The sequence below is a fragment of the Lycium ferocissimum genome, chromosome 7, assembly GCF_029784015.1.
Source record: "Lycium ferocissimum isolate CSIRO_LF1 chromosome 7, AGI_CSIRO_Lferr_CH_V1, whole genome shotgun sequence".
Lineage (NCBI taxonomy): Eukaryota > Viridiplantae > Streptophyta > Magnoliopsida > Solanales > Solanaceae > Lycium > Lycium ferocissimum.
In genome coordinates this window covers 50,941,685-51,013,773 of record NC_081348.1, presented here as the reverse complement: position 1 = coordinate 51,013,773, position 72,089 = coordinate 50,941,685, and the positions used below count along the sequence as shown (strand labels likewise).

Sequence of the window (72,089 nt, the reverse complement as noted above, 5' to 3'; positions counted from 1 at the left end):
CCTTTCCGCATTCTTTTTTACCTTCCCAGAGCTAGTTCATTAATTGGAGATTTACTATTTACTTTTGCTTTAAATGGTTGAGAACCTTCCAAAACAAATAAAAAGTATCTAAATATAGGAACAACAGTCACAAAAGTAAACTCTTTTTTCCCACAAAGTCATTTGTTACTGTATTAATCTTGCGTAGTTAGCCAGTGGTCTCATTGAAGTCTTATATTTCTGTGGACAATTTGGTTGTTTTCCTCGATGTATGTGCAACTTAACACCTAGAAACAAAAGTCGTTTGGGTCGGTCATTCCCCTTATTGTGCCACCTGCTCCTTCCCCTTACTAATATCTCACTTCTGTAGCTATAAAAATAGGAGTCTTTCCTTCATTTTTTCCGTTAGCCAAGTGTAAGGGGTTACAAAGGATCATATATAGAAGTTCTCCACTTTGAGAAAGCTCTTCAGAAACTTTCACTTTTCTGGCAAACCTTTCACTGCAGATCCAACAAAATGAGCTCTGACCAAACATGCAGTAGCTCCTCCTGGACTAAGGAGGAAGACAAAGCATTTGAGAACGCCCTGGCTATCTACTCTGGAGATAGCGATCTACTGATGAAGATTGCAGCAGCAGTTCCTCAGAAATCTCTTCAAGAAATTACTCAGCATTATAATGACCTTGTTGAAGATGTCAACGACATTGAATCGGGAAAAGTCCCCCTACCCAAATATGGGAAAATGCAAAGTTATTCCAGCCATAGAAGTAGATCATCGAGAGCAGTGGTAGAACGGCGAAAAGGGATTCCTTGGACTGCAGAAGAACACAGGTGAGGCTTTATAACATCTGACTAAATTGATGATTATTTAATCTCTACAATAATGTGTTTCTATGTTTACAGTATTTAAAATTTGCTTCTTTAACAAGTTCTTTTCAACAAAATTCTTCTTTGACAAAAGCGGTGTTATTCTTTAATCTGTAACCAAAATCATTTCTGATTGTATAGTATGTGTAAATGTATAGTAGAATCTAAGTTGATCTGGTGTGAAACTTTTGAATAAGAACCTGCTGCTCAGAAAATTAAATAAAAAAATTGGAAGAAAGCCCCTCTGCTTTGGTTAGCAATTTCTTCTTAGCTTTTCTTTTCTCAAGAATAATTAAAGGCGGTGCTTTTTTGTTTTCTGTGTTAGTTTGCCTTTTTTCATAGAAGAGTAGTACAGCTTGGTAAAAGTAATGTAACGTAAGAGATTGCGTCATCAGTATAATTGTTTTTCTAGCCAACAGATGAGTGACGTATTATATATGGACAAGGTACTATATACATCAGACTTTTAAAGGCTTCAATCTAACTCGTGTAGGAAACACTTGTGAATTTGTTGCCGACAAACGGTGATGTGAAGAATATAGGTATATCGCCACCAAGCTTGGGTCATTTATAACTAAAAACCTCTAGTTTCTTCTTTTTAGCACCTTGTGAATTTTGAATCCCATGCGAAGACCGAAAAGGCAGTTAGATGATGGTAATAAATGATTAGGTCAAATAGACTAGAGCATATTCATGTATTGAAGTTTTTTTCCCAGTATACGATATTTATATCTCCTTTCCTTTTCTTGGTAGAGCATCGGCTTGAATCATCCAAAAACAAATAATAGAAATATGGATCTGTGGTTGAATGGAAATGGGACTATTGTACCATTTCAAAAGAAAAACAAAACAGAGAGGGACTATTACAACAAGGAATAATGATGTGCTGAGTGAGGTGATTCTATACATTTCTCAAATTAACATCCAATGAGTTGTACCTTACTTGTGGATATTCTATTGTTTTGGATAGGTTGCAGGTCGTGTTAGTGATAAATGTTTGCTAAAATAACACTAAAATTGGTAATTCAAACTTTTTAGATGTATTTGTTGGATGTAGATGGAAGTAAAAAATGTCTATATAATCATAACGACCGTGAGTAGCATTTCAAAGATGCATAAGAATTGTGCTGATTGAGAGAATGTATTAGTTTTCTGTAGATATTGTCCTGCAATTTACTTCTCAGATTAAATTCCAAGCCTAGTAACTTCTTTTAATCTTCTTTCCTTTATTAGGTTGTTTCTCCAAGGGTTGGAGAAATATGGTAAAGGTGATTGGCGGGGTATATCGAGGAACTGTGTGAGATCTAGAACAGCAACACAGGTGGCAAGCCATGTCCAAAAGTTCTTCAATCGATTAAATGACAATGACAAGTCGAAGAGGAGAAGCAGCATTCATGATATCACTAGCGTGAATGCTGCTGATACTACTGAATCTTCACAAGGTCCAATCATTGACTATGTAACTGAAGCTTTTGACACAGGAATGATATATTTACCAGGGCTAGCTACCAACTGCGCTATTGAAGCACCATCTGCTGTGAACCCCGAGAAATTCCCGCTTGGTGCTGCTGTTGGTAGTGAGTTGAATAATTCATTTCCAGACATGGATGAGTTCCTGCAAAGTATAGATGACCTAATCACTGAACCGGCAGAGAGCACCTCTGGAGCAGTTGCTGGTGGCACCGGAATGTACACTCATCCGGTTGTTAAAGTTGGGTCCTTAGAAGAGCTAATGACCAATCAGTTGGTTGGATCCACTCAAGTAGATCCTATGGCTAACACTACAAGTTTGCCATTAGCAATTGTTGATCAGATGGGAGTCCATGATTGTATAGCTTCTGGCAGTGGTGCTAAGAATAGTTTTGAGAGCACCATGGGAGCTCCCGAGGGAGGTTTTCGTGTCGATTCCTTGCAATTGCCATCAATTCCTGGCACTAATGGCAGTGGAATTCATCCCTTTTCAAATCCTACCATTCAATTGCCATCTATTCCCGGCACTAGTTGTGGTGGAACTAATTATCATGGTTCAAATCCGAGCAGCGAGGACGACGACAACTTTGATTTGGAAGACCTATTCTCAGATCCCATATTTGGTTTTGGCAAATAAGAATCTGTTGTTTATAGTGGTAAACCATAACCTCGCTCGGGTTTCACTAGAACTGCTTTGTCATGGATGAGCCAATGCAGCAGGCGCCTATTACTTCACGAACTCTCATGCCATTACGTGTTCCTTGCCTGGTTGGTTCGTTTGCAGCATCTTCTGGTGTATTGTTCTGTTGTCGCATCCTTCTAGATATTTGCATATCCATTGCATATCCAGTGCTGGCTTCTATTGTATATGATGTATGTAATAGCAAACTTTGCCGGTAGGTTAAATATATAGAATTATTTAGAACAGGTATACCTCTCTCTGTCTTTTGCTGTGCAAGAATATCTTTAAACTCTATGTTTACAAATAAAAGCATGCTTTAGTAGTTTCGAATCTTATTTTCTACTTGCGTTGAAATTTTTCTTTGTTCCTTATTTTTTTTTTCTTTTCCAAGTTAATCAGTGAAGTAGACTAGAGGGGATTGTGGTGAATAACTGCATACAATTCAAATATGTAGGATTAGACTTTCATGTGAATGATGTGATAGATTATTTTTTTCCAGAAAATTTTAAAGTTTATTTCAGAGGAGCAGCTTTTTTTTTTTTTTTTGGTTTCCATCCAGTGTCTGGTACCTGCATTAGATCCCGACTATTCCTGATTCGCGCCTTGTAGGGCTTATTCTAGTGAATCAAAGTGGCAACACTGTACAGATATGATGGATGATTTTTTGTCGTATTTGCATTTAGATTATTCCAATCATTCTATTTCAGTTTGTTTAGTTTGATACTATCTCTATATTTCAAAATCAAACACTTGATATTTGTAGAAATTTTCAATGTATAGAGGTTTTTAGATATTGTAATACAGGGGTAATCAATATAGTTTGTGTTGGAATTTCATTGTATTAGCGGCTTAAGTATTATACAGTCAAACCTCTTTATAATGACAGCGTTTGTTCGAAAATTTCATGGTTGATCTACTGAAGTGTTGTTATGTATGTATACTGACATTTCATATTTAGATCTCATTTAGTTGTTATAAATAAAAGTACACAAACAGTTATTGTTTTTTTTATGTTACATATAAATGAAACAGTATACTTGTTAATTTTAAAATCTCAATTAATTTTAATATCTCATTAATTTAAAATTGAAAAGACTAATAAATTACTAATAAATACATAACTAGTTGTACCATATTGATAAAGAATTAAAATATAAGGAAATATGCATTTAAAGTAGGGAAAATAACACTCTATGGCATTTTGGGTAAAGTATTTACCCGAAATGGCCATAGCTTTTTTTTTTACATTTTGTATCCTTCATCCCATTTTTTTTTTTTTTAAATAATTACCCGAGATAGCCACCCCCCTCCCCCCCCCCCCCCCCCATATCAAACTCCAAGATGCTATTTTTCCTTCCAAATCTCTTTCTAATTTTGGTGTTTTTTTAAGGGTAAAGTGTGTATAAAACACATACATTATGTTACACTTTTAACACTGTATAAATACTGTATAACACTGCATAAAACTGTTGAAGTGTATATAAACAACTCTTATTCGTTATTATACATTTTTATACAAGGTTTATACATTATCTACAGTAGGTGTATATTGTTGTATAATGCTGTATATACAAGCTACGACCATAATTTGTTGGGTCATAGGTTTGTAATTTAAAAATATGGCTATGCAAATGTAATTTTATGTGCTAAATTGTACATTACTGAAATTCCCCCTTTAAAGTATTTGAGAATTGAAATATTTCAAGTTTGACATAATAATTCTACAATTGTAGGTTGTTTAGTAAATTACAGTCTCTTAGTGATAATAAAACGCTTGAATTACGAAAATTTTGTTCAAACTTTCAGCAAAAGGGAATTTAATTGATTTTCCTTGAAGGTTGTCTAAAAGCTTAAAAGTTGACTCTTCTCTCTCACTTCAAGTAACAATTGACTCTTAACAATAGCTTTTTACTTTTATACATAATATATTTTTTACGAAATATTATTACACAATATTTGAATATGACTATTATAGAGAGATAACTTTACAAAGAGAGTACCACTATAATGAATGTCACTACTGTTATGCTATTATAGAGAAGTAAAGAATATAACATGAAAAATCGGTTGCGGAAAAAATCAGACAGTTATAGTGAAATGATGTTATAACGAATGATAATTATAGAGAGGTTTGATTGTAATTTTAAAATACAAGACGCGCATTTTTAATTTAACTTAATTATATAATAATGACATTTAGAGTAATCCACTCTAATATAGTTAATTTAATATTTTGAAGTTTGTATGTAATCAAATATCGCATAATAAATGAGAGATGAGGGAGTTATAGAAGTTGGCGGCAGTTTTAGGGGGAAAATCAAATAATTAGTAATATTCCCTCGAGATAAAAAAAAAAAGAGTCCACTTAGCCATTTGCATATTCCTTAAGAAAATGTTAATTTCTAGACAAAAATAAGTAATTTGACTAAACTGCCTCTAATTAAACAGACATTGGGATTTGATCATATAACACTTAATATGGGCAAATATGAAAAACGAGGTTAATTTTTTCTTGATTTGATAAGTGGACACTTTTTTTAACCCAAGAAAAAAAGGCTAAGTGGATACTTTTTTTGATGCGGAGGAAATAATATCTAACAAGATTAAAATAAAATAAAATAAAAATAGCAACAACTCTATCTCTAAGATCTTTATGGAGTGTAGGACTAACTTGACTTCAATAGTGTTAATTGCCTAATTATTGTTAATTACTTTATCTCTTTGGTCCTCAAATTTGCGTGTTCAAAGCAATGAAGTTCCTTTGTGGCTTTAAACATTAGTTGGGGTCTTGGGGAAAGATGCATTTTACCCCCTATGGTTTTCTAAATTTAAATACTCTCTTTGAATGATGTATAAATAGTAGGGATGCTTATCGGTCAGTTCGTTCCGGTTTTGTGTTACCTGTTCAGTTAATCGGTTTTTAGTCGATAGTCAAATCAATAAGATATTTTTTATCAGTTTTTGATTAACCGGTCCTTAACGATTCAATTTTCAGTTTAACAATAAGAAAATGTTCCTCTAATTTTAATATCAGATGACTTTTAGTTAGAACACTCCTTCCATTAGTCCAAAATTTCAGTTCTAATGTTCAAATTTTGCGTCGTCAAAACCACTTTCAGGACTATACAATAACATTGCTAAAACTCTTTTATTATTATATTTATTCAAACTTTCAATAAGTTAACACTTCCATGAAGATATAATATGTTGACGTTTAATTGTAAATATTTTCTAATTAAAGTGCAAACTAATTGTTGATTACTTCAATTTCTTTTTGCAGTATATTCCTGAAGATACAATATGTTGACGTTTAATTGTAAATATTTTCTAATTAAAGTGCAAACTAATTGTTGATTACTTCAATTTCTTTTTGCAGTATATTCCTACTATAGACTCTAGTTATGGTCCTATCTCATGATTCAAGCTCAATTTCATTAATGTAAAAAGAGGAGCAAATTAATTTTAAGTCGAAAACATCTTGAAGCTTGTTATAGATAATATGAGAGATGTTATAGATAAATATCATTTATTATGTTATCTCTAAGAGAGAAATTAGGCTTTGTAATTTTGGGATTAAGCAGCTTTTCCCTCATAAAGAGAGGGTAAAATACACTTAAGAGAAATAAAGAATTCCCTCTTCTTCTAATATAAAAGTTGCTTTATTATTTTATCTCGCCTTTTATTTTGAAAAGATCAAAGGTACGTGTTCTATAAATACACCTAATTAACAGTGGCATACTGGTATCATATTGATTTCTCAATCTTGTGGATAGTTGCAGTCGAATTGCAAAGCTTGATTTCAATATATGAAACTAATAAGCATGCAAATAGGTACTGCCACACGTATTTCTATAGATGGAACCTACTTATTTTGATTGTACTCATTTATAATCATGGTCTATCTAACGTACAAACAAGGATGACAATTATGTGATCCATTTATTAGTGTGTGTTCTTCTCTAGAATAAATTGCTTAATGCCTTGATAAGTTATCAACACGAGGTATAATAATTGAAAAGAAATATTTGAATATTTTATATCGAAATAGTACTATCTAAGTAATATTCGATAGTACAACATCAATTAAGGGCTACAGAAGAACTAATTATTTATCTAGAAAATTATGATACTAGTAGTGTCGAAAGAGTATGTGATTATGGAGAATAAATTAAAGGCTCGAAGAGCTTAATTATGTACTATCATGTTATTTTTTAACCGTAATATACAAAGTTATTATGATCGAAATACAAGCTGAAGTAAACCCGAAGTTTACTAAAGTAAATGGCTATCGTATTGAAGCTATAAATGATTGGAGGATTAAATATCTTCAAAATCAGTGGGTAAAGAATATGTATGTGAGTGGTTACCCTCTTTATTCTCCAAATTATACTATACAAATATAAGATAATGAAATCAAATAAAAGTTTAAAAAAAATAATTCATGTCATACAACGTAAGTTTCTAAAATAAATCATGCCATGATAAACTTGAGTTTACTAGTATAAATAATTTTATTAGTCGGCATGGACTATCTTGATTCAAATATGATGTGCAACTTGAGTATTTGACATATATTGAAGCTAGAAGATTCTTCAAGAATTTATTATTGTTATTCTCATGATAAATTGATTATCTAATGTTGATTGAATTCCTCAAAGGTGAATATGTTCACCTGTTGTGTGATATCTTAAATAGATGCATCAATGAATGATCAATGTGAAGTTCAGTTTGACATTTGCATCATTGCTTGCTCAAAATAATTGAGTTAAGAGCACAATTTTCAAATTATGTATTCAAGACAATCCATCTTGATAATGCTAGTTTATATCCAAGCTAGTTTGGCATTAAATGCCTCTAATACATAGCTAAACCGTTGCTTATGAGAGCAAAGCTTCATGTCTTGGTATTGATATGATATATTATATACAACATCACTCGTATTGACCAATAAATTAAAAATAAGTGGTTCGAGGTTAGGAACCATATATTTCCATCTAATAGTTTTTTATGTGTGGTATATGATTAATTAATCTGTCATGATGCACAAAATGGGTTATGGGATATATGTAAGTTTTCCTAACATAAGGGAGAAAATAAACTTGAAAATATGTTGTGAATTAATTAGTTTTACCCTATATATATCCACGAAGGACAAAGTATACATGCATGAAGCATGGTAGATCAATCGCTTCCAAATGAAATAATCTTTGAAAAGGGAGAGAATTAAGCAAATGATCAAAATGGTCATAATAAGGATGCAATGTGCTCTTGAAGAGCATATGGCATAACACTTCATGAAACCTCATGAGAGGTTTAGGTACCTAAAATAATGAAAGTGATGAGATCTCAATAAGTTATGTCATATTACGAACCGATACAAATGATATATCGTCGACGATATCTTTGGTACACTATAGTGCAATATTGTAAAAGATTGTGAGGGTGTAAATTTTCGGTCTTTTGCTAACGTAGAAATTATTATCAAGTGAAATGACGCATCTTAGTCAAATCAATAAGATATTTTTTTATCATCATTTAAATGGAAATAGATGTTGTTATTACTTGACAAAATTCATATGAAAGTTTTTTTTTAAATGCAGAAGCATATACAAATTCTAGTTCAATCGGTCTTTAATTAAATCAAGCAAGGTGAATGCGATTTAATTACCTTAATAATATTCATTAACCAAGGGTCTATTTAACTTTGTGAAAATTAAATTTGAAATTGTTTGCAAATTGGTGACTTGAAATTTTAAAACTCTTAGTTCTCAGATCACTTTTAGTTAGAACACAAAATTCTTTGGTCTTGAAGTGCCATCTTTATCAACTAAAATATTTTGCTATGACAGTTCTATGATGTTGTTCAAATTCATATAAAGCGTCGTCAAAATTCAACAATACTATATGTCGATGGACTTTATACAATAACATTGCTAAAGGACAAAGCATATTATTAGTTGTTCTTCACACACATCTTATATCAAACTTTCAGTGATAATATGGTTAACACTTCCATGAAGATGAAGATTCAAGTTTTGGATTGGTGTTCTCATTTAATACGTGTTGCAAGATTTTGTCCCAATTGGGTTTTTTTAATTTAAGTGCAAATGGCGTATTATTAGAAATGATTTCCTTCAATTTTTTCATTGGGTTTTTTCTTGCAGTATATTCATTATCGATCAAATAGACATCTGTTATAAATAAATATCTTTTGTCATGGATTCATCATGTTATAATAAATATCATTTATTATGTCTATCTCTAAGAGAGGAGCTTTGTAAAATTAATTTTAAGTTCTCTTTCATTATAAAATACATCCCTCAAGAGAAATAAAGAATTCCCCTCTCTTCTCTAATATATTCTTCTTGCTTGTTTTATTATTTTATGACAAAGCTAAAGATAATAATTTCCTTTGGATTTTCAGTTGATCAAAAATCTCAAATACAAAAGAGACTGGAGAGAAATGTCACTTGAACCTATTTGTCTAGTGATCCACTAAGTATTCTTCGAAAGATAGCTAATAAGCATAATTATATAATTAGGGATGAAAAAGATAATTTTAATATAATCTTATTGGGTTATCGGTTTAACCATTCACTAAAACCTAATAATCGGAGGCCGAACCGATAGTCCAATAAAAAAAAATTACAAAACCGTAAATCCAATAACCTAACCGATAAATCAATAGCATTTTATCGGTTCGGTTTACCGGTTAAATCGCTTTTCGCACACCCCTAATAAATAGAGTGATAGCTTTCAATTTTGAAAGTTGCATTGATTAATATTCCTCGAGTAGATACATGGCTAACTCTGCCGTGTGAGTTTGCTCCCATTGTCCACCCCTAGTTCTTCGATTTAAAGAGGTGAACTATGTCGGTTGACAATCAACATAAAACTAACCAATTTATGATGAATCTTCACAATATAAATATCAAGAAATTATATAAATTGTTATGATCATATAACCCAGTTTAACTTATTTGAAATTGAAGTTCCAATGTTATTAACTATATACGGGATCATGGGTGGTGAATCCACAAGGGATAGCTATAACCCAATAATATAAACTTAATGTACCCCAAAAAATGTGGTGGATAGTAATTAATCCTTTATTTTTAATTGAAAGTCTCGAGTTTGAGTCTTGAGAATAAAGTAGTCTTTCATAGGAAGCGGTTGAACCCTCAAAGGTAGGACTTTCCGTTGCGAATTCAAATTAATCGAGAAATCCCAAAACGACTACCAAAGATTGGATAAGAATAAAATATTAAAATTTTCGGATGAAAAATAATTAACTTTTTTGACGTAATCCTTTTGTTGTAATGTCGCTTATCAAAGCATTATTGAAAAGTGTTAGCATTGGAAATTGATTCATACTACCTATTCTTAAAAGACAAGGTGACTAGAGGTTTCGTATTCAAGCTATATGAATAAAGTCGGCTTTAATAACAACCGCGTTACTTTTAGCATGAATTTAAATTAATCGGACTTTAAAGTAAGTACCGAACTTCGAGTAAGAAAACAAAACACAAAAAGATAAAGCGAGAAGATGAGATTTGTCATACATACAAGACTAAATCAGAACTAGTAAAAGAAGAGGAACCTAATTGCACATACTTGAGTGGACTAAAAAAGGGTGCATATATACCCTGCCTTTACACAAATGACATAAATATATTATTTTCGCTTACGATTTTAAAAAAAATCAATTAATTTTTTATTAAAAAAATTCCACGTTGCATTAAATTAATAATCTGCCCATTTTTTAGTAGACTTATTTTTATAAAGTCACGTGGTATTTTTGTTCTGTGGGTCGTGTCTGGTTTGTTTAAAAAATGGGTAGATTTCCACAAAAATATTTTTTTAAATGAACCAGACAATCCACTAGAAAAAAATTGTCACCTGGCTTAAAAAAATAAGCCTACTAAAACAAATGAGCAGACTTATTTCTTAAAAGCGATGTGGCTTTTTATAATTAAAAAACAAACTAAATATATATATTTTTTTTAAATCGTCAGTGAAAAAGGATATATTTGCCTCATTTGTGTAACGGGGTATATATGCATTATTTATTAACGAGAGATATATCTGATCTAAATCATAAAGTTGAGAAGTATATTTGCACTTACTCCCTAATGCACTCCACATCAACTAGACTAATTTAAATTCAAGCTAATTTACTGATCCGACTAATTTAAATTCATGTCGTGTAAAATCATTAAAGTGATAAACTTCCCTATCAAAATTTCTCATTCCTAACAATTATACTCGAATTTCTTTATTTCTAAAGATCAATCCTCATTAAAGGTGGGACACACCTTAATGGATTGATTTGTTCACTCTTTTATCATGTGTTTTATTTTTGGTAAATAAAACAAAACTTGTAATCCTATATGTCACCTTATTCTTTCTTCGAACACATCGCCATACTAATACAACACTAAGAAAACTTCAAATCTTCAAAACTAAAATCAAACAATTCAGAGATGAAGAAACCAAAATGGAAGATGAAATTGCCTTCCAAATGATTCCTATTTCTTATGAGATATGAAGGTTATTTTTGCATTCTTGATTTGTCTCCTCTCTCTGTTGTTTCAGAATTTTGAGTATTAACTACAATTTGGATCATGCAGTACTTTTTTTTTTTTTTTTTTTTTTTTGGGAGTTACAGAAAATATCCATCTTCTTCAGTTCTGATGAATTGGGTTTTCAAGATTTCCTATCCTAATGAAAATAGAAGGAAAAAAAAAAAGACCTCTAGAAGTTCTAATTACAAGAAAAAAGAAGCAAAGATAGAAACTTAAGTTGAGGTCTCAGGTTCAAATCCTAGTGGATGCGAAAAAATTAGTCCCTCTGACTAAAATTATTTATCGTGATTTTCTTTTACACGCCCTTTAAGAAAAATTAATTAGGAGAGGTTTTTAATTATTTTACCCTATGGTATTTGAATAATCATAAAATGACCCCATAATTGAGGTGTTTGTAGTCTTCAAGAACAGTAAATAGTATTCCCTCCATCCCATAATAAGTGTCACCTTAGCTAAAAAAATTTATCCCATAATAAGTGTCATCTTAGAAAACCAATGCATATATTGACTAGTTTTTTTCAACTTTGCCCTTGGACAAAATAAGTAGTATTACTCTAGATGATGATGGTTGGATTCCCAATGTCAAAAGATGGACTATTTGAGCATGCTCTAATCATCAAGTGGAAAAAGTAATTCTTTTTTTTTTTACTTAAGGGTAATTTGGTAAACTTCACACTTCATCATTGATTTCTTAATATGCGTGTTTTTTGCTAAGGTGACACTTATTATGGGACGGACGGAGTAACTACTAAGAGTGAAAGGGGAAAAAGAATAATTAATTTTGTCTTGAACTTATAAAACGATAAATAATTTGAGACAACTATTTTTAGACATCACGACAGATAATTTGAGACGGAGGGAGTAGGTGATTTCTTCTAATTGGTCCAAGCAAGAGTTACATTGGTATTAGTCTTTGGCAGGAGGTAGCATGTATCCCGTGGAATTAGTCGAGGTGCGCGGTAGATGTTCACATTGTAGTTATGAAAAAAATAAAGGAACTTTACAAGTTTAATTCAGTTTTGAAAAATCCAAGTGTGACACTTCTATGCTTGTTATTTATCAGGTTTGTTTGGTTGTTGGGATTCTTAAGTTTTCTCAAATATATCTGTGCATCTGTACTTACTTTGAGTTTTCAGTAAGTGAAGGTTTGATACTGGAGTGAATTCATTCAGAAGCTAAATTAGAGTATGGAATGAGGCTAAATAAGTTTGATTGACTCTACTTTGTGGTTAATGATAATGCTTTTTGGTTAATGATAATGCTATTTAAAACCGTAATATTTTTGCTAAGTGTGAGAGAGTGAGAAACATAAAAAATGGAAAAACTTAATTTTTTCTAAAAATTTGTATTTTTTAAAATATGAATATAAATATAGTTTTTCACATTTTTAAAAAATAATTAATTTTTTCAAAATTTTATAAAAAATGTTTTTTTTTCAAATTTTCTAGATTTTAGAAAAGTGTTAAGAAAATGAAATCATGAAAATCAAGATCTTTTAAGACATTTTAAAAAAAATAATCAAGCTTTCCATATTATTAACAAATCCATTTTTCCATATTTTAAAAGAAAAATCAGTTTTTAAATTTTTTTTTTTTTTTTTTTTTTTCCGGGTTTTATTTTTTAAAAGAAAAATCAGTTTTAATTGACTTTTCAGTTTTTTTTTTTTTTTTTAAACGGGTTTAAAAATAAATTTTTTAAAAGAAAAACAGTTTTTTAATTCGCGTTTTCAGTTTTTTTATTTTTTAAAACAGGTTTTAAAAATAAATTTTTTAAAAATCAGTTTTTTAATTCACTTTTTTTGGAAAAACGGGATTTTAAAAATAAATTTTGTAAAAGAAAAATCAGTTTTTTATTTTTTTATTCTTAAAAATTGACACGTAAGTGGGAATATTAAAAAAGTAAAATAAATGCACATGTGGCAAGAGAGAGTGTATGTCACTCTCCCAAAGAGGTGCTACAAAGATATTGCCTCTTTTAAATTAGTAGTATAGATAAAATAGTCTAGAGTACATATTTTCCGAGAAGAATTCTATGTAATCTCCAAATGCACCATGCTTTTTGCTAGTAGTATAGAAAAAATAGTCTAGAGTACATATTTTCCTGAATTCTATGTATACTAGGATATTTTCAATGAAAAAATGGTAGAGTGTTTGAAAAAAGGAGGAAGGACTTCTATGTGATGCTGACATCTATGGAACTGGTAGCTATTTTTAGGATCGTTTGTTCAAGTCATGGTATTTGATTTCTCATTAGCTCGATGAAGTATACTAGTGGTGGAAGATGCAACTGTTTTCTCAATCTTAGAATGATATTTACTTTGTAGTGGACTAGACCAAAGATGTTGACCTGTGTGTGTTGATATTGATCTTTCAGATGAAAAAGAAATGATAAAATATTTGTTTGTCTTGCCCATTTCCCTCCCTAAATTATCTATGAAAAAATATTATACATATTTTGATCCATAAAATAATGCACCAGCATATACTTGGTATTGTATGGAATTTGTGTGTGATGCTGACATCTATGGAACTGGTAGCTATTTTTAGGAGCCCAAGTCATGGTATTTGATTTCTCAAAAAGTACCAAAGGTGACCCTTTCTCTTTTTAGAGGCTTTTGGTTAGACCAAAGATGTTGACTGTGTGTGTTGCTGATCAGATGAAGAAATGATAATATTTGTTTGTCTTTTGCCTTTTTTTTATCTCCTTATAGGAAGCATAAAGTTAGGATCCGGTGCACAGCAATAGATGTTGCAAGCTAAGTGATGGAGATGTCCTAGTGTCGGCCCACGCCACGCTCCAGAGGTGTTCTCTGCTGGTACAGTGATTAAAGGTTGGGGGGGGGGGGGTTGTGTGTTGGGGGGAAAGGCACCTGTTCTAAATAGTTCTATGTATATAACCTACTGCTAAAGTTTGGTATGCAAATATAGCCATTCTTGAAGGTTACGACAGCAGAACAATACACTAGAACATGCTGCAAATGAACCAACCGGGCAAGGAACATATAACGGCATGCGAGTTCGTGAAGTAAAAGGCCCCTGCTGCATTTGCTCATCCGTAACAAAGCAGTGGTCATTCTAGTGCAACCCGAGAGAGAGGTTATGGTTTACCTCTATAAACAACAGATTCTCATTTGCCAAAACCAAATATGTGATCTGTGAATAGGTCTTCCAAATCAAAGATGTTGTCTTCCTCGCTGCTCGGGTTTGAACAGGGATAAGTTCCACCACCACTAGGCCGGGAATAGATGGTAATTGCATGGTAGGATTTGAGCTGGGGTGGAACCACCGCCACTAGTGCCAGGAATTGATGGCAATTGCAAGGAATCGACACAACGACCTCCCTCAGGAGCTCCTATGGTGCTCTCGAAACTATTCTTAGCACCACTACTAGAAGATGTACAACCATGGACTCCAATATGACCAGCAATTGATAATGGCAAACTTGCAGTGTTAACGACAGGACCTACTTGAGTGGCTCCAATCAGCTGCTTGGTCAATAGCTCTTCCAGCTCATACGCAACATTATTGACTGGATGAGTGTACATTCTAACTGAGGTAAGTCATTCCAACCGCTAAGGACTTGTTTGTCAGACCTAGACTATTCTGGACCTCTAAATTTATCCTTTTCGCACTTTTTATATCTGGAGATTAGACCCAATGACCTTGAAAATGGGTGGTCTGGAACTTTTGACCCCCATTCGCCATAAGTCAAAAGTGAAAACTTGTTGAACTTGAAGTTTTGCCTATAGGGCAAGTGAGGTCAAAAGTTCACGACCAGCCACCTCTAAGGTCATTCTTGTAAATCACCCTTTTTATTTCGAAGGTCAAGATTGCTGGGAAACTAAGAAAATTTCCTGGCATTTGATCATATTCAAATTTGTCATCCGTGGTTGGTTTAAGATTGAAAAAGGATTTAAAATATGTTAGCTTCTTATTTCTAATACAGAAATATCTGGTCAAATTCTTATTGTTTAGCTCATCATAATATCCCTTTCCTCATTCTTTTTTACCTTCCAGAGCTAGTTCATTAATCGGACATTTACTATTTACTTTTGCTTTAAATGGTTGAGAACCTTCCAAAACAAATAAAAAGTGTCTAAATACAGGAATAACAGTCACCAAAGTGAAGTCTTAAATATCTGTGGACTTTTGGTTGTATTCCTCCTTGATGACGTGCAACTTAACATCTACAAACAAAATTTGTTTTGGTCGGTCGTTCTTTTTATTGTGCTTCCTGCCCCTTCCCCTTATTAATTCTCACTACTGTAGTTATAAAAGTAGGAGTCTTGCTGCCATTCTTTCCCTTAACCAAGTGTAAGGGGTTACAAAGAATCAAATATAGAAGTTCTCCACTTTGAGAAACTCTTCAGAAACTTTCCCTTTTGTGTCAAACCTTTCACTGCAGATCCAACAAAATGAGCTTTGACCGAACATGCAGTAGCTCCGCCTGGACTAAGGAGGAAGACAAAGCATTCGAGACCGCCCTGCCTATTTATTTTGGAGACAGCGATCTACTGATGAAGATAGCAGCAGCAGTTCCTCAGAAATCTCTTCAAGAAATTACTCAGCATTATAATGACCTTGACGAAGATGTAAATGATATCGAGTCAGGTAAAGTTCCCCTACCTAAATATGGGAAAATGCAAAGTTGTTCCAGCCGTAGAAGTAGGTCATCGGGAGCAGTGGTAGAACGGAGAAAAGGGATTCCCTGGACTGCAGAAGAACACAGGTGAGGCTTTTCCTGCATATTTTGTAATGACCATGTTAGTTTGCTTTGAAACATCTGACTAAATTGATGATTATTTAATCCCTGCAATAATGTGTTTCTATCTTTACAGAAAGGATTTAAAAGTTGCTTCGTTAAGAAGTTCTTTGCCACAAAAGTATTCTTTTTTCCTGTTATTTTTAGATTGACAACAATTCTGTCAATTTGGTCCAAAAAATTGACAGAAGCGGTGTTGTTCTTTAATCTGTAACTAAAATCATTTCTAATTGTATAGTATGTGTAAATGTATAGTAGAATCTAAGTTGATCTGGTGTGAAACTTTTGAATAAGAACCTGCTGCTCAGAAAATTTGGTGTTGGAAAATATGGAAGAAAGCCACTCTGCTTTGGTTAGTAATTTCTTCAATATTCTTTAGCTTTTCTTTTCTCAAGAATAATTAAAGGCGGTGCCTTTTTTTTTTTTCTTTTTCTTTTTTCTCTGTGTTAGTTTGTCTTTTTCCATAGAAGAGTAGTACAGCTTGGTAACAGTAATGTAACGTAAGAGATTGCGTCATCAGTATAATTGTTTTTCTCACAAACAGATGAGCGACGTATTATATATGGACAAGGTACTATATACATCAGACTTTTAAAGGCTTCAATCTAACTTGTGTTGGAAACACTTGTGAATTTGTTGCTGACAAACGCTGATGTGAACAATATAGGTATATCGCCACCAAGCGTAGTTCATTTATAACTAAAAACCTCTAGTTTCTTCTTTTTAGCACCTTGTCAGTTTTGAATCCTATGTGAAGACCGAAAAGGCAGTTAGATGATGGCAATAAATGATTAGGTCAAATAGACTAGAGCATATTCATGTATTGAAGTTTTTTTCCAGTATACGATATTTATATCTCCTTTCCTTTTCTTGGTAGAGCATCGGCTTGAATCACCCAAAAACAAATAATAGAAATATGGATCTGGGGTTGAATGGAAATGGGACTATTGTACCATTTCAAAAGAAAAAAAATAGAGAGGAACTATTGCAACAAGGAATAATGATGTGCTGAGTGAGAAGATTCTATACATTTCTCAAATTAACATCCAATGAGTTGTACCTTGCTTGCGTATATTCTATTGTTTTGGCTGGGTTGCAGGTTGTCGTTAGTGATTAATGTTTGCTAAAATAACACTAAAATTGGTAATTCAAACTTTTTAGATGTATTTGTTGGATGTAGATGGAAGTAATAAAAATGTCTATATAATCATAACAACCATGAGTAGCATTTCCAAGATGCATAAGAATTGCGCTGATTGAGATCATGTATTAGTTTTCTGTAGATATTGTCTTGAAATTTACTTCTCAGATTAAATTCCAAGCCTAGTAACTTCTTTTAATCTTCTTTCCTTTATTAGGTTGTTTCTCCAAGGGTTGGAGAAATATGGTAAAGGTGATTGGCGGGGTATATCGAGGAACTGTGTGAGATCTAGAACAGCAACACAGGTGGCAAGCCATGCCCAAAAGTTCTTCAATCGATTAAATGACAATGACAGGGCGAAGAGGAGAAGCAGCATTCATGATATCACTAGCGTGAATGCTGCTGATACTACTAAATCTTCACAAGGTCCAATCACTGACTATGTAACTGAAGCTTTTGACTGAAGGAATGATATCTTTACCAGGGCCAGCTACCAACTGCGCTATTGAAGGACCATCTGCTGTGAACCCCGAGAAATTCCCGCTTGGTGCTGCTGTTGGTAGTGAGTTGAATAATTCATTTCCGGACATGGATGAGTTCCTGCAAGGTATAGACGACCTAATCACTGAACCAGCAGAGGGAACCTCTGGAGCAATTGCTGGTGGCACCAGAATGTACACTCATCCAGTCGTTAAAGTTAGGTCCTTAGAAGAGCTAATGACCAATCAGTTGGTTGGATCCACTCAAGTAGATCCTATGGCTAACACTACAAGTTTGCCATTAGCAATTGTTGATCAGATGGGAGTCCATGATTGTATAGCTTCTGGTACTGGTGCTAAGAATAGTTTTGAAAGCACCATGGGAGCTCCCGAGGGAGGTTTTCGTGTCGATTCCTTGCAATTGCCGTCAATTCCTGGCACTAATGGCGGTGGAAATCATCCCTGTCCAAAGCCTACCATGCAATTGCCATCTATTCCCGGCACTAGTGGTGGTGGAACTAATTATCATGGTTCAAATCCGAGCAGCGAGGAAGACGACATCTTTGATTTGGAAGACCTATTCTCAGATCCCATATTTGGTTATCTTTGATTTGGAAGACCTATTCTCAGATCCCATATTTGGTTTTGGCAAATAAGAATCTGTTGTTTATAGTGGTAAACCATAACCTCGCTCGGGTTTCACAAGAATGACCACTGCTTTTTCATGGATGAGCCAATGCAGCAGGCGCCTATTACTTCACGAACTCTCATGCCATTACGTGTTCCTTGCCCGGTTGGTTCATTTGCAGCATCTTCTGGTGTATTGTTCTGTTGTTGCATCCTTCTACATATGACTCTATTTGCATATGCAGTGCTGGCTGCTATTGTATATAGTGTATGTATTAGCAAACTTTGCCAGTAATGCTAAATACATAGAACTATTTAGAACATGTATCCCCTAAACCCCACCTCTTTTTTGTTTCCCTCCATCTCTGTCTTTTGGTGTGCAAGAATGTCTTTAAACTTTATATTTATAAATAAAAGCATGCTTTAGTTATGTTGAATCTTATTTTCTGCTTGCTTTGAAATTTTTCTTTGTTTGTGCAGTCTCCCTTCTCTATTGTTTTTTTCTTATCCAAGTTAATCAACTGCAGCCAATTCAAATTCTAGTAGGCTTTTGGCCATGAAAATCAAATATTTTTCACTTTATTTGAAATTTTGAAAATGGAGTTGAGTTTGGTTATAGTTTTTGCAACGAATATTTGGTTGTTTGATTATACTGAAAGTGAAAACAAGGTTTTAGGTGTTTTTCAAACTCCAAATACAACTCCATGCTATATTTGGAATTTTCATGGCCAAACGCTGATTTTCAAATAAAGTGAAGGAAAAATTCCAGAAAAAGTGAAAAAATTCTCTTGGCCAAACGGTAGGATTAGTCGCTCATTGGAATGATATTGATAGATGAATTTTTTTCGTTTTGCTTTTTGATTATTTCAGTCAATTTATTTTAGTTTGATTCCTCTATATTTTAAAATCAAATGCTTTATATTTGAAGGAATTTTCAATATATAGAAGTTTTTACTGTTTGATGTTGTAATAGAGGGGGTACCAAATCAATCTCGTTGGTTCGGATTTTTTAAACACCAAACCAAATCAATCTCGTTGGGTAACTTGGTCCTCTAGTAAGATACAACGTTTTGAATATAAGAAATACTATTACATTGTTTAAAATTGTTAAAATAAATGTAATTGATAGTCGTGTTGAATTTTATTGATATAAAACTTATGACATTAAAAATTCTAAGTTCAAGCTTGAATAATATGATAATAGATAAAAAAAACTACGAAAAAATAAAAAAAATATTTTTTTAAAAGTCGGTTTGACTTTTTTGGAATCGGGTTTTTATTGTATTACTGTTTTTGGTTTTAAGTCGAAAGAAAATAAAGTTGAATTTTTATTGAAATAATTGTGCCCTTAAAATAAAAATTAATTGAACGATCATATGAGATATTATATCCCGTTGTTTTGGTTATAGAGAGTTTTGATTGTATCTAGAATTAGGCTTTCATATCAGTATATGATAGATTTCTTTTTGGATTTGCTTTTTGATTATTCCGGTCAAACTACTTTTAGTTTGTTTAATCTGATATGACTTCCATAGTTCGAAATCAAACACTTAATTGTATAAACTTTATATGTACGGAGGTTTTTAGTGTTTGATATTGTAATATAGGAATAACCATTAGTGATTTAAGTGCCGATCACAAAATAAAAGGTTTGTACTTTCAACTTAATAATATTTGAAGGGAATTTAAAGTGATTCGCTCTAATATATAGTTAAATTAATTTGTAAACTCTATGTTTAATCGAATATTTGCTTGACTTCAAAATTCAGCCTAAACTTGCTTAACATTAACTTACCCAAAAAAAAAAACTTTCCTCTTTGGTCCTCAAATTGCGTGTTCAAAGAAATGAAGATTCTTTGTGGTTTTCTGCTTTAGTTGGAAAAATATGCATTTTGCCCTCTATGATTTTCTAAATTTACCTATCGTCTTTGGATGATTTATAATAGGGTGATAACTCTCAGTTTTGAAACTTTTTGCATTTTTGTATGCGGGAATACATATCCGAGGGTATTCTCGTACTGAGGAACACTGTTGACGTCCAATTTTGTCCCTCCTTTATTCCAATTTATTTCTCGGGCTTGTAATGTTATTGATAAACTAAATATTTTCTATTTACTACTATGTTTAATATTGCTACTATTTATAAGTGTCGTTACCTTAATATTACTATTTTAGTATTACCCTCACATTACTACCTATTTATTACCTGTTAATCATAAAGTTGAGCCTAATAGTATTTCTTACTCCATTATTACATTACCTATATATTTATAGCTTTTCTATTTATTAGTAAATTAATAATATTGAATTACATAATATTACTATTAATTAGTAGTTGTGTGATTATTACATATACTTTCCAAGTTATTAATCTCTATTAAATAAGAAAGCCTCAAGAATTGGATTAGAATAGGGAAAAGACCAACAAATTAGCTTAACGGATGGCCCATATCTGGGCCAAGTTAGTAGCCCAGTTAATACCCAAATGAGCAGCCCATTTCTCTATGAAACCCAACATTTTTCAACCCTAATCCAAACAAATCAGCCGCACAAGTCTCTTTCTCTCCCTCTCTGTCCCTTTCTTCATTTGGACAAAAAAAAAAATCAATTCTCTCTCAGCCTTTTCCGAAAATTATTTTTCCATTTTGGTGTAAACATTTGAATCCTCTCTCTTTCCTCTTTAATTCTTTCATCAAAAGTCCAAGATTATTGATGAGTATCTCTGCAAAAAATCACACGAATCTTTGAAATCGTACATGAAAACAAACAAAGGATGAAGCTTTTCGTCTTTGCTTGCTGTCACTTCTGCCATGGCCAACGGCTATTTGAAATTTTATTTCGATTTCCCGCTCAAGAATCCACAAACCCTAGTCTTTTCCTCCTATATATATGACTTATATCTTTAGCAAAAGGGGATACTACTCTTGCTCCTTAACTATCATTCATCTCTAAGAAAAGCTTTAGTTAGCCATCGTTTCTGGAAATAGGAGCTTAGTATTTTACTCGTTTGGATCAGATTTGTTTCTATCTGTGAGGAATAAGTTGAGTCGAGGAGCTTTTAAACACTTCATCTGTCTCTGTTGGCTGATAGCCATAAGGGAGACGTTCGAACTCATTCGTCGAGCTTCGGATCTGTTCATTACGAGAGAGTAGATTCGAGGCCCCGTCTCAGTTCACTGCACCCACAAGAGGTAATATCGGACCCTGCTCTTATTTCCTTTCCGTCTAGACATCGTATTATGTTGTAGGGAAATCATGTCTTTAGGTTTCGATATATTCACTTCATGTGAGTTTTGATTTTAGAAGTGTGTTTCGGCTCACTGTGTTTCTTTCAAAATCCGACTATGAAATCGCATGTTATGGTATAAGAATACCTCTTATGGATTTGTGGTATATGTTATTTAGTATACTAGTAGTTCTGATCATGAGCTATATGAATCACTTGGATATTCTGTTGAAATCTTCTTCCAATCCGCGTTTCATATATAAGCGTTAAGTATATGTGCAGTTAAGTTGAAACCTTAATGTGTCGGATATATTTATTGAGCCGTTCTCTGATTATTGACATATAGGTAATAGGATTCCCATTTCGTTTCATGTGCATCTGTAAAGACATTTTCATCTGTAATCATAGTTTTAGGACCCATTCTCTAAGACATCTTTTGCCTGAAGAATTTTTTTTAAAAAAAAACTAATTTAATCCATGGAAATGTGTATTTTTACTTAAAACCTTGATTTATCTTGTGTCTTTTCACGCCTTAGATGTCATGTTCATAGGGAATTCTTATTTTCAACTCACTGCCAAAATATCGAGATATTTTTAATGATAATAATATTCATGTATAAGTGAAAATGAGTGGTCATATGATCGGATTAAAATGCCTGTTGCTATTTGTTGTTTCGAGTTTACCGTTGCTGCTCGCACTATTCATTGTTTCAAATTTACTAAGAAATAAAGATAAGCTTCTAGAACGTCTCTTGGTAATAAAATGTGGACTTCTCTAACTCATGTTTACTTTCTTCTCTTTGTTTTGCATGACACGCCGGAGCCGAAGAGTCCCACTTTGAGACTCAACGACACCGCTACCACATGGAGTCCGCACATCCACTATTCTTTCTCACCTCTCAAACATTAAAGTACAGAGGAGATTTTTGTCCATCTGTTGGAGTCGAACACGACCATGGAGCATCTTATTTTAGTGCAGCTTGTTTTATTTATTATGTGCTATGATTAACATCTTATCTTCAATTATGTGTTTACTGTTTTTTATAATTCGTATTGGCCATAAGATTAATAGCGGGAATATTATTTAGAGTTTTCATCTTTAGACAGTAACGAGGAATACTTCTTATAATATAGTACAGGGCATTTCAAAAAGATTTTTAATTTGGAGGGTTTTGTGTTAAACATCTAAGTGGAGTCATGTAAGTTTCTTCCAATATTTCACAAGTCATTTTCATGATAGAGCTTTGCATTTTCATATAATCAAGAAGTGACTCAAATGCTTAGAAGAATTTGACAGTAGCTTGATTTGAACCAGAACGAGATATACTAGAGTTTAGAATTAGTTTTCAAAATCCAACAGTCAACTATTTTGAGTTTTAGCTCACTTTTCACTACCCCATATTGTAGTTTTAGATATATCCTTTTAAAATCTTGAGTTTAAATACTTGTGGCGTTTTTAAGGATTCAGCCAATTCGTGTCAAATTTTTTATGTTAACTGAGCCAAGAATCTAAAATTTTCTCAAGTTTTAAGTGGTTTGTTTACTCTAAATGTGTTTCTTTTTAAATTTTGACGTGAAGTCCTTTATTTTTCACTTCTCGGGTCCAAGCATTACTCTCATATTTTTTTGTCCACTTTTAATCTCCATAATCAGTTTTCTACGAAGCAGCTATTTTACTTTTGAACATGAAATAAATTACTTTAAGTTAATATGATACTTTGGCTTATTTTTGTGCACAGTACTCTGTTCATAATTAAGAAAGGACACTCCCCGAACATTGCATTTAGCCTAATTAATTAAGTTCGGTCGGTTAATCATTGTTAATGGATCTTAAAGGATGCTTAATACCTTTCCTTTAGATTAATTGAACCCTTACCTAGAATTTTTTGGTTTCGTAGACTTTAAAATGGAGTTAACTTTATTTACTTTAATAAACTTTATGTGTCCTAATTCACCATAAATAATTAGGTGGCGACTCCTTAACTGTAATTAATCTCGGAATTACCGGGATGTTTTAAACCATTTTGACTCCGGTTAAAATGGAGTATAACAAACACGAGGTCCGAGGACACTGGGTCTCTGAACATTGGGAGCAAGCAGGCTCGGAGGACTCAAAGCGTAGGCGAGAAGTTTCCACAATCACAAGAGTCTCAGACGGATCTATACAGCTGCCTCCCACTCCCAACAACTACCGTCATCGAGCAAAGTGCCACTGCGCGCAGAGTCCAAGCTGCGTCACTCAACTGACGTCACCTAGGGCAGTAACATACCAAAGGTTTGGCTATATAAACGAAGCTTAGGAGAGAAGAAAGGCGATCTCACTTTTGTACCCAAGTTCTCACTTCTTAGATTATTATTTGGCTAAGAAATATACTTGCTCTCGAAGATCTGATCATTATAGTGATTTTCTTACTTTTCATTCATATTATTAACTTAGATAAATATTATTGCTTGTATCCCTCATATGAAAACAACCAAACCCCGAGCTCATTCGAGATAGTCTCCAGATTGAATACGACCTACTTGTCTTTAAACCCAAAAAAATAAATCTCTAACTTCGTTTTTTGGTGGCTAACGATTTTATCGAAAAACTGTTTGGCGCCATCTATGGGGGTAGACAGTTTTAGAAGTTGTCTCGATTTGTAGCTGATTTTCTTGAAAATCTCGGGACTAAGCACTTCATCAAAACATGGCTAAAAAAGATAATGTTGCACGGGGAACGTAGGGACTCGGAGGACTATCGTCACCCGTCAAACCCCAAAAACTAATAAATCGCTCAGAAGCGGCAGGAACGAAAGAAAAATCTAAGCCAAAGAGGCAGAGCGATGAAAGCGAATCATCGATCAAACCATCGAAAGAAGGTCGTTCTGGCGGGGCCTCAGGGAAGGCAAAGGTGAAAGAGACGCTTAAAGGGGGCTCGGCTAGATCTCGAACCAGAAAACCCCGAGCGGTCGAAAAGGGAGGGTCGCTCAGCAAAAAGACGATCTCGGCCATCCTGAAAGGCCAGAACGAAATCATGCTACGCATGGAAGCCACGACAGCCGTCATAGCTACTCACTCAAGAGCTGGGACTCCCACGATAAGGCAAAAGGCTGCAGACGCCACGAATAATTCCGGAGCCAGGAAAAAGGCTAATGAAGGTGGGAAAGGCTGGATGGACGAATTCATGGAAGGGCTGCAACGCATAGAGAGGGAAATGAACGAGCGGATAAGTCAGATCCCCAGAGAACCACCGATGATCAAAGGCACAAGAGCCAGAAGATACGGCGCCTTGCCATACCCGGGGAGCGTTACGCCTACCCCCATCCCGAAGAAGTTAAAAATGTCTGATAGATTAAAATATGATGGCACCACCGACCCCGAAGATCATATCACAAATTTTGAGGCAGCAGTCACCGGGCATGACATCAAACAATCGGAAGTCGAATTAGTCATGCTCAAGAAATTCGGCCAGACACTCATAAAGGGAGCACTTTCCTGGTATATTCACTTGCCTGAAAATTCTATTGATTGCTTCGCTTCTCTTGCCGATGTCTTTATTAAGGCGCACGCAGGAGCCCGGAGGGTGGAAACCCGGATGTGTTTACAATCAAGCAACGAGGGGACGAACTGTTGCGAAGCTTCGTGGACAGGTTCTAAAGAGAAAGGATGCTGCTACCACCTATTGACGAAGACTGGGCAGCCGCTGCTTTCATCGATGGGTTGAACCCTGAAAGCTCAAATGCCTCCAGAAACTAAAGGAGAGCTTGAGGGAGCACCCGGCACAAACGTGGAGCGAAGTCAATCTCATATATATAGCCAAAATGAGAATCGAAGAAGATCGGCGAATGGGGACGACATCTCACACTGATAGTCGCCCCTCGAAAAGACCTAGTCAGGGTACGGCGCCGACATGACAAGCAGTAGGTGTTTCGGTCCGTACGAGATGAGAAAGCCCTTATATACAAGCATGAACCGAGGCAAAGTCAGGAACAATCAAGGCCTCACGGATCGGGGCCTTGGCGAATCGCGAGATCAGCCCCAAAAGGTAGCGGCCCTGCGAAGCTATCCAACCATAAGTTAGCATTAGCGCAGCAGAGAAAGTGTCAGTAATGAAGACCATGAAGGAAGCCAAATTTCCCGATGCCATTCATTCCAACCCAAAGAAAAAAAGTACGGGTTTATGGTTTCATTATCATAACACCCACGGGCACACTACCGAAGAATGTAGTAACTTGAGATGAGAGATAGCGCAATTGCTGCGCCCTGGGCATTTAAGGGAGTACATCAGCAACCGGGTAAAGTTCAACTTAAGCCGAAACGATGGGCAAAGGCCGAAAAAGATGTCTCCGCCTACGCATACCATTTATATAATCTTCGACATAAAGACAATAAACGAAGTCACTTACACTTCGACGAAAAAGTCGAAGGTCTCGGTTACCACCACCGTACGAGAGTTAGGATTCGCAGAAGATCAAGACATATCATTCACCGAGGCTGATTGCGGGAATCTCTCCCCATTCCATAACGAAGCCCTGGTAATATCTTTAACAATTCATAAATCTTTCATTAAGCGTGTCTTAATTGATCCAGGGAGCTTGGCGAATATCATTCAGCTAAGAGTTCTGAAAGAGATGGGGGAGGAGGAGTCCGTCGTCCCTACAACCAAGGTGCTGGCAGGATTCAATATGTCCAGCGAGGTGACCAAAGGAGAGGTAGATTTGACCGTTTGTGCTGACGGCATGAAATAGGTCACAACCTTCGATGTCGTGTCCGGGGATATGACCTAGAACGTGATCCTTGGAAGACCATGGATACACGCGATGCAGGCCGTTCCCTCGACTTATCACCAGAAAGTCAAGTTCCCTATGCCTTGGGGGATCGGAGAACTTAAGGGGAACGACCTTCACATTAAGAGAGAGGATATGTTGGTAGCAGTGGCTTCCCAGCGCGGATCAATAGCAATTACAGAAGCTGGACCCGGGCAAGGGATCCTGAGAAAGCAAGAAGCGGTTGGACGACAGAGAATGCCTGGGTCAAACTCTCCCAAAAGGTTTCGTCTTACCTCCATTTAAGGATCCCGCAGATTCAACAATCGAAGAACTAGAAAGTGTGGAGCTTTTCGAATAATGTCCCGAAAAGAAGGTATACCTGGGCTCGGATCTATCACCTGGGCTCAGGAGTGAATTTTTGAATTATTTAACTCATAATTCTGATTGCTTTGCGTGGTCTCATCTTGACATAATAGGGATCCCCCGGATATAGCCATCCACAAATTGAGTACGGACCCTAATCAAGTCCCAGCGAGGCAAAGGAAACGGCCCATATCGGCAATAATGGACCAGTTCATCAAGGAAGAAATAACTCGTTGGCTTAACATAGGCTATGTAAGGGCAGTTAAGAACCCCAAATGGCTGGCCAACGTGGTAGTTATACCCAAAAAACTCAAAAAGTTCAGAATGTGTGTGGATTTCAAAGACTTGAATGAGGTGTGCCCTAAAGATTCTTTCCCGTTGCCGCACATAGACCAAACGATAGAGGCCACGAACGGTCACGAGTTGCTCAGTTTTCTGGATGCCTATTCGGGGTACAATCAGATCAGCTTGCACCCGGATAATCAGGAGAAAACCTCGTTCATGACTAACCATGGTAATTTTTGCTATAATGTTATGCCTTTCGGTCTTAAAAATACCGGGGCTACCTACCAAAGGTTGGATAACAAAATGTTCGAGAAGCAAATCGATAAAACCATGGAAGTTTTCATCGACGACATGCTGATTAAGTCCCGATGAGCTGAGACCCACCTGGATTCCTTAGCCAAAACCTTCAACGTTCTACGATGCCACGACATGAAACTGAATTTGGAGAAGTGTGCCTTAAGAGTCAGGTCGGGAAAGTTTCTGTGTTTTCTCGTTTCGAATCAAGGGATCGAAATGAATTCGAACAAGTTAGAAGCTATTCGGTTGATACCGGATGCGTTGGACAATGTCAAAATGGTTTAAAGGTTAACCGGGAAGGTGGAAGCCTTAGGAAGATTCATATCTCGGGCAACTGACCGCAGTCATGAATTCTTCAAGCTTACTAAAAAGGACCATCGCTTCCTATGGACGCAAGAATGTGGTCAAAGCCTGAGGGACCTCAAAGCTTACCTAGCTATCCCTCACATAATGGCTAGACCGAAGGAAAGAGAAAAGTTATTTGTTTACATAACTGTCTCTAAGATATCCATTAGCATTGCCCTCGTTCGAATAGAATCAGAAAAACAGCTTCCCATCTACTACGCCAATAAAACGTTAACTGGGGATGAGCTGCGATATCCGAACTCAGAGAAGTTGGTCCTGGCTCTGATCATGGCCACACGAAAGCCGAGACCTTATTTTCAGTGCCATCCGGTTATGGTCATGACCGATGCCTTACTACAAGAGCTGCTTCGCGCCGAAAATCTATCAAGCCAGCAATTAAGATGGTCGATCGAAATGAGCAAGTACGAGCTATCCTATCAGTCTCGGGCAGCCATCCGAGCCCCCTGTTTGTCGAAATTCACGGTCGACTTCACCGATACGATCAGGCCTTGAAAGCCCCCAAAAGTATGAGTTTCTTCTTTGTCAATTCACGTTTTTTCATAACCCCTTGTGATTGCAGGACTGGGACTAATGTTGAGACCGGTATTAATCCCGAGACCGGGACTGACCCTGAGACTGGGACTGATCCGGAAGAAGCAGGAATAAAGATCTGAAAATACGTATTGCACTCTTTTCCTTGACCGACCTTTTTCCCAACGGGTTTTTCTCGGCACGATTTTTAATGAGGCAACAACTGAACAATGTATTGCTTGGCGGCAGAGCAGAATTTCTAGGACGGACGCGGCCGAAGACGTCTCCCATGTTTTTTTTTATTTTTATTTTTTGCTAACTTTGTTTGTTTTGCTATTAAGTGCCCAAGGACAAGAAACAATTATGTATTCAAAGCATTAGGCATAAATCGAATAAAGCGATTCAAATTACCTCCAAAAAGCCTCTCATACTCTTACTTTGTTGATACGAACGTGTCCTCCCGGACCTGATAATATCCACCTCGAACACACGACACGGCCAGTTGGCCTCAGAGCGTGAAGGTATCATTCCCTTATGCCGAAATAAGGCGAGTTCTAGACGTCCTCCTCGCCGGCAGTCTAACAAAGGGGGCCCCTCTTTAATTATGATATGGACAATTTAAATTCCCAATCATAATGAACGCGACCGGAAGTAATATTCCCGGATTGGGAAAAACGATCGCCTAAGCATCTCGCACACGAATGCGATGACACATAAAAGGCATCGTATACCTTAGACACGAGCGTTCATGGTCATTCCAGAGCATAGTCCCAATAAGGAATCCTCAGGGTGGAAGGATTTCATTGGTTGAACTGCCCCACTTCAAAGGACCGAGTAAATCACGAACACTCGGCCACAAAGAATATCAACATAACTAGAGTAAGCTGAAAGCAATCAATCCTAATTCAAGAAATTACGTAAAAAGCAATAAACAAAAGCATGCGAATTTTGTAGCATAGCAAAAAAGCCCTGTAAACCTCAGGCAGAATCCAATCACACTAATCCAATTACACTAAGTAAATGACAAGATTGTTTTCTAAAAAAGTCTAAAAAAAATAAAAATTCGCAAAGTGCTCCACGCATGGAGGACGAACTTAAGGAGTCCTACTTGGCTTGTTGCAGGGGCAAGCATTTCTGAAGGCACAAGCACGGTAAGGGCCCCTCAAACTGCCATCACGGCATCATCTTCTTGAAGTTTTGGGGATCCGAGCACGGTTAGCGAGATTTACATGTCACACCCCATCGGAGTATGACGAAAGCTCCCGACCATAGGCCGGGAACCACTCGACTTATCCGTTACTTTGAACATTATAAATCATAACTCAAGAAGAACACTTTCGCACGCAGAAAAGGCCCAACATAGGAATATCCGATCATTCGGCACATATGTTCATACGCGGACCGACAAGGTCGACACAACATAACGTATATGATAAAGCGACAAGGCTAACAAAAGAAAGTATTAAGAGCTCAAAATAAGGTCGACAAGGCCACTAATATATTATACAATAATATGAACCGGTGGAGCTATAAAACATCTAACTGTACACACACGTCTACGAGCCTCTACATAAAATACAAACGATCACAAAGAAAATACCAAATAGACTGTAGCTCCGAAGTAAGTGAAGTGCTCCTGAGAATTCACTGATAGAATACCTACGGGTCTGATCCGTCTCCCTGCCTACCGGTGGGCATAAGTGCAGCGTCCACAAGAAGGGACGTCAGTATGAATAATGTACTGAGTATGTAAGGCATGAATAACAACATAATATAGATATGAAAGGTAGCATGGAATATGAGAGATAACCTGTACATCTGGATGCCTCATAAGGCGGTGTCATGCATGCTTAGACTTTTAAATAAAAATTTTTTTATACATATATATAGTAACATGCCCGGCCATTAAGGCTCGGTGTCATAGATATAGTATCATGCTCGGCCATTAAGGCTCGGTTTCATATATATAGTATCATGACCGGCCATTAAGGCTCGGTGTTATCATCATTAGCCCGCGTCCGGGGCAATATCATAGCATGCCCACTGCAGTGGTGTGCACATCTACTTGCCATGCCCGGCCGACTATAGCGCGGCGCGGTGTGAGAAAATACATACATATATATATAAAGCATGCATAAGAGCCCAATCAAAAGCCACAACTATATCGGAGTGGCGTAAGGTCGGTAGCCTCCGATTATATTATGGATCAATCATCATCGTTTATCCCACCTTGAAGGAACAAGGGTCATAAGGTGAGATTACCAACAATAAAGGAAATTAAGAAATTGCAAAGTAAGCTCAATCACCTCATAATAATATAACGCTCATGTACTTGGAAATCTCTATAAATAAAATCATCTCATAATAACATGAAATCAGTATGCCTTGGAGCTTTGATAAATAAATCCCTCATAATCATCGTCATGGTTATCATAAAAAAAAAATTATTCATCTTTAGCACCATAAAAACTTTAAGAGTCATGAATCTCTAACATTCTTGGAAATGAGGATTTTTATAGAATTCATGTATGGGTTGGTAGGAAAAGAATCATGCCTTTAAAAGAAAGAGGAATAGCCTTAACATATCTTAAAGCTTAATTCTCTACTTCTCCAACTCACTTCCTGTCTTGTAATTTACTTAAGTTCGCTCGTAGTCTCGTAATCTACATATAAAACAATTTACACTGTTGTTAGGCTCATCCTCATATGCTCGTCTTAAGCCTTCAATTTAAATCCATTTAGAATCTGCCGAAATTCGGGCAGCATCTCCCCTATTTATATGCCTAGCCCGAAATCACAATACCAACAACCAACAACAATAACAACAATACCAACATCAACAACAATAATATCAACACCAAGATGCTCCATAAACATCCCACATGATGTTTATTCAATTTCTCCATCAACAGTTCATTATACGATCATTTAATAACTCTATCTCCGCAAATAAACTGAAATTAATATTAATAAGGAGAGATTCATACCTTATTCTTGCTAGAACAACAATATCTTCAATATTCACTTTGAATCCAAGCCAATTCCACCGCAAGACAATACTATAATCGCAACTGCACGTTACCCGGACCTCGATTAATACTCCGTCACTTGAAATTACTCAAAATCCTCACTTTTATGATGTATATTTGCTCTCTTATGTTGCTGAATTTTCTGGAATATTGGGAAATTATTATGACAAAAAATAGGGGTTTTAACCCTTATATAGGGTGTCCAAGTCGGTGGCACTGTAGCAGTAGTGTAGCATCACTGTAGCAGCGCGCCCTGCTCTACCCGCCTAACTTGTAACGTCCATAATTCTCTATTCCCACGTCGTATCGATGAGCGGTTTGTTGTATTAGAAACTAGACTCGACGAACTTCACTTTAGGCTTTTGAAATACCTTAAAACTCCCCATATACCTGGAGATATACCCCTCCAAATTTGACCCAAAATTCTGTCCTTAATTCTGCCAACTAGTTTCAAATTTTCGACAAACTTATTTTCGCTGATTTGCTTGGTCCTGGAATCTTCCCCAACTCCCCCTACATGATATTTATCATTTATTATACTTGATAATGGACATGTTCTTTTTTTTCAAGATTGTCCTTCCCGGTTACGACTTACGAGATCGTAATTCATCCTTTACTTCATTGTTACGTACTTCCCATGACTTGTACCTTCCAAAACTTCATGGGACGTCTCCGATAATCCATTACTACGGTGATGTACGTGGCATGCCCATGCTCTGAAAGTGCGGGGTGTAACACGACATCACCCCTATGCCCTTACCCGCTTGGACCTTAAATCGCCGGGACTCTAGAGTAGTACGCCTCATGATTCGCCAATGATTCCTTTTCTCCCTAGCGAGACCAGACCTCATCACCGGGGGAGCATCCAAGTCATCGGCATGGGAAGTACGGGAAGAGCTGCATAAGTCACCAGTTTCATCTCCAGCGCTGCAACTAAAGTCGATTCTGAGTTGGCAGAACCATCATTGACCTCTTATCGAACTTGCCGGCGGGTCTGGTAAGTGACATGAGTTTTCTTCAACCTTCATCAAAAACACCGGTAGGGCCTGGATCAAGATTACGAACACGAGATTCCCTCTCGCGTGCATTTAGAAAGAAAGGAGTTATCCCACTTACGACATATTTAGAGATTCTTAAGTCAGAGATTATGTTAATATTAACAATAATTGCGTTGTTCATAAATGTACGCCACATAAATTCGACCATAACCGCACTAGTCGTATTTGGAATGTTACCAAACATACTATTGGTATTTGAGTCAGCAAGAACGTTACCGGTAAAAATTCACAGAAGGATAAAATATGTGAGCGATGATGGGCACCACGCTCGGGAGCATCATGAAGGCATCCAATTGCCTCCCAAGCGCGCGGTACCGGTTGTCCCACACATATACTATGCCTTGTGCAAAAAACTCTTGAATAGCCGGTGGACCAGCGAAATCCCAGCCAATCGAGAGTGGCGGAAGAAGGTATCATGCGAGCGGGTCTTTTGCCTCTAACCAAGAGGGAAGAATTTTTTGTTACGTAGAGGTCAGAGCTGATCAAGACAACCCTTCCCGAAACCCAGAAGTTTCGAAATAGTATCAAAGGACGTTGTTCACCAAACAATGGCCAGAGGATTTCAGGCATTCACAACAGTCAGCAAGGCGAAATTAATCTTAAAAAGAAAAATGTCGGTAGGGGCCTCACGGTTGAAAGGCCGGAGATAGAAGATAAATGAGTCATCGTTAACTTGCTATGAATAAAGATGGAACATGGTTATTAGTGATGCGAGGTCAAGATGAAAATAATGTTTTGGGATGGTTGGTTTTAACAAGGAAAGCGGCACGCGTCCTTTGGGAAACATCAATCAACGCCTTGAAAAAAGCGCTTTAGAAAGGGTGATTGTTCATATGTCGATGTGTGAAAGCCAATAGGACGCGACGGTCCTTCCGTTTCCCGAAACCCCACAGTCCAGGAGCAAGGAGTATTTAATGCTAAACGATGGGGTGAAGGGATAATAACAACAGTAGTCCTAGAGCGTGATTATCAAGAACTATCATGCAGCGAGATTGACGGTTGACAGCTTTTCTCTTCCACTTCCCGATCTTTCGCAGAAATGGAACATCCGGAAAGTGGGGGACAATGTATATGCGGGAATAAATATCCGAGGGTATTCTCGTATCGAGGAACGCGAGGTTCGAGGATGTCGGGTCTCGGAACATTGGGAGTAAGCAGGCTCGGAGGACTCAAAGCATAGGCGAGAAGTTTCCGCAGTCACAAGAGTCTCAAATGGATCTATAAAACTGCCGCCCACTCCCAACAACTCGCATCACATCAACTATTATCGAGCAGAGTGCCACTGTGTGCAGAGTCCAAGCTGCGTCACTCAACTGACGTCACTTAGGGTAATAACATACCAAGGGTTTGGCTATATAAATGAAGCTTTGGAGAGAAGAAAGACGATCTCACTTTTGTACCCAAGTTCTCACTTCTTATATTATTATTTGGCTAAGAAATATACTTGCTCTCGGAGATCTGATCATTATTGTGATTTTCTTACTTTCCATTTATGTTATTAACTTAGATAAATATTATTGCTTATATTCCTCATAAAAAAACAACCAAACCCCGAGCTCATTAGAGAGTCTCCGAATTGAATACAACCTATTTGTCTTTAAACCCGTAAAAATAAATCTCTGACTTCGTTTGTTGGTAGCTAACGATTTTACCGGAAAATAATTTTATTTTTATTCCGTGATTAATTAACTTTGTCTGTGTGAGCTTGTTCACAATATCATTTTCAACTTCGTTTTAAGGAGATGAATTGTGGTATGTTTATAACCATCATAAAATTAATCAATTTATGATAAATTTTCACAATACAAATATCATAAGATTAAATAGAGCGGTATGATTATATAATCGAATCAAACTTCCTTCAAATTAAAGTTCAGTTGTTGTTGACTAGGTACATGGAACATGGGGTCACTCACACAAATGCCCTATTTCAAGGGTGGTCTTTAATTTTTGCCCGTCAAATTGCTGGTCTTATTTTTGTCCTTCGCCAATTTTAGTGCCCGAAAATATCCTTGAGATTCTAGGTTCAACCTCAGTAGAGTATAAAAAAAAACTGCAAGGCAAAATTTCATAGCAAGTTATGCCTACTCGGCCAGAAGTTAAACCTTAAGGCCTAACTTCGGTAGAAACCCAATAGAGTAAAAAAATCGTAAGGTAAGGTTTCATAGCAAAGTATGCCTATTCGGGGTAAAGTTATGCTTTAAGGCATAGTTCTGTAGAAATAAGTTATCCTACAGAACTATGCCTGAAGACATAGTTTCTATATAGAAGTTATGCCTTGAGGCATAGTTTCTATATAAAAGTTATGTCTTAAGGTATAGTTTCTATAGGCATAACTTTACACTGTGTTCGGCATAATTCTATAGGATTCTACATAAGTTAGGCCTTAAGGCATAACTTTTGCCCAAATAGGCATAATTTGCTACGAAATTTTGTCTTGCGATTTTTTTTTTTTTTTGCCTCTACTGGGGTTCGAACCCAAATCTCTGATTTCATAGACCAGCAAATAAGGGTACCTTAACCCACAAATTTTCATTAAATGAGAAGTAAGGGCAAAAATTAAAGACCACAAATATGAGAGACAAAAATTAAAGACCAGTGCATTTAGGGCAATCCGCGCAAAAAAATGTGGAACATGTGGATCCATATAACATATACTCCAATTGTCAACCATACAAATGATGTGATTCACCTATATATATACATAATAAGAAATTTATATATAATATATAACAGAATTTTTCGTTTACAAAACATAATAATAGATTTCTTACAAAATATATACGAAATATTCGCTCCAGATTTTTTTTTTTTTAAATGTCTTTAATTTTTTATAAAAATTTTAATTTTTTTTTTTTTTTTTTTTTGCTCAAGGCTTAAAAAAATCTCTCAAAATTTGGTGTATGAAATGTATTTATCTCGCTCAAAGCTTAAAAAGTTCGCTCAAAATTTTGTGCATGAAATGTGTATATTTGGTTCAAGGCTTAAAAGTTCGGTCAAAATTTTGTGCATGAAATGTGTATATTTGGTTCAAGGCTTAAAAAATTTGCTCAAAATTGTGTATGAATACGGTATGAAATATGTATATCTCGCTCAAGACTTATAATTTTGCTCACATTTTTCGTGTATAAAGTTCATGTTATGTTTTTGAATCTTGCTCAAGGTTTAAAATGTTCACTCAAAAATTTGCATATAAACATTTTGTTCACATATACACATTTTATACAGCCTTGGCGTAAGCTCAGTGAATTCTTTGCCATGTGACCACGAGGTCATGGGTTGAGCGTGGAAATGACCTCTTTGTAAAATGCAAGGTAAGGTTGCGTACAATAGACCCTTGTGGTCCGGCCCTTCCCCGGACCCCTCGCATAGCGGGAGCTTAGTGCACCGGGTTGTCCTTTATAGACATTTCATACACATTTCATAGACAAAAATTTGAGTCTATTTTTCAAGGCTAAGCGAAAAAATTTCTTTAAAAAATAATTAAAAATTAAAAAAAAAGTATGAAAAATGAAAATCCATCATATCTTGTAAATTTGTTGTTATGGTTTATAAATAAGGAAAACTATCGTTATGTTTTGTAATAAAGATGAGTAGGTACCCTATGTTATTTTTTCATAATGGTAATCATCTTGTTTTCGAAATTCATTTGTCCGACTAATTTAAATTTACCCTCATTTACTCACCCGACTAATTCAAATTTACGCTAATTTATTGATTTGAATAGTTCAGATCCACACACTGATTTACTGGTCCGACTAATCTAGATTCACGTAGCATGAAATTATTAAAGTGATAAACTTCCCCATCAAAATTTCTCAGTCCTAAAAATTATACTCGATTTTTATTTTATTTCTGAAGATCAAAACCGAGATCCCCCTGAGGTGGATACACACTCATGGACTGATTTGTTCACCTTTTATCATATTGCTATCTTTCTACTACATAGTAAATCTTTCTTCGAACACATCACCATGCTACTGTATGTCACCTTATTATTCTATACATAAGGTCAGACCTCTCTATAACGGCACTCGCATATAATAATACCTCTATATAATAGTCAACTTTTTCCGGAATCAATTTTTTTTTATATTTTAATATAATAATTTTACCATCTTCATAAAACTTTATAGAATATCTTTGATAAATTATCTCACACATAAGTGTAGAGATTTTGACCATAATAATTGATCATCTTTATAAAAATAGAATATATATATATATATATATATATATATATATATATATATATATATATATATATATATATATATATATATATACCAGTAATAAGTGTAGAGATTTTGACCAATTCATTGTTGTGTTAAACTTCCGTAGCTAATCATTATTTTTATTATAGCAATAACAATCTTTTAGCCACATTAAAATATTTTAAAAAATAAAATCCTGTGGCTAAAAGAGTATTTTTTTTTTCTTCAAGTTATATTTTAGATAAAAGTGAAAAATAGTTTGTTTAATAATTACAATTATTTGTGTTGCTTCAGATCTTGATACATCTTTGTAGCGTCCGGATGAATGGACTATCTGTGACTATGGGCCTCCTCCAAAATCAAATGAATCAAATCACCAACACGAGGATCAGACATGCGTCTCTTGATCCTGTTACAACAAAAAAAATTTATATATATATATATATATATATATATATATATATATATATATATATATATATATATATATCATTAAACGATTTTTCTTCGTTATACAAAGTGTGATTAAGCTTAGATTTGACAAATAAAAATGAAAATTATATTTTATGCATCTTTTTTGCCTATAATAGCGAAATATTATTTAAATGTCAATGCTGTTTTACAGCAGTGTATAACGTACAAATGCCCATTCTCTATAATAACTGAAAAATTTCAAACCCAACGATATTGTTCGAGAGAGATTTGACTATACTCTTTTTTCTTCGAACACATCACCATGCTACTATATGTCACCTTATTATTCTACATATACTTTCTTCGAACACATCACCATGCTACTATATGTCACCTTATTCTTTCTTAGAACACATCGCCATACTAGAGTTTTCTCTCCCCACTTGTCTCAAAAACATCAAATCAAAAAATTAAAACCAATGGCCGGAAGTCGGAGAAATCAAAGTGTGCAATTCACGGCCGAAAAAACAAAATGGAAGATGAAATTATGATTTCTCGAAGTGATTTCCGGGGAATTGCTTCTGCAATTTTCGTCAAATGATTGCTATATCCACGATAAATGGCCAGGGAGGTCTCAAATATTTTGTCTTCCTCCGTAGTCCACGAGGAGCTATTGCATGTTTGATCGGTGTTCATTTTGTTGGATCTACAGTGAAAGATTTGACACGAAAGGGAAAAGAAAGTTTCTGAAGAGTTTTCTCGAAGCGGATAACTTCTGTGTATGAGAAAGTCCAGCTTAAATATTTGATGCATCTATATATGATTTTCTGTAACCCGACACTTGGTTAGTAGAAAGAATAGCAGCAAGACTCCTACTTTTTTTAATCTAGCTATTGTAATTAACTACAGTAGTGAGCAACTGATAAGGGGAATGGGCAGGTGGAACACTAAAGCAAAATGACCGAAACGATTTTTGTTTGTTAAGTTGTGACATCTCTATGCTATATACTTATGAGGTTAATTTGTTTATATGTAGTTTGAGAAATTGGGTATTGACTAGAATTTGGGTCAAGCAGTATTTATTTTTGACCATCTTGGTATTTTAGTTCTGGAACTCTGATGAATTGGGTTTTCAATACTTCTATGATAGTGAAAAAAAAAAAATCAACTAACAAACTTAGAAGTTCTAATTACTAGAGAGAAAGAGAGAGAGGGACAAAGAAACTTTACAGGTTAAAAGATCCTAGTGTGACATCTCTATGCTATATATTGATCAGGTTAATTTGTAGTAGAAGATGCAACTGTTATGAGTTGAACAAACTTAGAATGATATTTACTTTGTATTGTTGAGATTTGGCGTCTTAACTTATCACTTTCAGGAAAGCAAAGCTTTTCAGGTACCGTACAAGCATTATGCTACTAAGACCCTGACTTCAAATTTTGGTGTGTATCTTTTCTGTTACTAGTGAATCATGAATCGGTTCAAATGTTTTATTATTACAAAGAAGGTTTCGTTATAAGACACAACGTTGCCACACACACACAGCTCTCTCTATAGTATGACTCGGTTTATGTAACCTCCAAATACACTGCTTCTACTAGGATCTTATCAATTGTGAGATACTCCGGACAAAATTTTAAGAGAATGTTTGCATTCAAGAGGCATAATATTACTGATACCGGCTTTAAATATCGTTCCCGTAGAAGAATATCGGAATAGTAAAATAATTCTTCTCTTATGACTTAGTTACCATAAAAATTAAAACAACATAGTTACCATAAAAATTAAAACAACACCATCTCAAACAATATGTTTTTGTATTAAATGTTTCTTTAGTTGTAATATCAAGGGTCGGGTTATGACTCCTGCGTGATGATGATTTTCTGTAATTGATGTCTGTAGAAGGAAAAATTGGGAAATGAAGCCTTCTTAGATGTACCGTGCAAGTTTTTTTTTTTTTTCTCAACTTAATAATGCTGCCATCTCATGTATATGGGATGAGAAGGAAACTCTTTTTCCAGGAATTTCTACTTCTAAAACTCAAATGATAGTTAAATGAAGAACGTATTAGCCTTTTGTTTTATCTTATAACATGAGCTATTCTAACTGATATTAGATATTCTAACTGCTAAGGATTTGTATGTCGGACCTAGACTATTGTGGACCTCTAAAATATTTATCCATTCCGCACTTTCTATTTTGAAGGTCAAGGTTGCTGGGAAACTAAGAAAATTTCTTGGCATTTGATCATATCAAACCTGCCATCTGTGATTTGTCAAAAATTGAAAAAGGATTTACAAGTTGTTAGCTTCTGATTGGCGCATTATGTGGTGTTCATTTATTGAATACCCCTTTTTGATTTTTTTACAACACTGTAGCTCAGCATGAGCGCAATTTGTTGAACTTGTGTCTTACAACAAAACCTTCTTTCTACTAATAAAAGTAAAAAGAATGAGTTGAGATCTCTTAAGTGTATACTCTTTCTAGATTCGATGCAGTAAGGACTTGCAGGTCCTATTTCTAATACAGAAATACCTGGTCAAATTCTTATTGTTTAGCTCATCATGAATAGTCCTTTTCATATTCTTTTTTACCTAGCTAGAGCTAGTGTATTAATCAGGCATTTACTGTTTACTTTTATTTTAAATGGTTGAAAACCTTCCAAATTAAATATGAAGTATCACCAAAGTAAAGCTGTTTTTTTTCCACAAAGTCATTTTTTACTGTATTAATTTTGCGTAGTTACTGTAAATTTGGTTGTTTCCCTCCATGTGATGTGCAACTTAATAAACAAAAATTGTTTCGGTCATTTTGTTTTAGTGTTCCGCCTTCCCCTTCCCCTTCCCCTTATCAGTTGCTCACTGCTAATGTTAATTTCAATACCTAGATTAAAAAAAGTAGGAGTCTTGCTGCCATTCTTTCTGTTAACCAAGTGTCAGGGTTACAGAAAATCATATATAGATGCACCAAATATTTAAGCTTGTATTTGTCATATATAGAAGTTATCCGCTTTGAGAAAACTCTTTAGAAACTTTCCCTTTCATATCAAACCTTTCACTGTAGGTCTAACAAAATGAGCTCCGACCGAACATGCAATAGCTCCTCCTGGACTAAGGAGGAAGACAAAGCATTTGAGACCACCCTTGCCATTTATTCTGGAGATAGCAATCTACTGATGAAGATTACAGCAGCAGTTCCTCGGAAATCTCTTACCGAAATTATTCAGCATTATAATGACCTTGTTGAAGATGTCAATGACATTAAATTGGGAAATTCCCCCTACCTAAATATGGGAGAGTGCAAAGTTGTTCCAGCCGCAGAAGTAGATTATCAGGAGCAGAGGTAGAACGGTGGAAAGGGATTGCTTGGACTGCAGATAAACACAGGTGATGCTTTTCCTGCATATTTTGTAGTTACCAAGTTTGTTTGCTTTGAAACATCTGGCTAAATTGATGATTATTTAATCTCTACAATAATGTGTTTCTCGATAATTGAATAAGCTTCAATGATTAAGAATAAGTTGCATTTTTAAGAAGCTCTATGCAACAAAATGCTTCTTTGGCAATAACTGATTAGGTCAAATAGACCAGCAAATTTATGTATTGGACAAACTTTCCAGTATATGGTACTTATATTACTATATTACTCTTTCCTTTTCTGGTGGAGAATGGGCTTGATTAACACCCCCCTCCCCACAACTAAAAAAAGAAAAATAAAAGGTCATTAGACACTTCAACAGAAAGCATTCTACTGATTTCAGCAAAGCTCTACTTTTCTGTTAGAAAATACTGTTCGATTTACATGTGTGAAATGAGTTGCACCTTACTAGTCTAGATTCTTCATTTGCACCTTATGAATTTTGAATACCATGCGAAGACCGAAAAGGCAGTTAGATGATGGCAATAAATGATTAGGTCAAACAGACTAGAGCTAATTCATGTATTGAAAAAAAATTCAGTATACACTAGTTATTTTTCTCTTTTTTCCTCCATGCTATATATTTATCAGGTTGGTTTATCTAGCTATAGTTTGAGAATTTGGGTCGGATTCTTAAGTTTTCTCCAATAAATCTATGCATACACCTAGTTTTCAGTGACCGAAGGTTTGATGCTGCAGTTAATCCATTCAGAAGCTAAATTAGAGCATCGAATGACGGTACAGAATTTTGATTGACTGTACATAGTGACAAAGTCGGACCTAGATGGACCTCTAAATTTATCCTTTCCGCACTTTCTATTTTGAAGGTCAAGGTTTCCTGGAAACTAAGAAAATTCTTGGCATTTTATCATATCAAACTTGTCATCTGTGATTTGTTTAAAATTGAAAAAGGATTTACAGGTTGTTAGCTTCTAATTGGTGCAATATGCGGTGGCCATTTCATGAAGGCCCATTTATGTTTTTATGACATTGTTCTTCCACAAGAGACATTTTGGAAGTTATTCACCTTTTTGGAATATTTTCGAGTTACTTAAAATATTTAAGTAGTTTAGTTGTTAAAAATGGAGAATTTGTTCGCCAATCAAAACAAATGGGGACTTTGTTCTGCCAAAGATAGTACGATTCTGTAGACTGGTGCTTTTGTTGATTGGGATGTGGAGCATTTCGTTAGAATTTTATGCCAAAATATTTCGAAATCGGATCTTTTGGTACACCATTTGTTCAACTAGCTAGTGCCCTTGGTTTACTTTATGTGGTGCTAGGCAAAAGGCAGATTTAGGATTTTAAGTTATTGAGTGCGAAGTACCACGACCTGCTCCTTTTTGTGCCAACTGGTGCAAACTTATTATAAATACATCCTCTAACTTTGTTTAACTATTTAGATCTCCTAATTATATAATCTTTTTGGACCCTATGCAGTTAGGGACTTGCAGGTCCTGTTCCTAATACAGAAATATCTGGTCAAATTGTTATTCTTTAGCTCATCATGAATATCCCTTTCCGTATTTTTATTTTTTTACCTTCGCAGAGCTAGTTCATCAATCGGACAATTACTGTTTAATTTTGCTTTAAATGGTTGAAAACCTTCCAAAACAAATGTAAAGTAGCTAAATATAGGAAAAACAGTCACCAAAATAAAATAAAAATTCCACAAAGTCATTTATAACTGTATTAATCTTGCTTAGTTAGCCAGTGGCCGTATTAATGTCTAATATATCTGTGAATTTGGTTGTTTTCTCCATGTCGAAACAAAAGTCGTTTTTGCGATTTTGTTTTAGTGTGCCACGTGCCCACTCCCCTTATCAGTTGCTCACCACTGGAGTTACAATAAATAGCAGGAGTCTTTGCTGCCATTCTGTTAACCGCTTTGAGAAACTCTTCAGAAACTTTCCTTTCTCTTTCGTGTTCAAACCTTTCACTTTAGATCCAACAAAATGAACTCCGACGGAACATGCAATAGCTCCTCCTAGACTAAGGAGGAAGATAAAGCATTTGAGAATGCCCTCGCCATTTATTCTGGGGATAGCAATCTATTCGTGAAGATTGCTGCTGCAGTTCCTACGAAATTTCTTCAAGAAATTATTCAGCATTATAATGACCTTGTTGAACATGTCAACGACATTGAATTGGGAAAATTCCCCCTTCCCAAATATGGGAAAATGCAAAGTTGTTCCAGCTGCAGAAGTAGATTATCGGGAGCAGAAGCAGAACGGCGAAAAGGGATTCCTTGGACTGCAGAAGAACACGGGTGAGGCTTTTCCTGCATATTTTGTAATTACCATGTTAGTTTGCTTTGAAACATCTCATGAAATTGATGATTATTTAATCTGTACAATAATGTGTTTCAATGTTTACAGTAAGGATTTAAAAGTTGCTTCTTTAAGAAGTTCTTTGCAACAAAATTCTTCTTTTTCCTGTTATTTTTTAGATTGACAACAATTCTGTCAATTTGGACCAAAATATTGACAGAAGCGATGTTATTCTTCAATCTGTAACTAAAATCTTTTCTGATTATATGTGCAAATGTATAGTAGAATCTAAGTTGATCTGGTGTGAAAATTTTAAATAAGAACGTGCTACACATAAATTTGGTGTCTGAAAATATGGAAGAAATCCCCTCTGCTTTGGTTAGTAATTTCTTCTTCAATTTTCTTTAGTTTTTCTTTTCTCAAGAAATATTAAAGGCAGTGCTTTTTTTTTTCTGTGTAAGTTTGTCTTTTTCATAGAAGAGTAGAGTACAGCTTGATATCTGTGTTGTAATGTAAGTCATTGCGTCATCGTATAATTGTTTTTTGCCAACAGTTGAGTGACGTACTATATACGGACACGGTACTATAGACATCAGAATTATAAAGACATTGGTTTAATCTAACTCATGCTGGAAAAACTTGTGAATTTGTTGCTGACAAGTGAATAATATAGGTCTATCGCTACCAAGCTTAGTTCATTTATAACTAAAAACCTCTAGTTCCTCGCCTTACTAGTCTATATTGTATTGTTTTGGCTGGGTGCAGGTGGTCAGTAGTGATAAATGCTTGCTGAAATAACACCGAACTTGAAAATTCAAACTTATTAGATGTGTTCATTGTATATAGGTGGAAGTAAAAAATGTCTAAATAATTGTAACGATCGTGAGTAGAATTTCAAAGATGCAAAAAAATGTGCTGATTGAGAGAATGCATTAGTTTTTAGCAGATATCATCTTGCGAATGCTGCGATGGATGTGTGGGCATACTCGGAGGGATAGAATTAGGAATGAAGATATCCGGGACGAAGTGGGAGTGGCATCTGTGGAGAACAAGATGCGGGAAGCGAGGCTGAGATGGTTTGGGCATGTGAAAAGGAGAGACATGGATGCTTCAGTGCGGAGGTGTGAGAGGTTAGCTATGGACGGTTTCAGGAGAGGTAAAGGGAGGCCGAAGAAGTATTGGGGAGAGGTGATTAGACAGGACATGGCGCAGTTTCAGCTTATCAAGGACATGACCTTAGATAGGAGGTTGTGGAGGACTCAGATTAGGATAGAAGGCTAGGTTGCTTATCCTTTCATCCTAGTAGTTGTAGTTTTGCTCATTCGTTTTGCCATTTGATTTCTGCTTATATTTGTTGGGATTTGTACTTTGATTATCTTATTTATCTATGATAGCTAATGCTCCTTTCTTTCTTTAATTATTCTATCATGACTTTCTCGCTTTTGTTATTCCTCGTTTTCATATTGTTTTTGATATGCTTGTCCCTATCTGACTTGTTGTCTTGTTTTCTCTCTTGAGCCGAGGGTCTTTCGGAAACAACCTCCCTACCTTTCAAGGTGGGGGTAAGGTCTGCGTACACTTTACCCTCCCCAGACCCCACATTGTGGGATTCTACTAGGCATGTTGTTGTTGTTATTGTTATCGTCTTGCAATTTACTTCCCGGATTAAATTCCAAGGCTAATAACTTTTTTTAATCTTCTATCCTTTCTTAGGTTGTTTCTCCAGGGGTTGGAGAAATACGGAAAAGGCAATTGGCGAAGTATATCGAGGAACTATGTGTTATCTAGAACACCAAGACAAGTGGCAAGCTATGCCCAGAAATTCTTCGGTCGACTAAATGAAAATGACAAGGCGAAGAGGAGAAGAAGCGTTCATGACATCACTAGTGTGAATGCTGCTGATTTGCTGAACCTCACAACGACAAAATTCTGACTGGTTGAAAGGACCTTGTGGAGGACAATTACAGTGGCCAATCACCGACTATGTGACTGAAGCTCTTGACACAGGGATGCCATCTTTACCAGGGCCAGTTACCAACTGCATGACTAATGCTATCGAAGGACCATCAGCTGTAAACCATGAGAAATTTCCCCTTGGTGCTTCTGTTGGTAGTGAATTGGATAGTTCATTTCCCGACGTGTATGAGTTCTTGCTAAGCATAGAAGATGTAATCACTGTACCGGCAGAGGGCACCTCTGGAGCGCGGCATAGTGTTGACCCTGTGAAATCTGCATCACTTAGCTTGCAACCATCTGTTGCTGGTGGCAACCGAATGTACAATCATCCAGTCACTAAAGTCGGGTCGCTGGAAGAGCTAATGAGCAAGCAGTTGGTTGGAGCCTCTCAAGCAGGTCCTGTTGTTAACACTGCAAGTTTTCCACCATCAGTTGTCGATCATATTGGAGTCCATGGTTGTACAGCTTCTAGCACTGGCGCTACGAATGGTCTTGAGAGCGCCATGGGAGCTCCCGAGGGAGGTTTTCCTGTTGATACTATGCAATTACCATCAATTCCTGGCACTAGTGGCAGTGGAACTTATCCAGGCGTAAAAACTAGCATCAAAGACGATAACATCTTTGATTTAGAAGACCTATTCCCAGATGACATAATTGGTTTTGGCAAATAATAATCTGTTGCTGGTTTCATTAGAACAACCACTGCTTTCAGTCCATGAGGTGATTATCAGTTCCTTCTCTTTCAGTCACTGCTCATGTATGTGATGATCTTTGGATTGGTAGTATCATAAAAGTGTCTGAAATTATGCGCTGATATATCTTTCTTGTTTCAAACAATGCAAATTTGGGGACGGCTTGTGGTAAATACTAGAGGATCTGTTGCCTGAACATTATCGACCCCGGTGAGATTCTGGCCCAACTTGCTTTAGTGTTGGTTGAGTATCCTTATAGAGTTTTCCTGACTGTAGCACTTTTTAATTATTCAGGTGATTCTGACATCATTAAGAATTGCCTGGTGACCAGTGAGGAAGCCATTCTGAATCTTGGAGAATTGAGCATTAGTTTTTTCATATGAGAAGAACAGCTAGTAGATGAAAATTTTACTTTATTGTGGTTACTGTCAAGATAGTCTTGATGGTATTGGAATCAATTTTTAATTTACTAAATGGACAATGATTTGTTGTGCCATATTTGACACTTTTAAGTTGTTAGTTTTTGGAATGTGCAACTCCTAGCTTGCTGTGAACATTCACCAAGTTGAATTCATCTAAAAAGCACTTGCATGATTTAGCACAACCTTGGAATTTGGCAGGTCAAATCTTGTTGGAGTAAAAAACATTTTGTTATATGAATGGAAGTTCCCATTGCCACTACACTAGAATCTTGTCTTATGTCAAGGGATTAATAGTTTATATGTAACCAAACAAGTTTGTTTTTGTTGCATTTACACAACTTAAAAAGTTAAACTATAAGGTAAATTATCTGTTACAACTTTTAAATATTTCACAGTTGAAAGGAATAGGATAAAGAAGTATAATAGTTGAAGAAGAATAGCTACAAGGTATGAATTGTAACTAAGTCAAAAGATATTTGTCAAGTGCTTTTATGTGTGAATAGTACTACTGCAGCAACAACAACAACATACCCAGGGAAATCTCACAATGCGGAGTCTGCGGAGGGTAAAGTGTACGCAGACTTTATCCCTATCTTGGAAGGTCAGGAGGTTGTTTCCGAAAGACCATCGACTTAAGAGAAAGCACGGCCAAAAAGATCAAATAAGGACAAGCAATTCAAAGCAGTATGAAAATGAAAATAACGAAAGCGAAAAAGCCTTCATAAAGTAGTGTGGAAAAAAAATGAGCAGTAGCTACCACAAATAATATAACAAGTAAAAAGATTCATAAGGGTTAACATGATCGTCAATGCAAATAAAAGGTAAAAATTTACTCGCAAATGTGTTTAAATTGGTTGTGGGATAAGTTTTTGCCCATTGACAAAGATATATTTTTCATTTAGGGTGTGTTTGGAATAAAGGAAATGTTGCTCCATCGAAAATGTCTTTTTGAAAAGAAAAAAAAGAGGCAATAAGTGAGTTTCTTATTTATTTTCTTGTGTTTAGTATGTAAGCAAAAATTATTATCTTAGAAGCATCTGTATATAGTTTAGATAAATATTAGGGAGGTGGGGGTGCGAGGTATGGTGTGGGTTGGTGGGCATGGAGGCTATAGGGATGGGGGTGAAGAAGAGGTGTGTTAAAGGGTGGGAGGACACAATTAATAAGGAATACCACTTGTGAAATTTGTTTTTCCTACTTCCACTATGGAAGTCATTTTCATCGTTTTAAGGAATTTGATTTTCTAGAGAAGTTATTTTTCAAAAATTTGACCAACCGAATACGGAAAAGTAGGGAAACATTTTATGCATCTCTGAAGTATAATATTAGAGAGATGTACCTTATTTAAGCTTCTTTAAAAAAAAAAAAAAATCGATTCAAATTATAATAATGGCTTTCTTGAACAAGGTTATGATAAATTAGACAAAAACCATTCATTGATCCTACCTCCTATTCTTTCATTTGTCAAAATTGCAATCCAATCTACTTACTAAAATCTAAACTAATCTAAATAGGAAGAAGGTCGGTAATAAAAGGGATTTTTTTTTTCCAATTAAGTCTGCGCATGAATATTGATCCACTTGACGATACTGATGTAACCATCCTCAAAAGAATAAGCCTCAATCTGATAGTTCAATGTGTTCGGAGACGACCTTTTCCTATATCTATGAATTCTAGTATATTCATAAATGATATACTACATTGAAAGAATTCCTTGTGTCTTCAAGCATTAAGGGGTTGATTGTATTTCTTGTAAATACAGTCAGACCTCTCTATAACGGCACCCGTATATAACAGCACCTTTCTATAACAGCAAAGACTTTTTGGAACCCATTTTTTATGTTATATTTTGCTTCTCTATAACAAAGATTTCACCTATCTAAATAATAACCAACTTTATAAAGATCTATTTCTTTTGTAAAATTACCCATATATGCAACTATCTTCTTTTTTTGGTAATATAATAATTAACCATATTTATAAAAATAGAATATCTATAGCTACCAATAATAAGAGTAGAAATTTTGACCAAATATTTGATCATTTAATACACTATTTATGACAAAAAATATCATATGAATATATATATTTTCATCATTAAACGATTTTCCTTCGTTATACAAAGTGTGATTAAGCTTAGAATTTGACAATTAAAAATGAAAATTAGATTTTATGCATCTTTTTTGCCTATAACTTAAGTATTATTTAAATGTCAATCATGTTATAGGTGTATATGATCATTCTCTATAACAGCTGAAAAATTTCGGACCCAACCATATTGTTATAGAGAGGTTTGACTGTATAATCATCTTGTATTTGAAATTCACTGAATTTGATTAATTCAAATTCATATATGGATTCATTGGTCCGACTAATTTAGATTCACCCAATTCACTGACCTGATTAATTCAAATTCACGCTAATTCAGCTTTTTGACACGTCTCACGACGAGAAATTCATTCATCTCGTGCTAAGGAGAAATTCGACTAGGTGGAGAAACTAGTTGAAAAATGTAACGTCATTGTATTAGACGTGTCATTTTCATGTCTCAGAAACTCAAAAGTAGTTGTTGCAGCTTGTTTTCACACGAAAAAAATACAAGCAGCAAACGCTAACCCAGGGTGCAGACACCTCTTGTATCATGATCAGTCTAGCAATGGTTGAATCAGTCTCAATCACCACATTTGTGAAGCCTTTATGCACACAGATTTCAGCAGCTAACTGAATAGCCATTATCTCTGAATACATATTAGTTTGAACAGCCAAAAATTGGATAGCAGCACACAAAAAATCACCAGCAGCATCTCTAAACACCACAGCCCCTCTCTGCCTCATCACTTTTTTTGTCACTCTATTCTCTCTGGTTGAGAAACTTGAGATTTATTAGAAATAAACAAACGTAGGTAACAAATGTGAACAAATCGAAATGCAGATTATACAAATTTATACTTACACGTATAGACACATATATCATATGTTTTGGGTCATTCACAAGTTCCTTCCTGTCAAACAGATTACAAAAATACAGTATATAGTAATAGTATTTGGCACTTCTCCACGCCCCTCCTATAAATGCCACTGTATCTCTGTAATGGCCGACAGAGATCCACCATTACCGAGATTCAATTGGATCCTCATGACGCTACTTAGCTTAGCCCCTATTGTTTATTATACATATGTATTGCAAAACTTAAAAGTTGACATAAATAATCTGATACAACTTGTAACTATTTGAGAGTTGAAAGGAATAGGATAATAGAATAGAATTATAATAGTCGAAGAAGAACAGCTACAAGGTATAAATGGTAACAAACTAAAAAGATATTTTTCTATTAATTGTCAAGAGTTTTATGTGAATAGTAACAAGTAAAAAAGTTCATGTGCGGTAACATGATCGTCAATGCAGATATTAAAAGGTAAAATTTTACTCACGAACTTGTTTAAATCGGCTGTGGGACAAGTCTTAAAACATTTTTTTTGGTAACTAACTTTGTGTATTAATCACCAAGAGGATATTTACAAAACCATAGCCAACTAATACAGTATAGCTATCAAAAGTAAGAACACTCGGAAGCTATCAACAGCACCTTATGAATTTATTGAATCAACACCATGAGATAAGCTTCAACTCATCCATGGATACTCGACATTTTTGGAGGGAAAATCAGTTAGAGAGGAGGAGAAGAAAATGTGTATTGTATTTGATTCAATCTCATCATTACAACTGAGTGAGGTATAAATGATTGTAACTAACATGCCAGCTGTAGACAGTTGGCCATGATCCACACGCTATTCTTCCTAACACATCAACTAACTTTTGAACTAATCAGTGCATACTCTGATATACACTCGATATACATGATATAAAACTCGATATATAGAATATTCCTAACGATATACATCATATTCCAACACTCCCCTTCAAGCTAGTGGGTGTAAAAATATCAAGAACTCCCAGCTTGGATAAAAGGAAATGATGTTGAGCAACTCCTAAGCCTTTGGTAAGCAAGTCTGCAAACTGCAACTTTGTATTGAGATAAGTAGGATGAATCAGGCCACTCTTGTACCTTTCTCTAAGGACTTTTGCCTGCAAGGACCTATGAAGACAACTTATTGATCAAGTATGTTGTTGTTCTCACACAGTCACCCCTAAAACCAATAGGAACTACACTTTGAAATCTCAAGGCTCTAGCAACCTCAAGTATATATCTATGCTTCCTCTCCACATTGCCATTTTGTTGTGGTGTATATGGACAACTACTCTAATGAATTATACCATGTGAAGCAAGTAAACTACTACACTTAGAATTGAAAATTATGTACCATTATCAGACCTCAATACGTTAGCAGTGCTGCCACATTGAGTTTTTATTAAACATAGAAAGTCTTGTAACACAGTGACCACTTCACATTTAGATTGTATCAGACAAATCCAAGTATATCTACTAAAATCATCCACAATAGTAACAAACATATGCCTCTTATCACATGAAGGCTTCTTATAAGGACCCCACAGATCTAAGTGAACTAGTTGGAAACAAGCATCAGTTTGCTTTCACTAACAGGAAGTTTTAACCTATGGTGTTTAGCCAAGGGACATATGTCACAAAACTCTTGAACACTGTGATCAACCTTAAACTTTATTGATGGAATGTGATTCATTGCTCCTACAGAAGGATGGCCTAGTCTCATGTGCCAAAGTTGTCCATCTTTATTGTGAGAAACTAAAGAGTTGCTTATTGTTGGTGCCTTTACTTGACCTGTGTCATGCAAAATTTATAGTCCATCTCTCTCTCTACCAATCCCCATTACCTTGCCATTGAAGAGTCCCTGAAATACATAGAAATCGGGTAAAAAGAAAACTGCATAACATAATTCCTTGGTGATCTTTGACATTGACAATAGGTTGAACTTGAAGTCTGGCACATGTAACACATTTTGAATAGTGTGACCACCTAGTATCATAGCATTTCCTGCACGTGCTATATGTGACTTGTCACCATTTGGAATTTGCACTTTGCTACTTTGTTGTGATCCTAAACTTCTAAGTGCAGTTAGGACCTTCTTGCAAGGTGTAATGTGATGTGATGCACCTGAGTCTACTATCCATTAATAAGCTACATCATCAGCTAAAAGATAAGATATACCTGCCATGTTTGCTATATAGTTGGTAGGTGCAGACTAATCAAGCTTGTGTAACACTTCCTTATATTATTGTGGTGTGAATAATCCTCCACTTCCATGTGGTGATCCACTTGGTTCAGCAGTAGTTGAATTGGAAAAAGGCTTGTCCTGAGAAGCTTGCCCATTCTTCTTCTTGCTTTGAAGTCAGCAGGATAGCCAACAAGTCTGTAGCAATCTTGAGTTATGTGTCCTTTATAACCACATTCTCCACATGGTGGTCCTGGTATTTATCCTTAAACTGGTTTTCTGTATATGTAACCTACTGTATTCCTTGCTAGCATAGTCAATGGTTCTCTATGTGCATCAATCACTCCTAGAGATCTTTGACTCTCTTCTGTGCGATCACATGCAAGATATGCTTCATTCACGGTCACACATTCCCTTTGTCAACAAATTACTTCTTATATTCTTTGTAACTTTCATTTAATCCTATAACAAATCGTATTAGCCTTTCATTTACTTCTGTGTACTGTTTGGATTCTTCACAATAAGATGGCAAGGGAACCATCACATCCAATTCATCCCATAACTCCTTCATCTTAGTGTAATAGCAAGTAACAGAATCATTGCCTTGTTTCAAATTTACAATTGCTGAACATAAGTAATAGATCCTTGTAAGGTTAGATCTATCAAATCTTTCTCTAAATTCTTCCCAGATCTGTCTAGCACTAGTAGCATACATAATGCTAGCTATCAATTCACTAGAAATAGTACTTCCTAACCATGATAATATTATCGTATCACATTTTTCCCATAACTCTTCTAAATCACCTTTGTACTTACTTTTTATACAAGTTCCATTTATGTATACAAGTTTACCTTTTCCTCTTAATGCTAACTTCATTGATCTACTCCACAATGTATAATTTGCTTATCCTTTGACTTTCGTTGGGATCAAAACAAGTCCAAGTACATCAGATGGCTGCAGATACAAAAGATGATGATGATCGATTGTGATTGTTGCTTCTCTTGTGGTATTCGAACTTTTTGTCATGTTAGAGCTTGCTTTAAGCTTTCACTTGTTACTCTCCAATGGAGTTTTATAGATTTAGATAGCGATCGTATACAACCTGATCTGATACCATATGAATTTATTTGATCAACACCATGAGATGAGCTTCAACTCATCCACAGATGCTTGATATTTTTGGAGGGAAAATCAGTTAGAGAGGAGGAGAAGAAAATGTGTATTGTATTTGATTCAATCTCATCATTACAAGTGAGTGGGTATATATGATTGTAACTAACATGCCAGTTGTATACAACTGGCCATGATCCACATGTGATTCTTCCTAACATATCAACTAACTCTAACTAACTTTTGAACTAATCACACTGATATACACTCGATATACCACTTGATATATAGAATATTCCTAACGATATACATCATATTCCAACACACCTCTATACAGTATCAAAACAAAAGCTGTTGTAACTTGGATCTAATGCCTAAAGGGGCTCTCACATTACTAACATAGGCTATCTCCCTAAGCTTTTACACATTTAAAGATGTATATTTTTCATCTAGGGTGTGTTCAATATGGAAAAAAATGTTTTCTATGGAAAATGTTTTTCAGTAAAAGAAGTGAATTTCTTATTTATTTTCGTGTGTTTGGTACGTAAGCAAAAAATAGTATCATAAAAACATTTATATATAATCGAGTGTGGGTTGGTGGGGATAGGGGTGAAGAAGAGGTGTGTTGGAGGGTGGGGAGGACACAATCAATGTGGAATACCACTTGTGGAATTTGTTTTCACTACTTACACTATGGAGGTTATTTCCGCATTTTGAAGGAACTTTTTTTTTTTTTTCTAGAGGAAATGTTTTTCAAAAAATTTCACCAATTGAAAAATATTTTTTACATCTCTTAACTACGTTATTAAAGGGATGTACCTTATGTTAAGCTTTTTAGGATCGATTCAAATTATAATAATGGCTTATTCTTGAACAAGGTCAGGAATGAAATCATGAATTAGAACAAGACATTCATTGATCCTACCTCCAATTCTTCCATTTTTCAAATTTGCAATCCAATCTACTTATTAAAATCTAAATTAATCTAAATAGGAAGAAAGTCGGTATTAAAAGAGATTCTTTCTTTTTCAGTTAAGTCTGCGCATGAATGTTCCTCTTGTTGCCGCTATGACCATCTCCAAAAGATATTTCTACATATGTGGTAGATTGACTATAGGGGGAATGTATTGGGAGACAACCTCCTATATCCAAGAATTCTAGTATATTCATAAATGATATACTACATTGAAAGAATTCCTTGTGTCTTCCAATATTAAGGGATTGATTGTTTTTCTTGTTAGTATAATCATCTTGTATTCGGAATTTACTGAATCCGATTAATTCAAATTAATATATAGATTCAATTTCTCAGCGTAATTTAGATTCATCCCGATTCACTGACCCGACTAATTTAAATTCACGCCAATTTATTTGTTTGAATAATTCAGATTCATGCCCATTCACTTGTCCGACTAATGTAGATTCACCTCGCCTATATGAATTTCTTCATTTGTGAAGATCCATTCAAATTCATATATGGTTCGTTCATCTGACTAATTTAAATTCACTCAAATTCATTGACCCGACTAATTCAAAATCGCGCTAATTTATTAATTTGAATAGTTTAGATTCACGTCGATTTACTGTGTCCGGCTAATTTTTATTCATATCGCATAAAACCATTAAAGTGATGAACTTCCCTATCAAAATTTCTTACTCCTAATAATTAACTCGGCCTTCTTTATTTCAGAAGATCAAACCCAAGATCTCTCATTAAAGTGGACACATCCTCATGGACTGATTTGTTCACTATTTTATCAGTGTGTTATTTGTTTGGTAAAACACTAAATATATGTGTTTTTTACCATAATCATCCCTCTTGTTTTACCCCAAGTTCCACTACATTCTTATAATATTTTAATTGAAAACATCCTTTAAGTTTCCCAAATTCAACCAAAAACATCGCTCTGTTAATAGTTTCATCTATATTTACCGGTTTCTTTATTCGGCACCACAATTTGCTGCATTCTGTGCGCTTTTTCAGTTTATGTAGAAATTTTTCAGTTCCTGTACTATATTTTTCTTGATTCTGCACTTAAATTTCAGTTTGTGCACCACAATATCTTGCATTCTGCACACATTTTTCAATTTCTACATGCCAAAATTTGCATATTTTTCAGTTTTTACATGATTTTCCGCTCAAATGCAGAAAAAGGAATTGAATTCAATTCAAAGATTGACATTCTGCCAAAAAAAAAAAGTAGGAAAAAGAAATAAGAAGTTTTGATTGATAATAGAAAATTTGAAATAAGAAAAGGATAGAGAAATAACAAATTAGAGAAAAAATAATTTTAATTGATTTCGCAAGAAAGAGATTGGAAAAAACCAAAGACGAAAAAGATGCAGCATTCTTTTGTTAATACGTTGAAGGTTCTTCCTTCTATCAAAAAGGAAAAAAGCACGTGAGAATGAAGAAACCGTTAAATATGGATGAAATATGGATGAAACCATTAAATAGGGATGAAAATATTAACAAAGGGATGTTTTTGGATAATTTTGGGAAACTTAAAGGATGTTTCTGTTAAGTGAAATATATTATAAGGATGTAACGGAAGTTGATACGAAACAACAGGGATGATTTTGGTTAAATATTCTAAATATATCTACAAACTACACTTGTAAGTTGTAATCCTCTGTGTCACCTTATTCTTTCTTCGAACACATCGCTAATTTATACTTTGATCAAGAATTTCACAACCAATAGCCACAAGTCGGAAACCAATGAAATTGCCTTCCAAATTATTCCTATTTCGATCAGAATAATATCAGATATGAAGGTTATTACTCTGTTTTTGCATTCTTGAATTGTCTCTCTCTGTTGTTTCAGAATTTTGGGTATTAACTTGACTTTTGATCATGCAATGTTTTTTTTTTTTTTTTTTTTTTTTTTTTTTTGGGAGGAGTTACAAAAAATACCCATCTTCTTCATTTCTACTAGTTCTAATTACAAGAAAAAGGAAGCAAAAATAGAAACTTCAGTTGAGGTATCAGGTTCAAATCCTAGTGGATAGAAAAAAACTAGGTAATTTCTTCTAATTTGTCCAAGCAAGAGTTACCCCGGTAGCTATGCTGAATTTGCAATGTTTTCAATTCAAATTTGAAGTTTATTTTAAATTTGCAATCATTTACTAAATTTATGTAGTGTTATATCACACTATCATCTTTTTTATTTTTTTGGTGCTTAAATATTTAAATAAATACAAATTTAAAAAAATTAAGAAATCCCACTAAGGCACCCGACCCGTCCCATCTGGTCCTCTTAGTTAGTGGGAGGGGAGGGGCCGAGAGGTTCGTCCCGCTTATCCCGGCCAGCTGATGTCCAGGTCCCTATTATCCCGTTAAGGAGTTGTCCCGTCCCCCTAAATATGTATCGTCCTGTCCCTTTAGACAGCCTTAGTGCTGGCTGGAGATAGCAAGTATGCTTTGGAATTAGTCGAGCTACGCGTAAGATGGTCGCACACTGTAGTTATGAGTAAAATTTGTTTACACCGTGGCACTGTGCCAAAAAAGTGTTACAAAGATCCTTTCCTCACCCTAAATTTGTAGTATAGATAAAATGGTCTAGAGTACATATGTTCCGAGAAGAATTCTATGTAATCCCCTAAGACACATATTAGGTGTGATATTCACATCTATGGAACTGATAGCTATTTTTAGGATCAGCCCAAAGTCATGATATTTGATTTCTCATTTGGATGAAATACCAAAGGTGGCCCAAAGCTAGTTCATTAATCGGACATTTACTCTTTACTTTTTCTTTAAATGGTTGAGAACCTTCCAAAACAAATAAAAAGTATCTAAATACAGGAACAACAGTCACCAAAGTAAAGTCTTTTTTCCCAAAAAGTCATTTGTTACTGTATTAATCTTGTGTAGTTAGCCAGTGGTCTCATTGAAGTCTTATATTTCTGTGGACAATTAGGTTGTTTTCCTTGATGTATGTGCAACTTAACATGTAGAAACAAAACTCGTTTTGGTCGGTCATTCTGTTTTATTTAGCCACCTGCCCCTTCCCCTTATTAGTATCGCACTACTGTAGTTATAAAAGTAGGAGTCTTGCTGCAATTATTTCAATTAACCAAGTGTAAGGGGTTACAAAGAATCTCATATAGAAGTTCTCCACTTTAGAAACTTTACTTTTCGTTTGAAACCTTTCTAGATCCAACAAAATGAGCTACGACCGAACATGGAGTAGCTCCGCCTGGACTAAGGAGGAAGACAAAGCATCTGAAAACACCCTGGCTATCTATTCTGGAGATAGCAATCTAATGATGAAGATTGCAGCAGTAGTTCCTCAGAAATCTCTTCAAGATATTAATCAGCATTATAATGACCTTGTTGAAGATGTCAACGACATTGAATCGGGACCCAAATATGGACAAATGCAAAGTTGTTCCAGCCGTAGAAGTAGATCATCGGGAGCAGTGGTAGAATGGCGAAAAGGGATTCCTCGGACTGCAGAAGAACACAGGTGGGGCTTTTCCTGCATATTTTTAATTATCATGTTAGTTCTCTTTGAAACATCTAACTAAATTGTTGATTATTTAAAATCTACAATAATGTGTTTCTATGTTTACAGTAAGGATTTAAAAGTTGCTTCTTTAAGAAGTTCTTTGCAACAAAGTGCTTCTTTTTTTCCTGTTATTTTTTAGATTGACAACAATTTTATAATTTGGTCCAAAAAATTGACAGAAGTGGTGTTATTCTTTAATCTGTAACTAAAATCATTTCTGATTATATAGTATGTATAAATGGAAAGTAGAATCTAAGTTGATCTGGTGTGCAATTTCTAATAAGAACCTGCTACTCAGAAAATTTGGTGTCAGAAAATATGGAAGAAAGCCCCTCTTCTTTGGTTAGTAATTTCTTCAATTTTCTTTTAAATTTTTTTCCTAAAGAAAAATTAAAGGCGGTGCTTTTTTTTTTCTATGTAAGTTTGTATCTTTCGCAGAAGAGTGGAGTACAGCTTGATAATAGTGTTGTAACGTAAGTCATTGCGTCACCAGTATAATTGTTTTTCTCGCAAACAGATGAGTGAGGCATTATAGACATCAGATTTATAAAGGCTTCAATCTAAGTGAATTTGTTGCTGACAAACAGTGATGTGAACAATATAGGTATATCGCCACCAAGCTTAGTTCATTTATAACTAAAAACCTCTAGTTTCTTCTTTAGTACCTTATGAATTTGAATAACATGTGAAGACCGGAAAGGCAGTTAGATGATGGCAATAAATGATTAGGTTAAATATACTATAGGATACGATATTTATATCTCCTTTCCTTTTCTTGGTGGTGGAGAATGGGCTTGAATCAACCAAAAACAAACAAATAAATAAATAAAAGAAAGAGAAAAAAGTCATTAGACTCTACTTTGCTTCAACAAAGCATTCTACTTTTAGCGGAGCTCTGGTTTTGTGTATAAAATACTGTTCAATTTAAGTGTGTGATTTTTCATATCTTTTTCCTCAAATAACTATATTCGGGGTTAATTATTCTTCTATTCCTTTTTGCTCAATATAAGAGAAATACAGATCTGTGGTTGAATGGAAATGGGACTATTGTACCATTGCAACAAGGAATAATGATGTGCTGAGTGAGGAGATTGACATTTCTTTCTTGATAAGTGGATGATCCTATACATTTCTCAAAGTAACATACAATGAGTTGTACCTTGTGTATATTCTATTGTTTTGGCTGGTTTGCAGGTCGTCATTAGTGATATATGTTTGTTAAAATAACACTATAATTGGTAATGCAAACTTTTTAGATGTGTTTGTTGGATGTAGATGGAAGTAAAAATGTCCATATAATCATAATGACCGTGAGTAGCATTTCAAAGATGCATAAGAAGTGTGCTGATTGAGAGAATGTATTAGTTTTCTGCAGATATTGTCTTGCAATTTACTTCCCAGATTAAATTCCAAGCCTAGTAACTTGTTTAATCATCTTTCCTTTAATAGGTTGTTTGTCCAAGGGTTGGAGAAATATGGCAAAGGAGATTGGCAGAATATATCGAGGAACTGTGTGAGATCTAAAACACTAACACAGGTGGCTAGCCATGCCCGAAAGTTCTTCAGTCGATTAAATGGCAATAGCAAGGCGAAGAGGAGAAGAAGCATTCATGATATCACAAGTGTGAATGCTGCTTATACTACTGAACCTTCACAAGGACCGATCACTGACTATGTAACTGAAGCTTTTGACGTAATATCTTTACCAGGGCAAGTTACCAACTGTGCTATTGAAGGACCATCTGCTGTGAACCCCAAGAAATTCTCGCTTAGTGCTTCTGTTGGTAGTGAGTTAAATAATTCATCTCCTGACTTGGATGAGTTCCTGCTTCTTATAGGAGACCTAATCACTGAACCGGCAGAGGGCACCTCTGGAGTGTGCCACCAGCAACCATCAGTTGCTGGTGGCATCGGAATGTACACTCATCCGGTCGTTAAAATTGGGTCACTAGAAGAGCTAATGACCAATCAGTTGGTTGGATCCACTCAAGTAGGTATGAGTTCCTTGCCTGGTTGGACAGAACGAGCATTGCAGGAAGAATTAAGACCCTGATCCAGCATGCTAGTTGCCGGAATATCAAGAAAGCTACTAGCAGCAATAATAACATTTAGACCAGAGGAACAAGATTCTGATCCTCGTATATGCTTGGATGGATGAACTGTTGAGCAGACAGAACGAGTATTGCAGGAAGAATTAAGACCCTGATCCAGCATGCTACTTGCAGGAATATCAAGAAAGCTACTAGCAGCAATATTAACATTCAGACCAGAGGAACAAGATTCCAATCCTCGTATACGCTTGGATGGATGAATTGTTGAGTGGACAGAACGAGTATTGCAGGAAGAATTATGACCCTGATCCAGCACGCTAGTTGCAGGAATATCTAGAAAGCTACTAGCAGCAATATTAACATTTAGACCAGAGGAAAAAGATTCTGATCCTCGTATACACTTGGATGGATGAATTGTTGAGTGGACAGAATGAGTATTGCAGGAAGAATTAAGACCCAGATCTAGCATGCAAGTTGTAGGAATATCTAGAAAGCTACTAGCAGCAATGTAATCATTTAGACTAGAGGAACAAGATTCTGATCCTCGTATACGCTTGGATGGATGAATTGTTGAGTGGACAGAACGAATATTGCAGGAAGAATTAAGACTTTGATCCAGCATGCTAGTTGCAGGAATATCTAGAAAGCTACTAGCAGCAATATTAACATTTAGACCAAAGGAACAATATTATGATCCTCGTATACACTTGGATGGATGAATTGTTGAGCGGACAGAATTAAGACCCTGATCCAGCATGCTTGTTGCAGGAATGTCATATACAAAGTTTACATTGGTCGTGTACCTTTGAGCCCCGTTTGGCTTGTTGAATTTGAAGTTTTGCCTAAAGGACAAGCGAGGTAAAAAATTCAAGACCAACCACATCTAAGGTCATTCTTATAAATCCCCCTTTTTATTTTAAAGGTCAAGATTGCAGGGGAACTAAGAAAATTTCTTGCCATTTGATCATATTCAAGTTTGTCATCTGTGATTTGTTTAAAATTGAAAAAGGATTTACACTTTGTTAGCTTCGTATTTCTAATACAGAAATGTCTGGTCAAATTCTAATTGTTTAGCTCATCATGAATATCCCTTTCCGCATTCTTTTTTACCTTCTGAGAGCTAGTTCATTAATCGGACATTTACTATTTACTTTTGCATTAAATGGTTGAGAACCTTCCAAAACAAATAAAAGTATCTAAATACAGGAAAATCAGTCACCAAAGTAAAGTCTTTTTTCCCACAAAGTCAGTCGTTACTGTATTAATCTTGCGTAGTTAGCCAGTGGCCTCATTGAAGTCTTATCTTTCTGTGGACAATTTGGTTGTTTTCCTCGATGTATGTGCAACTTAACACCTAGAAACAACAGTCGTTTTGGTCGGTCATTATGTTTTATTGTGCCACCTGGCCCTTCCCCTTATTAATATCTCACTATTGTAGTTATGAAAGAAGGAGTCTTGTTACCATTCCTTCAGTTAACAAAGAATCATATATAGAAGTTCTTCACTTTGATAAAACTCTTCAGAAACTTTCCCTTTTCTGTCAAACCTTTCACTGCAGATCCAACAAAATGAGCTCCGACCAAACATGCAGTAGCTCTTCCTGGACTAAGGACAAAGACAAAGCATTTGAGAACGCCCTGGCTATCTATTCTGGAGATATCAATCTATTGATGAAGATTGCAGCAGCAGTTCCTCAGAAATCTCTTCAAGAAACTACTCGGCATTATAATGGCCTTATTGAAGATGTCAACGACATTGAATCGGGAAAGTCCCCCTACCCAAATATGGGAAAATGCAAAGTTGTTCCAGCCGTAGAAGTAGATCATCGGGAGCAGTGGTAGAACGGCGAAAAGGGATTCCTTGGACTGCAGAAGAACACAGGTGAGGCTTTTCCTGCATATTTTTAATTATCATGTTAGTTTTCTTTGAAACATCTGACTAAATTGACGATTATTTAATCTCTACAATAATGTGTTTCTATGTTTACAGTAAGGATTCAAAAGTTGCTTCTTTAAGAAGTTCTTTGCAACAAAAATTTCTTTTTTCCCGTTATTTTTTAGATTGACAACAATCCTAAAAAACTGACAGAAGCAGTATTATTCTTTAATCTGTAACTAAAATAATTTCTGATTATATAGTATGTGTAATTGTATAGTAGAATCTAAGTTGATCTGGTGTGAAATTTTTTAGTAAGAACCTGCTACTCAAAAAATTTGGTGTCGGAAAATATGGAAGAAAGCCCCTCTGCTTTAGTTAGTAATTTCTTTAATTTTCCTTTAGTTTTTTTTTCCTCAAGAAAAATTAAAGGTGGTGCTTTGTTTCTGTGTAAGTTTCTCTTTTTCATAGAAGAGTGGAGTACAGCTTGATATCAGTGTTGCAACGTAAGTCATTGCATCATCGGTATAATTATTTTTCTCCCAAACTAATGAGTGATGTATTATAGACATCAGATTTATAAAGGCTTCAATCTAACTCGTGCTTGAAACACTTGTGAATTTGTTGCTGACAAACAGTGATGTGAACAATATAGGTATATCTCCACCAAGCTTAGTTCATTTATAACTAAAAACCTCTAGTTTCTTCTTAAGCACCTTATGAATTTTGAATAACATGTGAAGACCGAAAAGGCAGTTAGATGATGGCAATAAATAATTAGGTCAAATAGACTAGAGCATATTCATGTATTGAATTGTTTTTCCAGTATACGATATTTATATCTCCTTTCCTTTTCTTGGTGGGGGAGAATGGGCTTGAATCACCCAAAAACAAACAAATAAACAAAAGAAAGAGAAAAAAGTCATTAGACTCTACTTTGATTCAACAATGCATTCTACTTTCAGCGGAGCTCTGGTTTTGTGTAGAAAATAATGTTCAATTTAAGTGTGTGATTTTTCATATCTTTTTCCTCAAATAACTATGATGTAGGCATTGGGTTCACCAAATAGTATATGAGGGACCTGGTTGTCTACCAGTTCCCTTAAACTCCTTACTCAAGAGATTAAAAATAACGACCTATCACGTAGAGCAACAGGTTACAACCTCTTGCAATCTAGAAATTAAACCCTTAATCCCTCAAGAATCCTTTGAGAAGATACACTTCCTATAAGCATCCTTTGAGAATCCTTTCAGAATTCCTACAAGGTTTGACTACCTCTAGCCAAACAAACTAATACTCCTTGACTTACTCTAGCCGAGGGTACCACTCAATAGAATGAATTGGTAAACTGCCTACAAATAACTACTGAGAATTCAGAGTACCTGCAATAGCTTCTTTAGAGAAGAGTAGGTTTACAAGTTAAGAACAAAAAACTTAACACTCCTAGAACTTAACACATCTTCAGTTGTAGGGAACAGGTCCTTGGATTAGTTGAAGTTGTGTTCTTGAACACACCTTGATAGGTGGAGACTTGCACTTAAGATCTGAACAATTTTCGGATTTTGCAAGAATAGACTTTCACTTGGGATATGTTGCGTATATATAACGAGGGTCACAGTGAGAGTGACAAGGCATAAGCCTTGGACCATTGGTTAAAATGCAGTGATGTACTGCTATTCTGTGCCAACAACTTTACAGCTGTAATGTTGACCTTTATACGGACAAAGATCTGATACCTTACCAGGTCTCTCACTTGATCTCTCATGATATTACCTAGACAACTATAATCCCTCATGTTCCCCTGTTAGTGTATCTGGTTCTTCATATGTCAAATCATCAAAACAATAAAAATCACATCATAACCTATCAATTTCCCCCTTTTTGATGATGACAAACTTAGAGCTGATATTCCCCCTGAGAACCGAATCCCCACTTGTTCCTCTTGCGGAACGAAACATATTAAATGTTAGCAATTTTTTCAATCCTTCCCCCTTAATCACGGCATCATTATTTCATCATTACAAGTTCTGCTCTCTTGTACACACATCACAAAACATATATCAGCATTGCTAACTCTGTTTATCACCATCACCACATTTTTCCCCCTTTTGGCATCATCGAAAAGTAAGTAAAAAGAAGTTCAGTATTGCTAACTCATAGCCACTGGGGCAACACAACATGAGATGTAAGAGAACTAGTCAAGCAAATAATCAAGCATAGAACATAATAGATGCCCAAACGATTTATGCATTAGCAAAACATAGTAGGCAAGTCAGAAAATGCATGAAAATAAAAATTGTCATAGGTGCCAATTATCAAGAGAAAACACATATAAAACAGGATAACATCGGGGGAGAAATGTTGACATAGGGAGACTAGGGGTTCTGGAGATCTTAGGAGTGTTGAGTTAGAGTAGTCAAAAGTTTATCCACGCATTTACTGTTGACACGCTGGTCCCGGAACATCTAGTCCTTGAGCTCATTTAATTTCTGCGTCAATTCTCATTTTCTGCTTTGAGCTTCTCAATCTCAATTCTTGCAGCCTCGAAGCACTTTGAGAACCAGCTTCTTTCTCTTTCTCAGATAGTTGAGCCTGAAGAAGAGCATTCTCAACCTTGACCCTTTACAATTCATCAGTGGTTCTCTCTTGTGCCACAAGCAGAGTTGAGATTGTGGAGGTATTTCCAACACCGCCTTTCGTAGGTAAACATTCACATTCTTCTAGGTGTCCATGGAGGACATATGCTTTTTTGATCCCTTGGTAGTTTTGTTAGTCTTGATCTTGAAATACGCAAATACTTTAGTCAGAAAGAACCTATAGGGAAGCCCATGTTTTCCTTCTGGTGCATTCACCACCTTGATTATGTGCTCAATCGTGATTGCAGGAAGGTTGATGGATTGGAAGTCAACCAATGCCTTTATAAGCACCAGGTCTACGATGGAGGCAATGGTGCGACCCTCAACCTTTGGAAGTAGTGCTTTGTTGACCAACTTGAACATGAGTTGGTACTCTACTTTCAGCTCCTTCTTCATAAGTCTTTCCCTTACACCGGCATTTTCTACCACATTTTAGGCAATCATGACTTTGAAGTTTCTTGAAGCAGCTGCAACGATGGTCCTTATTCCTTCAGTAGGAACTTTCAGAATTTTTCCCAGTACCTCTTCAGTCAACTCAAATTCAGTTTCACTGAACGATGCAAAGAGAGTGCTATGGTCATCTGAGTAGTGGAGATTTTTAAAGAACTTAGCCACTCGTGCCTCGTAGGCACTTAGAATTGGTGGGACAAACAGATGACCCTATTTCTGAAACTCAATGATTTCAAGCAGTCCTCTCATTCCAAATTTGTCAGTGATCTCAGGATCTCACACCTACCCAGCAACACCGTTTGTTTCTTCATATATTCCCTTCTTTCCTTCACTTTGAGCCACAGTTTTGCCCACCCTCTGCTTCTTTGAGGAGCCTGATTCCTTATTGCTTCTGCTTTTTCTCTTCTTTGAAAGTTTAGATTCTTTTGTAGACTTGTCACCCCCAACTCGTGTGACTCTTTTCTCACTGCTCTTCTTCTTTTCTTACTTCTTCTTCTTAGAGTTTTTCCTCTCAAGTGGGGCATCTTCCCTTTCTACCTCTATTTCTTCATCATCGTCATTTACAGCTGCAATTTCCACATCGATCGGCTCTACTTCATCAATCAAACAACTTTTTACCAGAGAACCTTTGGCCTTTTTGGTACCTTTTGCTTTATTTTCTTTAAGAGCTGATTCTAGAGCCACCTTTTCTACCTTCTTTCTCAGTCTGGTTCTAGGTGTTGTTCTAGCAAAAGAGGTCTTTATTGTGGAAGCAGATTCACTCCTAGATCTTTTTCTCAGCTGAAAAACAAGTGGGACCTCATCTTCATCAGATTTATTTGCATGAACATTATGACTGTGATCCCTTTCGAGGGAAATTTCAACCAAAGGTACAGCATCAGGGGATAGAGGTTCAGAACTTAGTACTAAGTCTAAGTTTATCCTGGAGGAACCTGGTGTCTTGTCCCACACAGAAATTGTCCTGAATTCAGATTCAGACCCTTCTTGTGTTGAAGAAACAGGTCCCTCCTTCACTTCTTTGGATGGCCTTACACCCCTCAATTCACTCATAGTATTTGCAAAATCTACCATAAGCGCGGCATCTCTATCCAACTCACTAGATCGACTCTGACCAATCCCAGAAATGATCCAATCCACTTTTATGGGCAATTCCTCTACCTCTTTATAACACCCAGAGGAATGAGAGTTACCTTTTTTCATATTACTAGCTTTCTCAGTTTCCTTATTGATTTCTGCAGATTGCTCCTCCTTGCCACTCACAGCCTTTTCCTCATGCATGTCTTGGGAGACCAGGTTTTCGTTATCTTGACTCGACTTCTCTGTTTTTTCAATGGATTGACTAGTAACTTCTTCAAATGGATTGACTAGTAACTTCTACTCCATTGTCTTGTCCTTCCATCTCATCAATATTCTGGAAGTATTTTGAAACAAAAGCGGTATGTTCGCTACTGACAGAGTCAGGTTTTTCAACATGGTCTGACATTCTTGATTGAGGTACTGATATTTTAGGGGAGCAGCTTGTGACAGGAGACAGAGAAAGTGATGAGGGGATTTTGATCTAGGAGAGTTTGGGGTTTTGGGGAAGACATAGGTTGTTCGATTCGGGCAAAATTTTAGCTTTGGATGGTGAAGAAATGGGGCTGGTCTCAACAGGGGCTTGAGTGGTGACTTCTGCGTTAGACATTATAAGATTTGATTTTAGAAAGGATGAAGAAGATTTTGTGAGAAAAAGAAAAAGAGGTTTGTGTGTTGAAGAAAAGAAGTAGGGAAGTGAGTTGAAATTTTGATTTCAAGTGAGGAAGAGAAAGTGGAATTTAAGGGTATTTGAATGGGTAAAGTGACAATTGGGTCAGGTTGCGAGTCGTTTGATCGGAACGATTTAGAAGAGGTGAAACGCCTTTGAGGAAGATTTTTTTTTTTTTTAAAAGAGAACAGTTTTGGTGACTTGGCACTTAAATGACAATTTCAATTTCATACAGGTGCTGAAGAGACTACTAACCTGAGTTGCAGAGACTAGGTCTCTTAACCGTTCTTATTTAAAAAACATTCGGCCAGACACACTAAAATATGCAATATCACTTATGCTTGCGTTGTTCTAAAACATCCATGCGTGTATACCTGTAACAGTACATACATGAGTTAGGTGTAACTGAAAAACACTTTTTATCATAATGTACCTCTCTTCTTGTCATTGCCATTGTAGAAGGGAAGAAGCTTCTTCTAATCATGCTATCTGCTTAGTGTCAGCAACCTGGTCATTCATGTTGTATAGAATGTTTTGCCTTGTTGAATAAGTTCATGCACTTAGCAACCATACTCAGAAACATCACACTTTCTTGAGAGGTAGGAAGGAAAAAGTCTCTTCATGTTTGTTTCAACACGGCATCTTTGATTGCATATCTTCACTCTGTGCCTACTGCACCTTTGCTGCATCTTCTTCAGTAGTAGCCATTTTCAATATCATGGGAAAGTGTCTTTCAAGCACGCACACTTTCATTAGAATCTCTTGAGTGAGAGGACTTTCTTCATTTTCAAAAGGATACTTTGAGCGTCAAAACTTCATAGATTACCTTTTGACAGTCCTTTTCTCACTCAAGCCTTCTGGCTAGATTACTAACTCTGCTCGGGAACCCACACAGAATTGGGTCCCTTAGAGTGGTGGATATGGTGAATTAGGCTTCCTCTTCTCCTTTCTGGTGAAGACTTGGTTCCTCCTCTCTTATCTTCTGTTTAGCAGTGTCTTCATTTCTCGTTTCAATGGGTGTGGTTGAAGCCCATGTCTCTTGTAGAGATTTTTCCAGCTTGATGTTCAATTTACACATGTACTCCTGAGGTTCCTTATACCTTATCATCTCAGCTACATGACTCACTTTAGCTTGCTCAGACTTGCTCTCATGCTCATTCTGAGTTTTGCTTGCTATCTCCTTCCCTCCAAAAGGTGTATTCATCAGCTCTTTGATATGGCTATTTAGGAGAGGTTTTCTTTAGTAACTTTCTCAACTTGTTCTTGTAGATCTATGATGCAACGACCGTATCATCCCTCTCTTGTTCGGTACTATCAAGTTTCTCATCTAACTCCTCATTTTCTTTAATGAGTCCACGAAGCTCATTTATCAATTCTTTTACCAAGGAGATTAGCCTTTGTGAGAGTGACCTTCCAGTTTTGCTTGATCATCAAGAAGATCTCCCTCCTTTTCTTTGGTCTCATTATCAGCGCAAGATTTTTTTAAGAGACTAAGATTCGAATCACTCGTTGAGGATTCATTGTTGACTGCACTTGGATATATCACTTGAGTCAGCTTCGTCTTTAGATTCCCTCATCGAATCTCTCCATGCAGTTAGGGCCTGCCTCATTAACTTTTTAGCTTCCTCCTTTCTTCTAAGCCTTTTATCGAACACCAGATTTCTTGTAGCTGTCCTTTTGGAGTTGTCCTTAAGATTGTCACTGTGACTTCTTTTCTCCATGGATTCGGCACTTCTTCGAAAGACTCTCTGGAATTTGTGGGTGAGATATGCGATTTCTAATTTGTCATCATCACTTGACTCACTTCTACCCTCAGCATTTAGATTTTTCTCTTCTCTTCTTTGTTTGGTAGAGCAGCCATGTGAACGATCCTTTCTAGGTATTAACCTTTTAGAAAAAACCAGCTCTGATACCAATTAATGTAGGCTGTGGGTTCACCAAACAGTATATGAGGGACCTGGTTGTTTACCAGTTCCCTTATGCAGTGCAGAGAGTAAATAACACAAGATTTATACCGTGAAAAACTCCTTGGCCAAGGGATTAAAAATCACGACCTACCACGTATGTGATTTCAACCCGCTACATCAAGACCCCCAGATTACAATCTCTTGCAATCTAGAATTAAACTTTTGTGACCCTCACCCTTACAATAACCCTATTGTAAGCTGCTACTGCACATATTGACTAACTCTAGCCACGCACTCTAATACACCTAGACTAGCTCTAGCCTAGTGTACCACACAAATGTTTGTGAAGATACACTTCCTACAAGCAGTCTTTAAGAATTCAACAAGGTTTGACTACCTCTAGCCAAACAAACTAATACTCCTTGACTCACTCTAGCCAAGGGTACCACTCAATAGAATGAATTGGTAAACTGCCTACAAATAACTACTGAGAATTCAGAGTACCTACAACAGCTTTTTTAGAGAAGAGTAGGTTTACAAGTTAATAACAAAGGACTTAACACATCTTCAGTTGTAGGCAACAGGTCCTTGGATTAGTTGAAGCTTTGTTCTTGAACACACCTTGATAGGTGGAGACTTGCACTTAAGATCTGAACAATTTTCGAATTTTGCAAGAATAGACTTTCACTTGGGATATGTTGCGTATATATGACGAGGGTCACAGTGAGAGTGACAAGTCATAAGCCTTGGACCATTGTTCAAAATGCAGTGCTATACTGCTGTGCTGTGCCAGCAGCTTTACAGCTGTAATGTTGACCTTTGTACGGTTAAAGATCTGATCCCTTACCAGGTCTCTCACTTGATCTCTCATGATATCAACTAGACAGCTATAATCCCTCTTGCTCCCCTGTTAGTATATCTAGTTCTTTATACATATTTGTCAAATCATTAAAACAATAAAAATCACATCATAACCTATCAAACTATATTCGGGTTAATTATTCTTCTATTTCTTTTTGCTCAATATAAGAGAAATATGGATCTGTGGTTGAATGGAAATGGGACTATTGTACCATTTCAAAAGAAAAAAATTTAGAGAGGGACTATTGCAACAAGGAATAATGATGTGCTGAGTGAGGAGATTCTAATGAAATTTCTGTCTTGATAAGTGGATGATCCTACACATTTCTCAAAGTAACATCCGATGAGTTGTACCTTGTGTATATTCTATTGTTTTGGCTGGGGTGCAGGTCGTTATTAGTGATAATGTTTGCTAAAATAACTCTAAAATTGGTAAGTCATACTTTTTAGATGTATTTGTTGGATGTAGATGGAAATAAAAAATGTTTATATAATCATAACGAATTTCAAAGATGCATAAGAAGTGTGCTGATTGAGGAAAGTATTAGTTTTGTGCAGATATTGTCTTGCAAACTTCCCAGATTAAATTCCAAGCCTAGTAACTTCTTTTAATCTTCTTTCCTTTATCAGGTTGTTTCTTCAGTGGTTGGAGAAATATGGTAAAGGTGATTGGCGGAATATATCAAGGAACTGTGTGTTATCAAGAACACCAAGACAGGTGGCAATCCCTGCCCAAAAGTTCTTCAGTCGATTAAATGACAATAATAAGGCGAAGAGGGGAAGAAGCATTCATGATATCACTAGTATGAATGCTGCTGATGCTACTGAACCTTCACGATAGCCAATCACTGACTATGTGACTGAAGCTTTCGACACAGGGATGGTATCTTTACCCGGGCCAATTACCAACTGTGCTACCGAAGGACCATCAGTTAACCCCGAGAAATTCCTGCTTGGTGCTGCTATTGGTAGTGAGTTGAATACTACATTTCCCGACGTGGATTAGTTCCTGCTAAGTATAAAAAACCTAATCACTGAACCGACAGAGAGCACCTCTGGAGCATGCCACCAGTAACCATCAGTTGCTGGTGGCAGCGGAATGTACACTCATCCAGTCGTTAACATTCGGTTGCTAGATGAGCTAATGACCAATCAGTTGGTTGGATCAACTCAAGTAGGTCGTGTGGCTAACACTACAAGTTTGCCATTAGCACTTGCTCATATGGGAGTCCATGATGGTATAGCTTCTGGAAGTGGTGCTAAGAATAGTTTCGAGAGCACCACAGGAGCACCCGAGGGAGGTTTTCGTGTCGATTCCTTACAAGTGCCATCAATTACTGGCACTAGTGGCGGTGGAATTCATCCCAGTTCAAATCCTACCATGCAATTACCATCTATTCCCGGCACTAGTGGTGGTATAACTTATCACAGTTCAAATCCGAGCAGCGAGGAAGACGACATCTTTTATTTGGAAGACAATCACATATTTGGTTTTGGAAAATAAGAATCTGTTGATTATAGTGGTAAACCATAACCTCTCCCGGGGTTCACTAGAATGAAAACTGCTTTGTCATGGATGAGCCAATGCAGCAGACGCCTATTACTTCACGAACTCTCATGCCATTAGGTGTTCCTTGCCTGGTTGGTTCATCTGCAGCATGTATTGCTCTGTCGTCGCATCCTTCTAGATATGACTTCATTTGCATATCCAGTGCTGGCTTCTATTGTATATGGGGTATAGAGTAGCAAACTTTATTAGTAGGTTAAATACATAGAACTATTTAAACTCCATGTTCATAAATTAAAGCATGATTTAGTAGGTTTGAATCTTATTTTCTGCTTGTTTTGTAATTGTTCTTTGTTTGTGCAGTCTCCCTTCCCTATTTTCTTTTTCTTATCCAAGTTAATTAGTGAAGTGAGACTGGATGAAATTGTGGTGAATAACTGCAGCTAATTCAAAAATCTAGGATTAAACGTTCTTGAAAATGAGATGATGGATGAATTTTTTTCGATTTTCTTTTTAATTGGTCCAATGAATCTATTTTAGTCTCTGTTTAGTTGGATACAGGTCAACCTTTATATTTCAAAATCAAGCACTTAATATTTGCAGGAATTTACGATGCATAGAGGTTTTAGTGTTTGATATTGTAATACAGGGGTAACCATCATATATAGTTGTGTTGGAATTTGATTGTATTAGTTTGAAAATTTACATTCTCTTTTACTAGTTTCTTTTACCCGTCCCTAGGAGCTCCCACCTTTTGCTCCCTTGGTGAGAATTTGATTATATTAGTGGTTTAAGTGTTTGATTTTAAAATAAAAGAAATAATATTGTAGGGACATCTTAAACTCCGTATCTAATCAAATATTGTCATATTAAATAAGAGATGAGGGAGTTATAAAAGTTGCCGACATTTTCAGGTGAATAATCAAATAACTAATAATACTATCAAACAAGATTAAAAAAAATAGCAATAACTATATCTCTAGGATCTTTTATTGTGTGACTGAGACAAGTTTTTTGTTGTTGTAGAACAAATAAATTAGTTTTAAGACTTATCTTTCACACAAGATTAACTTACTTGACTTCAATAATGTTAATTGCCTAATTATTGTTGATTATTTTTCCTCTTTGGTCCTCAAATTTGCGTCTTCAAAGCGATGAAGATCTTTGTGGTTTTATGCATTAGTTGCGGAAAGATACATTTTACCCGCTATGGTTTTCTAAATTTACAGTCTTTGAATGATGTATAAATAGTGTGATACCTTAATTTGAAAGTTGGGGGAATAAGGGGATCTTATGGGTTATTATTTAGTTGGGTCGGGTTTAAATGATGGAGCGGGTTTAAAAAATAATTTCGGATTATTTTGGGGGATAATTCCGTCGAGATCGATTAAGATATTTGAAAACTTTGCATCTGGATGGGAGGTATCACACTATTTATTTTTGTAAATTTAGAAAACCATAGCGGGTAAATGCATCTTTCCGCAATAAGTTAAAACCACAGAGGATATTTTAGCAAATTTGAGGATGGGTTTAAAAAATAATTTCAGGGGTATATTTGAAAACTTTAAGGAGGTATTTTTGACCCTTTAGATGATATTTTAATTAGAATTGAGTAAGATTTTTGACCCCTTTCTTTCCCTAATTAGAATTGAGCAAGATTATTATATAGTCGAGTCCAAAGTACATGGATCAAGGATGATGCATCCATAAGGGATAGCTATAACTCAACAATAGATACAAACATACAATAATATAAGCTTTAACTCATCTTTTTTACCGTAGTGAATGCCCATCAAAGAACTATTGAAAAGTTTTAGCACAGAAAATTGAGCCATATAACCTACTCATAAGGCGAGGGGTGACTAGAGGTTTCGTATTAGAGATATACGAATAAAGTCGCCTTTAATAACGAGCGCTTTGTTTCAGTGTGAATTCAAATTAATCGAATTCCAAAATAAGTATCGAACATCGAGTAAGAAAACAAAAAAAAAATTAAAAAAAAATAAGGCGAGGAGATGAGATTTTCCATACATACAAGAGGGACTAAATCATAACTAGTAAAAGAAGAGGAACCTAATTGCACATTTTGGAGTGAGACAAAAGATAGTTCACCCAAAAAGAAAAATCCCATAAATTTCCTCCCTAAAGCAGCCCATTTCAACACAAAGAAATGTAGAACAACCTCGTTGGTGAATTCATCGACCAGACTATAATTCAATTTCACGCTAATGTATTGGTTTGAATAATTTAGATTCACGCTGATTTACTAGTTCAACTAATTTGGATGTGCCCCTATTCCAGGGTGGCCTCTAATTTTTCCCCTAAAATTTGTGGTCTTTTTATTTTCTCTTGACATTCTTGTGGCATAAGCTTTTAGATTTATTGATACGTATCATAACTTGTAACAAGTTATGTTGGAC

At 35.8% G+C, this 72,089-nt stretch overlaps 4 protein-coding genes and 1 pseudogene across 7 annotated transcripts in view; all 5 read left to right on the top strand.

Annotated features, from left to right (window-relative positions):
• The window catches only part of LOC132065583 (uncharacterized), a 4,150-nt gene extending 909 nt beyond the window's left edge, over positions 1-3,241 (top strand). The window contains exons 2-3 of the mRNA XM_059459030.1: positions 487-810; positions 2,080-3,241. Of these exons, the coding sequence (XP_059315013.1) occupies positions 497-810; positions 2,080-2,953 (1,188 nt within the window). The 5' untranslated portion in view covers positions 487-496 and the 3' untranslated portion in view covers positions 2,954-3,241. The remainder of the gene's footprint in view (positions 1-486; positions 811-2,079) is intronic.
• LOC132065586 (transcription factor SRM1-like) overlaps positions 1-17,965 on the top strand; it is a 20,485-nt gene extending 2,520 nt beyond the window's left edge. Inside the window, exons 1-4 of one of the 4 annotated variants that reach the window (XM_059459034.1) lie at positions 11,472-11,548; positions 14,294-15,137; positions 15,988-16,311; positions 17,703-17,965. In XM_059459034.1, the coding sequence (XP_059315017.1) occupies positions 15,998-16,311; positions 17,703-17,949 (561 nt within the window). In that variant the 5' untranslated portion in view covers positions 11,472-11,548; positions 14,294-15,137; positions 15,988-15,997 and the 3' untranslated portion in view covers positions 17,950-17,965. Of the gene's footprint in view, positions 1-11,471; positions 11,549-14,293; positions 15,138-15,281; positions 16,312-17,702 lie in introns of those variants that run through there. The other 3 variants (XM_059459033.1, XM_059459036.1, XM_059459035.1) reach the window with 3 other exon arrangements.
• Positions 17,966-38,887: 20,922 nt separating this feature from the next.
• Positions 38,888-46,082, top strand: LOC132065585 (uncharacterized). Its single transcript, XM_059459032.1, has 4 exons — positions 38,888-40,491; positions 42,468-42,791; positions 44,506-45,650; positions 45,735-46,082. Exon 3 carries the CDS (start codon positions 44,802-44,804, stop codon positions 45,417-45,419), a length of 618 nt encoding a protein of 205 aa, XP_059315015.1. The 5' UTR covers positions 38,888-40,491; positions 42,468-42,791; positions 44,506-44,801; the 3' UTR covers positions 45,420-45,650; positions 45,735-46,082.
• A 10,179-nt stretch (positions 46,083-56,261) lies between these two features.
• LOC132065584 (transcription factor SRM1-like) lies at positions 56,262-58,704 on the top strand. The gene is made up of 2 exons (XM_059459031.1): positions 56,262-56,595; positions 58,087-58,704. Exons 1-2 carry the CDS (start codon positions 56,294-56,296, stop codon positions 58,688-58,690), a joined length of 906 nt encoding a protein of 301 aa, XP_059315014.1. The 5' UTR covers positions 56,262-56,293; the 3' UTR covers positions 58,691-58,704.
• Positions 58,705-59,432: 728 nt separating this feature from the next.
• Positions 59,433-69,994, top strand: LOC132065587 (transcription factor SRM1-like; annotated as a pseudogene).
• The last annotated feature ends 2,095 nt before the right edge of the window (positions 69,995-72,089 follow it).

Excerpts from the sequence above, each read along its gene's own strand:
- LOC132065584 (XM_059459031.1), top strand. The coding sequence starts at position 56,294 with ATGAGCTACGACCGAACATGGAGTAGCTCCGCCTGGACTAAGGAGGAA. Across the intron at positions 56,596-58,086 it reads CGGACTGCAGAAGAACACAG|GTTGTTTGTCCAAGGGTTGG; the intron begins GTGGGGCTTTTC and ends TTCCTTTAATAG.
- LOC132065585 (XM_059459032.1), top strand. The coding sequence starts at position 44,802 with ATGCCATCTTTACCAGGGCCAGTTACCAACTGCATGACTAATGCTATC.